This window comes from Canis lupus, chromosome 35 (genome assembly GCF_048164855.1).
Source record: "Canis lupus baileyi chromosome 35, mCanLup2.hap1, whole genome shotgun sequence".
NCBI lineage: Eukaryota > Metazoa > Chordata > Mammalia > Carnivora > Canidae > Canis > Canis lupus.
Genome location: NC_132872.1, coordinates 14,984,942 through 15,054,376, shown reverse-complemented (window position 1 = coordinate 15,054,376; position 69,435 = coordinate 14,984,942). Strand labels below are relative to the sequence as shown.

General features: G+C 43.0%; 1 protein-coding gene and 1 non-coding gene across 2 annotated transcripts; both read left to right on the top strand.

Annotated features, from left to right (window-relative positions):
* The first annotated feature begins 16,222 nt into the window (after positions 1-16,222).
* Positions 16,223-65,405, top strand: PLCXD2 (phosphatidylinositol specific phospholipase C X domain containing 2). The gene is made up of 4 exons (XM_072812489.1): positions 16,223-16,536; positions 45,024-45,484; positions 50,904-51,145; positions 59,264-65,405. Exons 1-4 carry the CDS (start codon positions 16,374-16,376, stop codon positions 59,421-59,423), a joined length of 1,026 nt encoding a protein of 341 aa, XP_072668590.1. The 5' UTR covers positions 16,223-16,373; the 3' UTR covers positions 59,424-65,405.
* LOC140625249 (U4 spliceosomal RNA) lies at positions 50,674-50,808 on the top strand. The gene has a single exon (XR_012024608.1). It is a non-coding gene; the product is annotated as a U4 spliceosomal RNA (small nuclear RNA).
* Positions 65,406-69,435: the final 4,030 nt, after the last annotated feature.

Genomic DNA, 69,435 nt, shown 5'->3' with positions numbered 1-69,435 from the left:
CAGTTCTACAGTATAACAAAAGTCCATATCATTTTTCAGTCTATTCTTTGACAGATGTCACATGGTGTTTTTATATCAGCTTCTCTTTGAATTGACCTGCTTTAGTCTTATTAAAAAGTTCTGTTTATTTGCAAATTCATCTCCAATGTGACTACAGTGAGCAGCAGCTGCTTACCCATGGAGGGATACTCATGCAGTGGTTCAGAGGGAATTTTTCACAAATCTACAAAATAAAGAGACTCTAGATGCTTTTCAGGCAGTGCTGTGATTTTGATCTCTCTCATTTGACTGAAATGACCATTTCTCCTGCACCTGAAAATTGTGTGTAAGTAAGTCCATAGAATCTGTCTCAACCCAGCAACTCCTCTCTCCAGAGGTGGATTTAGTTGTGTCCCATATAAGAAATAGCAACATTAGACCCTAATCCCCAAGGTTTCTGGATGTCTTCATCACCACCTTCATTTTCACTGAGAAGAAGCCAGGCATAAGAATTTTCATCACTTATTTTCAAAGCACAGTGTGTTAGATGACATTATTGTTCAGAAACATCCTCTTCCTTATCTACCTTCACCATAAGCATGCCTTGACTTTGAGCTTGGCCATGTTATTTGTTTTAGAAAGTGGAATATCATGGGTGTGACTAAGCCAAGGCTTGAAAGTTGCTCGTGTGATTGGACTCACTCTCGTTCTGTGCCATTACCATGAGAAGAACACTTTCAGGCTAACCTGCCAGCTTGAAGAAGATGAGACCCATAGAGCAGACCAGAACCACACCAAGCAGAGTCTAGACCAACCAATCTCCAGCCTACCTCAAAGGTGCATAAATTAAATATTGTTGTATGCCGAAATTGTGTAACCATTACACAGCATTGTTCAGTAATAGTTAACCTATGCAGTTAAGTCCAGAGGTAGGCATATTTTGGCTCATATGCAAGTGCCTAGAGTGAGAGAGAAAATGTGCCTTTATCAAAAATAGTAGCTTTTTTTTTTTTTTGATTCAGCGTAAGTTTTAACTGAAGAACATATGGCTGGCTTGACCAAATTAACTTTGCATTATATATCTTTAAATCATAAAACATTTGGCCAGGATGGGCATTAGAAGTCCTATTCCAAAAAAGGAGTTAAGACACTCTGAATTTGATTTGCACATCACATAATTAGAAGTGATAGAGCCAAAATGATGGAAATCCAATCTTTGATTTCCAGTCCACAGAGTGATCAATCTCCATTATATCATAATATTTAATTGCTTTGGTGTCTCCTTCATTATAAATAAGAGGTATTTTCTGTGATTTGAAGTAAACATTGGTTTTTTTTTAATGCCCAAAATTGTCAACAGAAAACAAAGAAAAGTAGAAATAATTGACCCTTCAGGGTAGAGTAGCCAAGAAACTGTGAAAAAAAAAAAAAACTAAAAAACTAGAAAAGAAAAAAGAGTAATCAAGATCAGATGTTTAGAGAATCTAACCAAGGCCAGAGATAATGAAAAGAGCATTGCCTCAGAAGCTCTGAGCAAGTGAAGAGGTTCTTGAAGGCAGGCCTCTTGGCATGCTGAAAGGTTGGCTTTAGCTTGAACTTGAAGATCGAATGTGCAGAAATATAGAAATTCTGTTCTCTGAGGGCTGACATACATAGCCTGAGTTTCTGACAACAGCAACCAAAGATCGAATTTCCAGCAGAGATAGGTGAAATGGTGAGTGAAAATTACCACCATGTGAGAAAAAGACATTCACTGGCAGAAATGGATTGATGTTCCAAGGAGAAACACAAGATGAAAGTGGTGAGCACAGGGCATTTTATTTTGCATCTCCTGCAAAGGGGCTTCTTTCCTGGGTGCTGCAGCCAGGAAGGCATGACCAGAGAGAGTAGGATACTATGACCTTAGGCAAGATCATGGCCAGAGAATACTTGAAATTACTCTTAAACACTGTCCAGTGCTTCTGTGATGGGTCTGAACAAATTAACACAGGAATAAGAACACCACAGAATAGAATACAATTTTTCTCCCCAACCCACATCTCTCTAGTCTTCTAACTTCTGTTACATTCTTTGCCTGGTCTGCTCACTAAGATTCCTCATGTTTGCTCAAAGGCTCTGTAAGATTGTGATTATATGGTGATACACTGAGGAAAATAGAGGAGAAGGGTACCATATGGTACCAGACCCAAGATCACAATATAAAGAAGAGAATGTGGGGGCACCTGGGTGGCTCTGTCAGTTAATCATCTGCTTTCAGCTCAGGTCATAATCCCATGGTCCTGGAATCGAGCCTCAAGGTGGGCTCCCTGCTCAGTGGAGAGTCTGCTTCTCCCTCTCCCTTTGCCCTGTCCCCTCTTGTTCTCTCTCTCAAATAAATAAATAATCTTAAAGAGAGGAAACATGGATGGGGCTACATGCAGCAACCCTTGGTAAATGTCAGGTACATGTGGACATTAGCCCTGAGTTCCGTCAGAAAACTCCCCATTTGCTGTCCAAAGAAGTCCTACCAACAAATAAAACTGATTACAGTAATAATGACATTTAGCTCTCACCAGAAAAATACTCAAAAGTGCTAGGAAGACAGAGCGGAGGGGATGGAAAACAGTGACACAAATTGTGAGGAGAGATTTGGTGGAGATCCTGATAACCTGGGGAACGTACAAGACTTAGCTTCTCTATCCTTCACTTCCTTTCATCAAGGCATAAGTATCTGTTCATGGTGAACAGGAAGAGGAAAAGGATTTGGAGAATTCTGTCTATGGTAGAGCTGCTTTTGCACCACTAGTTTGGAATCAGCATAATCCCATTCTTAGGAATGGAATAGGAACTATAGGTAGTTGGGTTGCATTGGATTTATCTTATACATAAAACTGTTGCACTGATCCAAAGGGACATGCTTTGACGCCTAATAGATCTGAATCTGGCATAATTGTAATAGGAATTGATTTTAATTTCTGTGGCTAGTTAATAGAAAAGTATGACGAGCACTGCTCCTGAGTACCTCTTTTGGATGGCCATTTAGAGTTCATAGTTTCCACACTCAAGAAACTGTAAAAATATCTAAGAGCCACACCCTCCATATCCTTAGTGAGTGTAGAGTTTAATGGGAGAGACAGACATTTAAACAAATAAAAGCATATGAAAAGTTTGTACAAAGAAGAGAAATGAATAAAAAAGAGGGTATCATTTCAGAGAGGGAGTGTAAGAAATATTTTCAAAAAGCTTCAGAGAGGAGGTCGTCAATAGAAACAAAGGCATTGAGACACAGTAACAGGGCTTGAAAACCTTATTAAGGATCATGCAGGGATCCCTGGGTGGCTCAGCGGTTTGGCGCCTGCCTTTGGCCCAGGGCGCGATCCTGGTAGACCCGGGATCGAATCCCACGTCGGGCTCCCGGTGCATGGAGCCTGCTTCTCCCTCTGCCTGTGTGTCTCTGCCTCTCTCTCTCTCTCTCTGACTATCATAAATAAATAAAAATTAAAAAAAAAAGGATCATGCATACCAAGAATGCAAGAAGGGTTCAATAACATAAAATCTCCTAGTATAATTTACCATATAAATAGGGCTTAGGAGAAAAGAGAATGCAATTAATCTTAAAAGATGAAGATGCTGAAAAGGCCTTTGGCAAAATCCAGTGCCCATTCCTAATAAAAACGCTTGAGAAAATGGTATATTTCCTTAACAATATGTATATACGTAATATGTGCATGCATACCTATATTTATATATAACTATATACGTATGTACGTACACTATTGTAGTGTACAGACATTATAAGTTGTTATATGTATACACGTACTATGGTACATATACATATACACATGTGCTATAATATATACTATAGTCATAGTACATCCATACTGTAACCATTACTATAAATGTAACTTTACAAATATATATGTCCAGAGACAATGAAAGCAAAGATGAATACATTTGACAACTTAAAAATAAAGGCAGTTTGCATGACAAAAAAAACAAAGTCAAAGACAAATGATAAACGAGGTAAAAATGTTCACAACATATATTACAGATAAAGGCTGAGAAAGAACTTACAAATATTGAGGATAAATAAACCTTAAAAACCTATGGAAAATGGGCCAAAGACATGAACCAAGATTGACAAAGAAGATGTTAAAATAATTCTTAAATACTTCAAAAAAGTTCAGTCATTGATATTAAAAGAAATGCAAATTAAAACTTCACTAGGACATCATTTCTTCCTCATTCACTTGTGAAGAATTTCAAACCTTTGACAACATGCTCTGTTATCAAGGCTGTGGGGAAACAGGTACCCTCATACGTTGTTGAAAGGAATGCAAGATGGTGAAACCACTATGGAGAGGAATTTGACAATATCTAACAAAACTACATATTACATTATCTTTTGACTTAGGAGTTTCTCTTCAGGAATTTACCCTGAAGCTCTACCTCTAACAATATATGCACAAAGTTATTCTTGGCAGCATTATTTGTAATTGCCAAGGATTGAAAACCATCCAAATGTCCAAACACAGGAGGTTAGTTGAATAAACTATAGTAAATACACAAAATAAAGAATGGTGCAGCTGTCAAAATAGGAAAGAAGAAAATCTCCATTGACTGGTATAAAGTGATTTCCAGGAGATAGTATTAAGAATGATAAGCAAAGTACAAAGACTATATAATATGCTACCTGTCCGTAAGAAAGAAAGAAAAATTATAAACATGTAATTTATATAATTTGATGTCCGATCGTCTCTCATTCATGGCGTTAATTTTAATTGTGTATGTTGTATTGTAAGTATATACATTTACACATGCCTTTCTTTCCCAGATATGTCTTTTGAAAGGACCAAGGAGCAAAGATATTCCAGTAACAGTGAGCACACCTGGCACTCAGATCTTGCTCATTAACATAATTTCTTGCTGAAAGGAATCAGAACTTTTCAAAGAAATCTCTGATTAAAGGCAAAGAAGATATAGTGTGAGATGGAGTATTTTGTTATGTCAGAAAATAAGAACTCATTCCAAAAAAATGCTGGGATATGCCAGAGGATGCAAGAGTCGGCTTGAAGGGACTCCTACTGGCTAACCTTGGGATAATTTGAGCACCAATATAATTAAGCATACTAATGAATTAGAAACCATTGGGGGGGAAAAACCAGGAATTTATGAATCCTTACCAGAAATAGGTGATCAAAATATAGGTAAGGAAAGATGGAGAGAAAGGGGAAAAGGAAAGCAAGAGGAAGGAGAGGTGGGGGAGGAAAGATGGGATCAAGCTAGATTCATCAACAAATGCTAAATCAAGGAAGAAGTTTTTATGACAATTAGCATATTTTCATGGCCTCTGAGGGTCTTCCAGAAGTGTGCCTATTGGTTACAAGGGAGGGAAAAGAAACAGTGATTATGCAGTGGAGAACAGCAACTTGACCAAGTAAGTGATCAAAATTAACATCCCTAGTGAGGAATAGATGAACATTGTGCTCCTCTGGATGTGATACCCTAGGAAGGACACAAATCACTGATGCAGTATTAAGGCAGAGAAAAAATAAACTAAATCCATTCACAAAGTAACACTGAATAAATACAAAATACAGAATCCTTAAAAGATAAAGAAAGGCTCTAAAAATATTCCAGATTAAAGAAAGCTAAAAAGATGTGACAAGTAATTGCAATATCTAACTCCAGACTGGATCCTTGATTGGAGGGGAAGAAAAACTACAAAGAAAATATAGATAGGTGATAGATAGATAGACAGATGATGATGATAGATAGATAGATGAATAGATGATAGAAGATGATAGATAGATGATAGACAGATGATAGATGATAGATAGATATAGATAGATAGATAGATAGATAGATAGATAGATAGATAGATGATAGAGATATCTGACAAGTCAGATCTGACATTTATCAGATCAGCTGACAAAACCAGAATATGGACAGAAGACTAGATAAAAGTATTGATATCTCTGCTGTGGTTCTGTAAAAGAATATTCCTATTCTCAGTAAATACAAGTTGAATATTTAGGGGTAAATGGCCATGATGGATATGTTACTTTCAGATGGTTGTGTGTGCGTGTATATATAATACACACATATACACACATGCACTATTACACACAGAGAGAAGCAATATATGAATCTAGATAAAAGGAATGTGGGGAGTCTGTTTTTATTTTTGCAATCATTTATAATGTTTGAAATTATTTCCAAAGAGAATTCTTTTAAGTGCTTAAGTGAGACCTTAATAATGCTTAATTTGACTCAAAACTCACCTATTTTCTTTTTCAAATGAGCCTATTTTTTTTTTCAAACACTGCAGCCCTTAGAAGATATGACAAATGACAAAGATCTGTTCATTCTAGGGAGTTTTGTTTGACTACTCTCTGGGAGTTATTTAATCTGAAAGTTCAGGAGAAAATAAATGAGGATTCATCATGTAGGTTGGCTGTTTTTGTTTCATTTCTGGGTCTTATTCTGCCTAGGTACTGGCTGGGATCCATCAAAACTTCAATCAATTTTTCTTTCTTAAGGAAATGAATAGAGCCCTTTGATTTTCCCAGAACTCCAGGGCAAGCTTTTCCTCTCACCATTAAACCATTTCATATCAAAGGAGACTAAGTTATGTCACTCCAGATTTCACCCAAGAGAGAGACTACAGTTCTTCCTCAAACCCTGGGGCAGCGGTTTTTGTTGACACCCTCGTAGAAATTATGGAAACCGCTCATGGTTTCCCTCAGGCCCTGTCTCCAGATGTCACACTCAGGGCAGTAGCAGCCTGCAGCGAGCAGGTGCTGGAGGTAGAAGGCTCAACCATCACTAACCCTTCCCCTCCTAGAGTACTGTGTCCATTACCCCAAATTTTCGATAAATGACCCACACGTGTTTGTTCAGTAAATACTTAATTTGAAGATACTCTCTATTTTACACGTGTTTGTTCAGTAAATACTTAATTTGAAGATACTCTCTATTTTACCGAGACCAAACTTTTTAGTGTATTGTCTTTGCTTTAGTGTAATGTTTAATCGAAAACTTGCAGATAAGGGCATGCAGGCCATGAACTCCTCTGTCGGACTTGAATGTCCTCAAGGGTGTCGGATAGCTTTGTACATATCAGCACCCTCCAGAGTGAGGGCTAGACCCTGGATGAGTTAGCAGTCACGTATCATGTGAGTGAATGACAGATGATGGCCAATGAGTGAATAGGAGAAAGAAAAATGTCTTGTGGAACAGAGAATTTAGCTGAGACAGGTGACAGTCTCTCACTCATCACGGTGACCTGAGATTTTTTTTTTTTTTTTTTACTTACTGGGTGTCACAGATTAATACATCCCCTTGACATCTGTGGTCTTCAAAATCTTACCTGGCAGGTCAGTCAAGTGAGGGTCTAGATCTTGGTGGTTTGGCAGGTGCCTTAGCCTGAACTTGCCTCTGCGTCAGTTTCAATATTTTACTCAGATTGGTAGAATCAGGCATGTATCCACAGGTACTGAGAGAAGGCCAGATCCTAGGAATCAGTGAAGACTAAAATAAGTAAACACCACAGAATGGTGAGGGGAAATCGAGAGATGTTGGTCAAAAGGTGCAAATGCCCAGTTGTAAAAGAAATAAGTTCTGGGGACCCAACGAACAGCATGGTGATGGTGACTATAGTTAACAATACTGTGTTGTACACTTATGAGTTGCTGAAAGAATAGATCTTAATTGTTCTCACCACAGCAACCCCAAAAATGTAACTATGTGAGGTGAAGGATGTGTTAACTAACCTTATTGTGGGAAACATTACCCAATACATACATGTTAACAAATCATTACATCATATACCTTAAATTTACACAATGTTATGTGTCCGTTATATCTTAATAAAGCTGGGAAAGCAAAAAAGAACAGCAGTTAGCCAAGTGAGGAGCCATGGTCTGAAACTCTGAGAGCAAGAGCAGATCTCAACGGGTCCAAGAGTAGTCATGGGAATTCTATGCATAAAGTTTTTTCCTGATCAATCAAGAGCAGAGAGTTAAGTCTTGGATAGGAAGTCTTTGGCCCTCTACTCTCTTTAAGGAGATAGTCGTGTCTCTCATGGCAAAAAAAAAAAAAAGTTTGGCCCATGTTCCATGTTCTCAACCCACTGCTGCCCCATGTTGCCTAAGGTTTGGAAAATAGACACTATTTCAAGTTTTGGCCTCAAAATCCACCTGTAGTCTTGTACTCTGCTGATCCAGGTTGGAGATTAAACCTACAGAGCTTTGCTATGTATAATTGGTTTCTTGGTGCATTTCTCTCAGACCTGAGACTTTCATATTATGGGATGAATGCCCGGGGAAATGGATGTATATGCCAAGAAGAACTCAAAGCCATGGGATAAACCTAGGACATCTAGGACATCAACTTTATTCAAGTTATATATGCATATATAACAAAATTTGAGTGGATTTGTAAAAAAACAAAGCATGCCACTTGAAGGAAATGCCATGATCAGTGGTTGCCATATGGGGCTCTGGGCAGTATGCATTTACTCTTCTTCATACTTGGGACATCTCAGGAGGAAAGACTGAAAAGTTCTGCCGTAGGATGGCACACACACCAGTCCTACCACTGTAAAGGTATTAGAAGCACAAAAGGTGACTCTCATCCAAGCCATTCAATGACTCATTCTGAGAACTTCTAGTGTTCTCTGAGGCTCAGTTCCTGAGGTCCGAGCATCTCATCCTGGGTACTGATTTTAAAATATCAGGTCCATATTTATAGAAGACATTCCACTAGACCCAGTTCTGGCAAAAGAAGTCAAAGATTTAAGTAAGAAAAGGTAATAGAGAGGAGAAGAAGGAAAGACCTAACTATGAAAAGGTAAAAATAGTATCTACAGCTGGAAGCAGGGGAGAAAACAGAATATGGCTCGAGAGACCATAAAACTCATCTAGTCTAATCTTCTATCAAACGCTTCAACACCCTCTACCATATTACTATCTTCTTGTTGCCAAACTTGGCTTGGATATTTCCAATTGCAGGGACTCCGATCTTCCCCTATTTCATTCTGTTGCCTAACTCTTGACTCCTAGAACGTTCGCTTTTATACGTGGCTGAAACAAAGATGCATGGCATAAACTTTACTTTCTTTTTTACTTTCACTACTAAAAGGAAGTGGAAGCTGTGGGCACCAATAGATCGTTAAGACAAACTACAACTTCCTCCATGAAACAAGACGTGTGGCTGAGTTGGGCGGTTAGCTGCAGAAACTTCAACAGATCAGAATCCTCTGAAACCAAATCAGCAAACAGCCAAAGAACACACTAAAGGCTTTTGACCATAGCCTACCATTCAGAGAGAGTTGGTAAGGGAAAGACACTAAAGTCTCATTATTCTTTATTTACACTAAAATGTATTACATTGGGGTTTTTTTTAATTGTTGGTTGAAGTCGATTTTTCAAACTTGTAATTTTAGTAATAAAGTTGGTAGAGAATGATAATATCTGCTCTCAGTTACTCTGATTTTTGTTCCATAGGTAACATGTCATCATGCTATTTCCAACTGATGCAACCCCAAGTGCAGTCAGGTCATTGAAAAGAATGCATTCTTTTTTAAGGTCCAATATGCTCAATGAATAGCGAATGTACAGAGGTCATTCTGATTGTGACTGAAGGTCAAGTGTTTCTTCACATACAGTAGTACACACAAGCTCCCCTCAGCTGATGTCATTCTCAAGTGCAGCGACCTTGGGGTGGGGCAAAGAAGGAGAGCAGTTGGTTTTCCTGCCAGTTAACCCCGGATTAAGCATCTTTGCCAAAATATTCTCCTCTAATTGCATAAATCTACACATGACGTGGATAAGAGTCCATTCTTCCTATCCTAACTTTTTTTGAAAGAGAATTGGTTCGACATTTCAAAGTCTTGATATAAATAAAGCATTTGGGACATTAAAATCCCCCTGGGAGCTTTTTTAAAAGGCAGAATAAAAAGGTGTCACCCCCAGGGGATTTAATTCAGTAGGGTTGGAGTGTGACCAAGGAATCCAGCATTCCTAAATAAGCTCCCCAGTGGTCTTACTGGTGCTGGGCGTATGGTTTTCAGGGTAATTGAAACTGAAAGGAAATTTACTGTGTGCGTGAAGTGTGCCTTTAGTACCAGAAGGTGGCTCTATAACATATTAAATCAGGCATTTTTACCACTTGCTAACCAGCTGGGAAATAAAGGCCTCAGAGCCTTTATTTTCTCTGGATCACTTTTCTGGAAGGGAAGGATGGGAGGGGAGGTAAGGGAGGGATGGAAAGGGGAGCAGAAGAGGATGCGGGAATGTGGTGTGATAGAAGGAATAAAGGGATCTTAAACTCCTTTTACAATCATTAGCTGCTATTAGCTCCTCTCGAAGTTATTGTAGTGACGCTGTGTTGTTGGTAAAGGGTATTTCCTTTGACGTATACTAAAAAAAATCCTGGATGTCCAATAAATATAAAAGACACAGAGGCTCTCGGGATCATCCTTGATACCAAGCTTTTAAACCTGAGAGAAACAACCTTCGGCCGGTCATTACTGCCATCCACTTTTGTGTCATCAACAGAAATCCCAGTCGTGGGCCAGAAACACCTGGTGGGCACATACCACCACTTCCTGTTTCAGCTCCTCTCTACCCCAGTTCCTCAAGGACGCTCACCTGGGTGTCAGCAGGGCATGGGCCACAAGGACATGGTGTCTGGCTCCAGCCCTACTCTACAACCTCACTGGCTCCCCAGAGCCTCATCCTGCCCTCGATGTCAGGAAAGTCTGAGCTGTACCAAGTAGTGTTCACAAGGCAATGCGCTCGGTTCCCTCCCTCTCCTTGCAGGCTCCTGAATGGCTCGAGCTGCTATGATGATGTCACTCTTCCTGGAGGTAATTGCTGCTGCTGTCATCATGTCCCCAACACCACCCACGTTGATGATATTTCTCCATCCTACTCTGATCCTTATCGCAGAATTTTTTGGCTTGACTTGGGGAAAGATGGTTGGGAATGGCTAGGGATAAACTCTGCTGATGTGAGACACAAAACAGAGCAGCCTACATCCCAGCTTTCGTGTACCTGGCTCCTCGTGTCAGTCTTTTGCCTCTCCCTCACCCCACACCCTCCAGCCAGGAGAAAAAAAAAAAATGTGCCTGTGGAACTCCAAGCATCCTATCACCTCATTCTCCTCTAGGCAATGTCCCCGGACCAAACAAAGTGCCTGGATTCTGATTCTCATTGAGATCTGTTCCTTTGCCACGTAGGACACATCCTAGGAAGTAAGACAGCACAGAGGCTTGGATCTGGGGACCAGAGACAGCCCGAGCCGCCGTGTCATTAAGTCAATGTTTTTCCTCTGTGCTTCCTAGGGTGTCTTCAATTAAGTAAAATCCAAGCTATCTTGCCCCACCAACCAGACATGTCCAAATGGCAAGCTCTTTGGGGTGCTTGCTGGGACCCTCATTATTCATTTATGACACGATCCCAAAGAACATGAACCATCTCAGACACTTGTGAAATATAATGTAGCTTCCCAAAGATGGCAAAGCCCATAGTCACAGCTTCAGGAATTCAGTGAGGCCCTTGATCAAGTTATTGAGAAAAATTTCCAGAAAAGGAAACTAACTTTGTAGATATGCTCCTGGAAACAGATTTGGTTGTCTATAACAAGAAATGGTTGAACAATTTAATAAGACTTTCAAGTGACCAAAATAATAATAATAATAATAATAATAATAATAATAATAATAATTTCAGAGCTAGTCAGACCATCCACTAGGGCCCTAGAATTCTAGGTCTTGGAGGTGAGAAGTGGGGATGGGGAAGCAAGCAGCATAATTAAGAAAGTCCATGCATTTAGTGTCTGTGTGCCAGGGCTTCAACAAGCTTTCTCACTTTTTTCTTGTTTAAATAACTGATTTCAGTGATTTACTTGGAAGACTGTATTTCTCCAACCATTTTTCATGACATCAGACTTATCTTCCTAAAGACGATGCGAGTCATCTTACTCCTCAAAAACCTGCAATGGCCTGTTTTGTCTACAAGGGAAAAAAAATTTCAAACTTTTTAATCTACTTTGGTCATAAACAACCTTTACCGGGTTACTCAGCGGTAACATATGATGTTACCATTATGATTGTGCCACTGGCCCAATGAGCAACAGGCTTGGAGTCACAGCTCTGCCACTGACTAGCTATGAGATCTTAGAATTGTGTAGTCTCTAAGCTCTAGTGTCCTTTGTCAACGGGGCTGGTGATCGTACCTACATGTCTCCATTATCCTTTCATTCCATGTGACATCACAGCATGTACTTCACATATTTCACTCTCTTTTCTCCTGAATTATACACTATCTGAGGTTCCTAAGATGCCAACTTTCACCTAACTTTTCCTCCATTCCTAGCACCTAGTGGAACGATTTGTACTTGAGAAGCACTCCATTCTGTTGTAATTATCACACTCCTTCTGTTAGTCCTCCAACCCTTCAGCAACGTTCATAGTGAAGCATGTAAGAAAATATTGCTTAGCCAAATCCTAAATATTACTTTTATTTTAAAATTATTCATCCTGGAATACCTGTGGCATAGTATAAAATTCCCACTGATAATTTGGTTTCCATTACATTACATGAGAGAAAAATTAATCTCTTATAGTTACAGATTCTTAGCTGAGATTCTCTCTCTCTCTCTCTCTCTCTCTCTCTTTTTTAAAGATTGTATTTATTTTAGAGAGGGAGAAAGAGAGAGTAAGCACACAGCAGGGGGAGGAGCAGAGGGAGAGGGAGAAGTAGACTCCGGGCTGAGTGCAGAGCCCAACATAGAGCTCTATCCCTGGACTCTTGAGATCAGGACCTGAGCCAAAATCAAGAGCAGGCTGCTTAAATGACTGAGCCACCCAGGGGCCCCTCTTAGCTGAGATTCTTAATATAAGTTTTTAATATAAGTTTTAATATAAGTGAAAATATTATTAAACCTTGGAGAAGAAAGAGAAAAAGCAATACAAGTTCCCACCTATCAAACATGAGTCTATTCTCTAAAACACTACTACCTACAAGTATGGTCTGAACCAGCATAGATGGAAATTTAGGAATATGGAATCTGGGTCCATCTCAGAATAATGTAATCAGACGGTGATGGATTTACACATTACCGTTAGAAAAACACTGCTGTAAGACACTACCTAGAACCCCGCAGAACATGTTTTACCAAGCATCTGTCTCCTTCTAAGAAACATTTATCGAGCACTTGCTATATGCCAAGTACTGTACTACATGTTGTGATTTCATCTCCAAGATTTCTTCCAGGACTGACTCAAGAATATACGAAGAGTGTTGCCTTCTTTTGAACTGTTTTCTTGGCAAAGTCAAGTAGTTGTGATCAAAGAAGTTGCCAGTTTCCTAGAGATACAAAACCTCTCATCTTAAGTGATTCCACTTATTTGTTTTTTTCAGTTCTCACCCAGTGATGTCTCTAAGTCTAAAGTTTAAAGCTTTCTTTAAAAAAAGTTATTTATTGGAGGACAGAGGGGCAGAGGGAGAGAGAGAGTATCTTAAGCAGACTCTGGGCTGAACTTAGAGCACAAGTTGAGGCTCAGTCTCAGGACCTTGAGATCATGACCCCAAGAGTTGGATGCTTAACTGACCGTGCCACCCAGGATCCCTTTAATGCTTTCTTAATATGCTCACTCCTTCCACTAAGAGCTAAAAAAAAATCAAAAGGAAAAACGGCATTGAAATTAGCATTCCACAATAGAGCTTCAAGAACACATTTTGCTTGTCTTAGTCAGCTTCCATAAAGCTTTGTTTGCATTTAGGAATTTTTAAAAAGGGTTTTAAGCTCAAGGAAAGCCCAGAAAGGGAACATTTCCAAAGTAAATGTTGGAATATTCCTTTAGAGTGATTTTTTTCTATGAGGAATAAAAAATTGTGGACTCAACCAGGTGACATTCTCAATATCCTGTGGTGTACTCAAAAAAAAAAAAAAAAAGAGCACTGTATTGGAGTTCCATTTAAACACCGAAGATATATGATAAATAGTGTACATTTTCTTTTTATTAACCAAGGGATACTCCTCTAAAACAAAACAAACAAACAAACTTCCGATAATTCTATGCAGCTCAAAGGGCAATAATTTTTTTTTTCTTTAAGGTGTGCACTTTATTGAACTGGTCTCAAGTCAGTGTACAGGTAAGCCCTGGATGCCTCCATGCCTCAGCCCCACTCCCAGGGAGACCAAAAGCCTTCATAAATCTTTAATTGGGGGGACAAAAACCAAAAGCCTTCATAAATCTTTAATTGGGGGGGACAAAAACAAAAAAAACAAAACAATTTTGATGGCAGACCATTCAAAATAAAACAAACAAACAAAAAAAACAAGTATTAAGGCGAAGATTTAAAAAAATTTGGACTACATAATTTACACAAAAGCAATTCTATTTCCCTCCCCTGTGTGGACTCGGGTGAGGACAGGCCCTTCTCTGCAGGGAGAAACGGGGTGGCTTTTGGTGGCTTTTAAGGAAGGCTTAAATGAATGTTAAGAATAGCCTGGAAATAGAAGGGAAGGGAGAAGAAATGGGTAGGAAATATCAGAAAGGGAGACAGAACATGAAGACTCCTAACTCTGGGAAATGAACTAGGGGTGGTGGAAGGGGAGGAGGGCAGGGGGTGGGGGTGAATGGGTGACGGGCACTGAGGGGGGCACTTGACGGGATGAGCACTGGGTGTTATTCTGCATGTTGGCAAATTGAACGCCAATAAAAATACACTTATTATTTAAAAAAACAGAATAGCCTGGAAAAGGACATTTTAGTAAAGGCAAAAGGGGGCAATATGCAGCAGGAGTTATGTGCACCTAAAGGTGGCTGGGATGCAGGCATTGGGGCTGGAGTCACCTTGGTGTCCAGTGGGGCCTTTCAGTGATTTAATGTCAGTTTTTGCAAAGCCTGCTGCTTGCTTTTCACAGAAGCCCCTCCGGAGTCACCCAGGAGTGGCCAGACCTAAAGCCCTCCAGGGCCCCGGGCTCAGGGCTCAGGGTGCTTTTCTTGTTCTACCTGCCTGCCAAGATGTTTCAGTGATTACTGATGTGCAAGTTCTCCTATCATCAGAGACCCTATTGTAAACCACCATGAAAAAGCACCACTTGAAGGAGTAGGGAATATTGCAGAAAGCAGGGAAACGAGTTTGTGTGCCTGCAAGCCTCTGGGCTTTTTTGTTTGTTTTGTTTAAATGGCCTTTGCAGATAACTGCCAGGACACGAACGGCTCCCTGCGTGCCCCGGGACTTCCATCTCATCTGCCCAAAGGGCATCCTACCTGCAAGCCTCCCTGCTCCTTGGGGGTCCCGTGAAGAGCAAATGGGACAAAGAATTTGGAAGAAGGTTTCAAATACCAGAATAATCACCACCGTAAGTAACCATCATCCCGTCCTCTGGAAAAATGGGGACAAGTGCTGTGCAAAGCAGACCTTCCTAGCGGTCGCAACAAACCATCCTTGAGGGTGACACACTGCCCCTCTCTCGGCTTCTTCACTTCCCGTGTTTTCCGCGGCTGCTGCTGTGGTTTTACTGGACATGCAAGACACGCTCTGCGACTGTCAGCGCGTGTGCGCGGGGAGGAGAAAGGTGCAAGGGGAGAAACGTCTGGGCTCGCGTTCAACCTCGGGGTGCGGGCTGCGCGGGAGGGAGGCGGGAGGTCGGGCGGGCGCGGGGCGCCGGGCACCTCTGCGGGGCGGAGGGGGCCGGGGGCGGGGCCGGGGCGGGGCCGGGGGCGGGGCGCTCGCAAGGCAGCCAATCGGAGCGCGCCCCGCCGGCGGCCAATCACGGGCCGCGCAGCCCGGCAAATCTGCCCGGCAGTGCGGGGCGGGGCGGGGCCGCCGGGGTCCGCGGGCCGCCGGCTGCAGCTCGGGGCGCCGTGGCGGAGCCGCAGGGCAGGGGGAGCGTGAGCCGGGAAGCCGCGGGGGGAGGAGGAGGAGGAGGAGGGGGAGGAGGAGGAGGGGCCGCAGCGTCCGCGCCCGCCGGGGCCGCCCACCCGGGCGCAGGTCTGGCCGCCGAGGTCGCGTCCGGGCGCTCGCGGGGCACCGACCCTCCGGCGCGGCCGTGAGCGCGGGGGCACCTGTCCTGTGAGCGGCTGCGGGCGTGGCTGCCCCGGGCCTACCTGGCCCCGGCTCCTGGGGGCCACGTAAGAAGTTTAACGGAGCCAGCTCTGAGCAGATTAGGGGAGGGGCAGGGCGGCTGGGCCGGCGAGGGCGGGGGCTGCGGGGCTGCGGGGCTGCAGGGCTGCGGGGGGGGGGGGGCGGGGGGCCACCTCTGCGCCCCGCGTCCCGGGCCGGCAGGTCTTTCTGCAAGACTGGCCCGACCCAGGTGGCCCCGACGGGCCACGATGCTCTCCGAGTGAGTGGCACCGAGCTGAGCCTGGGCAGTTTGTTGACTGACAAAGAGGGATGCTAGCAGTTAGGAAGGTAAGGAGGAAACTCAGGATGGGGACCATCTGCTCCCCCAACCCCAGCGGGACAAAGACATCATCGGAGGTCTGCAACGCCGACTGGATGGCCTCGCTGCCCGCTCACCTCCACAACGTCCCCCTTTCCAATCTGGCAATCCCAGGTACTCTTCTTCTCTTCCTACTTGTGCCCACCCCCGTTTGCTTCTGCCATTGTAGTGTCATCGTTACTAAGGGCTTGGGTTGCTTTTCTGTTGTGCTGCGACGACAATTGGCAGGGACCTTAGTAAACCTCTTCAGTAACGGCCCAAAACTTAACACCCAAGAAGCTGCTGTAAACGGATTTAAGCACACCGCATCATTGGCCAAAGGGACCGGGGAGAATGGAAGCACCATTTTTTTGTTTGTTTGTTTGTCTGTCTGTTGGCGTCTTTCTGTTTCTGTTTGTTTTGTTTTTACTTGATAGCCTCATTCTAAGAATGTTGACTTTCTTCCTGGGGGAACCAGGCCACGTGATGGGGGGGCGGAGGGGAGAGGGCATTTACCTGAATCACTGAAGGCAAAAAGGGGAGAGATGGAGAGTGATGAATAAAAAGTCATTTAACAATTTTAGATCTGGATCAAAATTAAAACTGAAAAGTATTTTCTTTCTCATTTATCTGACCTTGCCTGTCGGAAAAAAACAAACAAACAAACAAAGACTAGCATTAGGGAATAGATTGAGAACCAGGACTGAGTGTAAAGACCCATATTTGTGCTGTTGGAAAAGCCAGAAGTAGAGAATACAGATGCTCCGCAGAGGTCACAGGCAGTCATTAGGTGTGATGAGGTGGTGTTTGAAGATTTGTCTATATATACACACAGGTGTCTGCCTGACTGATCCAGAACCGAAGCCTTGAAGAGCACTTCTGCTCCAGCCACTGTTTCTCTCCCAGGGGTTTTAAGCCTTGGTATCTCTCTCGTTAAATTTGTCCTCTTGCTTCCACTCAAAAACGGTGAAGTAATGGTTTCTAGGGAAGGATGTTTGGCCTACAGTGATCTGGGTCTGCTGCTCTGGGCAAAGCCCCAGATGCCTGTACTTGAAAAGCACCCCTAGGAGCAGGGAATGGACTACTGCCAATGTTCTCTCTCACCTGGAGACATAACAATTGACGTTCACCCCTGGACTACCAGACAAACTCCCAAGCATCCTTGGGAGCAGTCTGATTTTTTGCATGACCTCATGCAACCCAGATCTTTGCTTTCTATGCATGAGGAAGAGCAGAGCTGGCTTCGGATGCAGCCTTTTCCTTACTTGCCTCTTCTTTTGGAGGTCTTCCAGGTTCATTGTCCTGATGAGCTCTTGTTGCTTTTGAGCAAGGAGAGGGCTGCTAAATGTCTTTATAGTTATGATCACTGGTGTTTTATCAGCCATTGGCTGTGGCTCCTTGGGAAATGCCTGATGGTCAATTAAACATGGTCAAGAACAGGTCTTTTCCATGTTTAATTGATGCCTGTGGAATCATCACTGAAATGATGCACGGGCTTCTTTTAACATTAGTCATTTGTCTTTAGGCTTTCCAGTGGAATTGTTTGGTCATGTGGTATGGCAGGTAGTGTGTGTTTGCAAACAGCCTGGCATCTTCGGCTGGCCTAAATGGCTCTGTCATTCAGGGCACGTCCGGGTAGGTTGGGGCTTCCTCCTTCCTGTTGGACTTTGGACGGGCAGGTCAAACCACAGCAGCAGCTCCGCCTGTGGCTTGGCTGTGCGCTCTGACACCGTGACTCCAGAAAGGAGCTGGGCATTTGTTCTTGCAATCTATAGGGTACCTCACAGTTACTAGAACTGCCAGGGGAAGGGGGCAAAGAGCCAGAGCCTGCTGCTGTAACTAGAAATGCTATATGATTAGTCACCATGGAGGACATGGGAATTTGTTCACCCTACTTTGTGAAGTCTGGTCCTTCTGTGCAGGAAAATTAAAAAAAGAAAAGAAAAGAAAAAGAAAGGAAAAGAAAAGAAAAAGAAAAAGAAAAAGAAAAAGAAAGAAAGAAAAATAAAAAATGACCTTGACCCCTCAACATGCTAAATTCTCTTCTGTGAATGCCCTCTTCCCAGCAGTGGAAGGGACATGAACGTATGCGTGTATGTGTGCAACACAGGAGAATCACATGTAGTGCTAGCCATTTATGGAACCCCCACACGCAATTCTGCACCCCCCCACACACACCAATTTCCTTTCCCTTCCCTCAAGCTTAATATTCCCTAGCTAATGACTAGCAGTCAAGTTCTGCTAAGCCTTGTGGAGAAATTCTGAAATACAGAAGGCATTCAGGAAGTGGAATCCATCATCTTCCTCCCTCATTTCCCCTCTCCCTCTTCCCCTTCATGATCACCTTCATCATAATAGTTTTTTACTAAGTGCTACCACTGGCAAACATCACCTCAGGTCTCTACACCTCCAAGATAGGTACTGATATCCTCATTTCGGAAATAGAAAAGTGGTGTTGTCCAGAGGCTAAGTAATCTTTTTTAAGATCACACAAATGGCAAATAACAGAACTAACATTTAAGCCCCCATCTCATTGGTTCCAAAAGCCCTGCACTATCCCTGTGCCCCTCAGGGGGCCTGGGGGAGTGCAGAGCAGCTGTGTGTGTTTCCTGGGGGAGGGAGTGGTAGTCTCTTAACTAAAACAGTTTTCACAGACTGTCCTCTGCTGCAAATGAAATAATTTTTAAGACTAGGTGTTCTTTATCTGAGTGGTTATGTATCACTGTGAAGAGATAGAGACAGACATATATGTGTATATATTATATATCTGAGTAATATATGTATTTCCATGTTTACAATTATATATGTTTATATGTGTTATATATACAATATGTGTGTGTGTATGTATGTATATATATATAGCCCTGTTTAGAATTGGAACCCAGGAAGTTTTAAATTTGAGTTTATTGCTTAGGCCTATTTTGTGTGGTGTGCATGCACACATGTGCTCCTGTGTGCTAGCCATCAGGTGTCTGTAAAACTGTGTCAGATCTGTCCAGGATGGGGTGGGGGGGCAGCATTGACCTGGAGAAGTTCAGGGAAAAGGCAAGGGTTCTGGCAACAACAGCAGAACTGAGATGGAGTAAACTACATTAAATTTGAGTGCATCTGCCGCATTTGCCTAAGTCGTGATGGGAGAGAACATGTGTGAATGTGCGCCTCTCAGCAAAGCTTTGATGTATTATTTTACTTACACAACTGTTAAGAGCACCTGTTAATGGCCAGTATCACTCAAATGTATTGAAATATAGTGGAGAAGAAACTCAGAACAAATCTCACTGCCAACTCTTTAGATTGGAGACCCCAAGGGTAAAGGATCTGGAAATTGCAGAAGTCAGATTTTTTAAATTAAAGCTTTTTTTAAAAAAATATTTTATTTATTTATTCATGAGAGACGAGAGAGAGAGAGAGAGAGAGAGGCAGGGACACAGGCAGAGGGAGAAGCAGGCTCCATGCAGGGATCCCGCGTCTCCAGGATCACACCCTGGGCCAAAGGCAGGCGCTAAACTGCTGAGCCACCCAGGCTGCCCTAAAGTAAAGCTTTACAAACATTTTCACTGATGTTAGTGGAAGCATGATATTCTTTATGGGCAAATGGGCTGATAGGAAAAAAATTTGCTATCATGTGTATAGTTTTCAGTGAATTCTTTTTCTATATTTTAGTATATTTCTTTTCTTTTTTAAGCCATGCTTTCCCCTTCTTTTTCTTGAAGGTAAACTGTTTGGTCTATTGAAGAAAGCCTTGTACTTGAGAAATTCGATACTGTTGATTCTGGCTGTGTGATATTGAAGAAGTATCTGAATTTCTTGGGATTTAGTTTCCTCATTTGTAATTAAGATATGAGATTAAATGAAATATAGAGTCTTCTCCAAATTAAAAATTCTTTGATTAGTTGGAGGCTTTTTTTTAAAATACGCGTTCTTTGTCGAAACGTGAAAAGAGATGAGAAGAATGAATCATTTTAGGTCTAAAAGCCAGTTCTTTTATGTCTCTGTAAAACAAGAAATTATTTGTGGCATGTGCAAACAAGTACTCACAACAGCCAGAATGAAGCAGGGTCCTCTCACTTTAGCATCCTAAAAGGAATTGTAGGTTAATTACTCTAAATAAACTGACCCTGAGTACATTTTAAGAAACCTCCATGCTCAGGCCTGGGGGAGACCCAAATCTGAATCAGGCATAAACCCTAGTATGAAGGAGCTTACGATCTAGGGTTTTAAATATATAAATCACTATATATAGTTAAAAATAATTGGGATAAATATTAAAACAGAGATATAAAGAAGGTGTTATAGAAGCACATAGAATGGAAAGATAAATTCCTGTTTAATTCCTACTTCTCAGATTAGGAACTACTTTGCTGAAAAAATATGACATTTGACCCAAGATTTGGAGAATGGTCAAAATATCAAGGCTAGGCAGGCAGTCTGGGTTGGAAGGGGACTTTCCTGATAAAATCAACCAGTTAAGTTAAGGAGTGGGGGTATATGGGAAATGGTTGGAGGGCTTTCTCCCTGCCTCTCTGTAATGCTTTGTTCCTTTATCATAGCACTTCTGAGCACCTTGTGGTTTTTGGCTGTCTTCTACATCATCTGTGAGCAACTTGCACTCAGAGAGTATGACTTCTTTTTCTTTATAATCCTAGGTCCTAGTACGGGGTGGCAGCTTGGTCCTTGGTGACAAGTGGATGATTGAAAGCAAGGAGCCAGAGAGTAAGGATGCTGGAGAGTGGCTTGTTTGCAGCTGCCTTCATGTTCAATTGCAATCAGAGCTAAACTGAATGGATTAGTTAGGTTTACCTGGCGAAAAAGCCATATGAAGACACCTGAACATTTTCCAACCATGTCTTGTTACTTCTGCATAATATTCCCATAGCTCTAGATAAAGGCTCATCACTGAGCCCCATTGGAAATGAAAATTCTGAGGCAGAGCAAAATGGTCAGGAGAATGAGAGGCAGGATTCTGTGTAACCTGTGTCCTAGGAACAGTTCTTTCTCCCGCATCCTTTCTGCCTTCTCCCTTCCCTTGTCACATTTGAGCTTCTCATGTTTCCTGTCTGGCCTCAGCCTCAGCCGGCTCTCATTTCTTGTTCCCCTCTTCACCTTCCTTCCACTGACCTGGCCTCTCCCTTTCCAGTGTCAACCCCTGCTCAGATGCTCCTCATTGCTCTCCAGTTCCCAGACCGTTCTCTCTTCTCATCTTCCTGATGGCCATCCCCTTCTTTTTGACCTTTCTGGAATTCTATCCTTGCCCCATGCAGTTCTGCCTTTGACCACTTCATGAGTTCTGTAGATCTTCTCACTTCCTACACGTGTGACATATGGACAATGAGGTTACTACGGGGGCAGGATGAAGGGATCATGACTCAAATCCTGCTGTTGGAAGTTTTATTAGGTCTGGTGCCTCTAAAAGAGATTTGGAGACCCAAAAGGGCGTAACATACATTGTGGAACAAGAAGTCAAAGGCTCCACTTTGCGGATAGCGTGAGCCATGAATTGGCCCTAGATAGAAACCCATCCTCCTAGAGGATTTGAGGCTGTGGAAAACCAAGGATCAAGCAGAGTCTACCACGGCTGACCCAATCAAGAAAAAACAGTCTTCTGGAACCAAAATAGAATCTTAAGTGGGAGTACATTTTTGGTGTTTTTCATTTTTTCTCTGGGTGGCCATGGTGAGGAATAAAAAGAAGCTATGACTTTGGTGTTCTTATCAGTAGGTCTTTTTTAAGGAGGCTCATCACTTCCTTAGACTTCCCCACTGGTGCCCCCCAATCATGCAAAAGCCACAAGGAATTCAGGGATCCCATGTGTCTGCAGGAAGCAGAACAAACCATGGATCGGTTTAGAGCATTAATGCGAGAGCCACTCTGCCTGGATTTGAACTTCAGCTCTTTGCCTCAGGACTGTGACCTTGGGCAAATTTACTTCTTCTCTGTGTTATAGTCCTTCTCTGTAAAACAGAGATAGTAATGGCACTACACCATTTAGTTAATGTGACAATTAAATAAATTAATTCATATAGCAGGCTTAGAAGAGTTCCTGTCACAAAATAATGTGTCATTTAAATTAATTATGATGGATTTATTAAAAACCTGCACCTGGACTGCACAACCAAAAAGAAGTATAAGATCAATGCATACCCTCAGGTAATTTACAGTCCAGTTAGGGAGATGACCTTCCAGTTAAGCCGTGTGGCTCAGTGTTCTCTGATCAGATCAGGATAACCTGAATGGTCACCCCCTCAAGGGGACTTCCAGTTAAGGGAGGATACATGGCAAGTTGCCCAGGATGTGGGTCCCAAGGGAGGCTTAAGTGCAGCATGAGGGCAGCTGATGATGGGAGCCAGAAAATCCTCTTTAGCTCCTTACTGTGTCCCCCATCCCAAATTCGGCTGTCAAACCCTGTCACCTCCAACCATCCAAAGCCTTTGGGAAAAGTGCAACTCTCTGTGACAGGGGCATACTGTTAACTTTGCTCCTCCTCTGCTCATTTCCCCATTGCTCGCCCTTCTAACCCAGTCTCGTTCCCAGCTCAAGAGTAGGGATGTTCCAAAATACTTTCCTTTGAATAGATCTTTTTTTTTTCCTTTGAATTGATCTTTACACATACCTTATAACTCTTTCCCCAGCCGTTGGAATAGGCTCACAATCCCTGGCAACATACACATGGCCCCCAACACACACACTAACACACACATATTACCCATTGCCCAGAGCACACACACTGAGCTATGACCTCAGGAGAGCCCAGATTCTAATGCCTGTTGCTGTTTTCTCTTGATAAAGATTTTGCAAAACATGCCTAAGGACATCTCAAATCCTAGGAGCCTGCCACCTTCCCCTGCATGCTGCTCTTTCAGATGTGCCTCTGAAGCTGACAGTTGGCTTCTATCACAGATTTGAGCTGACTACCCCCCTCACCCCCACCCCCACCAGGAGACAGGTTGGTTCCAGTCTCCCCCTAGCTCCTGAGAACTAAATCCAGGCAGAAAGAAGTAACTGTTAGTGAAATGCTTTGCCTTTGGGAAAAGCTTGAACCTCTTTACAAATGCTGAGTAACCCTAATTAGAGTTTTCAAACCAGGCCTGCAGAGGAGGGATTATTTATAGACCTTGTAGTAGGTGGGTGTGTTTGTGTGCGTGAAAGGATTTGAACACACGTCAAGAACCATACCGAGGTAGAGGAGAACTGTGACGGTGCTGATTTGAGCAGTTACACGCCTGGCTGAGCGAGGCTCTGCTTCTCACAGCTCTGAGAATTTGGATTATATTGCTGAGCTCCCATAAGAATCAAACAGTACCTGGGAGGATTACATTAGTAGGTCTCTAGTAGCTCCAGGATAACGTGGGTTTGGCCACAGAGGCCAGCACTGCTCTAAGGGGATGTGTAGGTTGTGCTACTTATGAAGTATCAGCGGTCTTGGATTCATAGTCTACTAAGCAGCTAGAATTTTCTAAAAGAATAACAGGTGTTTTTTTCCTTTAATTTCCAATTTTTCCAGAACTGTTGGTTGTAAGGTATTATCTTTTTCCAGAGAACATTTTGTCATTATTTTGTTTCACCGTACAGACCTACAAATATCAAAATAAAAGAAGAAATAGGAAACGTTTGGACCCTGTAATGCTAATGTCTTGGAGTGCACAGCAGTCTGCAGGAATGGTGGAACTGAATGATTCCTAGACTCTGTCAGACTGAGATGAATATTTTATGAACATGTATGATTTGAAGGCTTATGTGCTGAAAGCAATATTCTTATAAAATATAATTGAAACCAGATGAAAAAAAGGTCAAAGAGATGAAGACAGCATCCCTCCTTCCTGAACTTTTGCTTCTTTTGGTTTTCATTACGTATAGCAAAAGGAGTCAACAAGCACCTGTAATTTTTTTCTGCCAAATTGACACACAGTGCTCATATAATGGGTACCTCCTGCCAGGACAATGATCTGAATTCAAAGTTACAAGAGAAGAAAGCTAAAATTCAAACACTATGAAGAAGAATACATAGGGTACTGTAACACTCAGAAAGCCAACTCCCAATTCCATTACTGGGACGAGGCAGGAAGCCTGGTAGATTGGGCTTTCAAGAGGAAATGAGCCTTGGATTGAATCAGAAAGAGCACATAGAAAATAGCCAGGTGTTAACAGGTAGAGGGAAGGTTGTCACAATGCAGAGGTACCAAGGAGCAAGAGATCTGGGTGACCTTGAAGAAACCCAAGTAGTCTGGCGTGGTCAGAACTTAGATTTCATTTAAACAGAGGAACAGAGATGAGGCTGAAAAATTAGGCTAATGAGTCCTCTGTGTCATGCTAAGATTAAACTTTAAACATCATCCCAGGGTAAAAAACGGCCGTTGAAATGACTTGATCAGGAATGAGTGAAAAGCCCCCAGATAACTGCATAAGGGTGCAGAGAAACAAAATGCCATATCAGTTATTAGGAATGCTGAGAGGTGGGTGCCTGGGTGGCTCCATCAGTTAAGCATCTGCCTTCTACTCAGGTCGTGATCCCAGGGTCCTGCCTGCATCAGGCTCCTTGCTCAGTGGAGAGTCTGCTTCTCCCTCTCCCTCTGCCTACCATTCTCTCTCAGGCAAATAAAATATTAAAAAAAAAAAAAAAGGAATGCTGAGGAGAGATATAAGAAACTTACTACTTCTTTCATTTCTATTTAATACATATATATTGATTTCCTCTCATATGCCAGGCCCTCTCCTAGACACTGGTGATTCGGTGATGATCATTACACACAGTTCGCACCTTTAAAGAAGCTTACAATCTAGTTGGAGAAATGGACTTTTTTAAAAAAAGATTTTATTAATTTATTTGACAGAGCACGCAAGTGGGGGAAGGGTCAGAGGGATAAGCAGACTCCCCGCTGAGCAGGAAGCCCAATGTGGGGCTCGATCCCAGGACCTCGAGATCATGACCTGAGCTGAAGATAGACACATAACCGAATGAGCCACCCAGGTGCCCTAGAAAAATGGGCATTTAATCAAGTTATATTGCATGTGATGAGTAACTGTTCTTAAAAAAACAAATCAAGTAGTTATAACACAATATACTGTGTAGGATGATTGGGGAGGTAGAAGTTTCTGCTGGAAGAAGCATATGGCACTGGCATCTTTAACAAGACTTGAGTGTCCAGAGATGCCTTTTAGAGGAAGTGATGAATAAACTGCACTGGGAATGATGAGAGCGTTCTGGGAGAGGAAATAACATGGGTGAAGACCTCGAAGAGAGAATGGCCCACTTAACAAGCCGATATGCTCACAGTAGTTGTACTCTAGGTTGGAGGGAGGAGAGGGGCAAGGAGTGAGTGGCATGACCCAGGGAGGTCTAATAAGCCATGTTAAAGTCATTTAGCTTCACCTCAGCAGTGGTGGGAAGGACGATAAGCAGGTGAATGACGAAGTCAGCGCTATGCTTTGGAAAGACCACTCTGGCTACAGTCCATGAAGTATATTGGAACTGGGAGGTCTATTGCCAGCTGGACTGGTTAGGTTGTTGATGAGGCCATCCACATGGGAGGGGATGCTGGCCCGAGGAGGAGAGTGACAGTGTGGACGAAGGGAGAGAGAAGACCCAGGAAATCGATCGGAGGAAGTATCGTCAGGACTTGGCAATTAATCAGAGAGTGAGAATAGGGATACAGGAGAAGCAGCAGGGTTGGGGTGGTGGAGGGAAGCTGGGGCACCCTGAGTTTGAGGTACCTGTGGGACATCAGAATTGGGAGAAGGGCACAGACAGTGCCTAGTGGAAATTATTTCAGAGCTCAGTCTTTTGACAATTTGCCCAATCCCCTACCCTCACCCACAGCTACTATTTCCAATATATGATGATTTGAGTTTGAAGTTAGTGTCTTTCTTCTTTTCATAGTTTTTTTTCTTTAGATTTCAACTAAAATTTTACTTTGTTCAGGAACTCTATCCAGAATTTCTAGTCCCAGATAAGAGACCCTCAAAAGCTCATCTATTGTTAGCTTGTTCTGCATGAATCCTATCGCGTCTTGTTTAATAATTTCTTCAACCATATTGGCAGCTTGGGGGTGGGAGTTGAGGTTAGCTCTGTGCACTACAGCACAAATCAGCTGTGAAATGGAAACATTTAGTAACTTTACCAGGCAAATACCATTTATTTCACTCACATCTTGGGTTATACCAGAAAGCTTAATAAAAGCAGGAGAATTTTGTTGTAGAATATTTAATTTAATATAGCTTTTTCTTCTACCCTGAATGTTTTCCTCTAAACCTTTGTGTTATTCTCATTTTTGTGTTAGAAACTGAGAAGCTGTTAAAGAAAACATGATTATCTTGGAACTAAGAAGTCTTATCGGGGTGGGGATTGGGGGGATGACCAAGTGCCTTTTGAGAGGTGTTGCTTTACCAGAAATAATGTCATCTGTTCAAGACAAAGGAGAGGGATAATTAGCAAAATAGAGAAAGAATTTCTTATTAATGAATTACCTCTGCAATCTCTTACTTTGGGATGGGGATCAGAGTCTACCGGACATTTGAGGAAGAGAAAGTCTTTCAAAAGAGAATAGATACCCTCCATCTGTAGAGGGCTTTAAAATGCCTCCCATATATGGAATTTAAACCCCTTTGAGTCACATAAATCCTAGGATGTTGGGGCCAATTCGGAGAATATCTAGGGCAGTGGAATTCTCATGGTGCCCCTCAGAGCCTGGATGAGACTTGGTGCCCTTCTCCAGGCAACAGGTGGGGACTGTTGGGGCAGACCTTGAACAAGAGAAGCTCTGCTTGTATTTGGTTTACACATAAATAACTCATTTGACAACATTCCAGGTCTGAGAAGCACCATGGAAAGCTGTGATTTACTCCAGCTGTCTAGCCCATCCAGCCAGGTGGGGGGTAAACCAGATAATAACTCTCTGGATTCCCAGGCTAATGTGGATCCTCAGACAGTGGGATGCCTCTTGACTCACCAGCATCCTCTGCTTTCCAGCGTTGTACCTTACCCAGTGGCTTTGTCACATTGTGAATAATTCCAAATTCAGTAGGCAACTGATTCAAAATTAAAATGGCCACACAGCCCTCTCAGATTTTGTGGGCAGTTTGACAGTTATTATTAATACTCTCCCACATGCCCAATGGAAAATACTCCAGTCAGACAGGTGAAGTTTATCCCTTTGGGCTGACAAGATTTAAAGACGTTACTATTGGGATGCCTGGGTGCCTCAGTTGTTGAGTGTCTGCCTTCATTCAGCTCAGGGCATGACCCCAGGGTCCTGGGATCGAGTCCCACATCACGCTCCCATCATGGAGCCTGCTTCTCCCTCTGCCTGGATCTCTGCCTCTCTCTCTGTCTCTCATGAATAAATAAATAAAATGTTTAAAATAAATAAATACAGACATTACTCTTTGGTTTGGGAATCTGCTAACTGGTCCCCAGATCTCGAGCCCTGGACTCATTGGCTAGATGCTGTACATCCTAAAGGTGCCTCAGCCTTTCTGCATTTGTCAGCACAGAGTCACATTCTCTAACGAATGCTACATTCTTCCCAAGAACCTAATTCAGGTTTGTGAAATGGGAGACCCCAAGGAGATGTTAATTAGAAAATAATTTACACAGGCATGAGTTACAGGAAATCTGCTGTCTGGGACTTTTCCTTTTAAATTGTTCAACGTGATGTTTTAGTGTAGCTGCTTCTTTAGTCATCCTTTCTGGTTTATTTCTGTCCTGTGTGTTTTCTGACATATTCCTCTTTGTTGACCCAAATAACTCAAGCTAGAAGGACAGATGGAGATAAATGGAACTGGGGCTATACAGGTGCTGAGAATGAGGACGTGCAGACGGTGAACTCTGCCTGTTTAAAGAAGGTGCATGGACCAAAGAGAAGTTTGAGAAAGGATCAGAGGACCTAGGTTTACCTGCCCTAGGCAACTCTCAAAACACCTGTTTTTATTCAAGCAATGATGCTTGCATTTATTCTATTTGTACGTATTCAGTGCTTACTATGTGCCAGAAACTCAGGAACTCTAGGGACACGGGTGTGATTAGGCATGTTCCCACCCTCGAAAACTCAGTCAGGTGTCAGTGGCAGATACGGAGATAATTGCCCCAAGGTATCCCACGTTCATCAAGTGTGAATAAGAGGCCGTGGAAGCACAAAGTGAAAAGTAGTTAAATATTGGTGGAGTCAGCTGAGCTCACAGACAGATGATTTGTGACCTGAGTCACCTATAGGTAATCAAAACAAAAAGGCAAATGACAATGCGTCTGTTTTCTATGAGGCTTGAGAGAGTTTTCTGTTCTTTTAAGCAGATCTTTTGCTGCATTCAATAACCAGAAGGCCCGCTTCTTATATGTAACTTTGCAAATGAGTATGTTCTTAGCTCAGGCCACAGACTTAACGTGCAAAATTACAGTCTGTTCATATCCTATTTATTGTAATATTCATAGAGATGAAATACCTGATCCATAACACAAGATGTTTTCTACAAAATCTGCCCTTAACATTTCCATCATTTAAAGACACATGTTCATTTTTTTTACTGTTCTTAATACTTCTGACCTCATCTCTATTTTTAATTTTTACACCTGTGAGAAACAGTATAGAGAAGTAGTTCACAGTGTGGGTTCTGTTTTAGATACCTAGGATCAAATCCTAATTACTAGTTACGTGACCTTGAATAAAGAGTATAACCTCTGTCCCTTCGTTTTCTCATCTGTAAAATGGAGATAATTATAGTAGCATTGTCCCAAGCACAAGGTTAGAGGAAACACAGTCTCTAAATCTGCCCCTACTCTGACACCAATTGCCAGTTTTGGGGTCCTCAAGCTCACCCTTAGTTTTACTAGATAATTTTCTGGAAGGACCGACAGGACTCACTGAAGGCTCTTATACCCACAGTTACTGTTTATCACAGCTAAAGGCTACAGGTTAGGGGCAGCCCAGGTGGCTCAGCGGTTTAGCGCCACCTTCAGCCCAAGGCGTGATCCTGGAGACCCGGGATCGAGTCCCATGTCGGGCTCCCTGCATGGAGCCTGCTTCTCCCTCTGCCTGTGTCTCTGCCTCACTCTCTCTCTGTCTCTCTCTCTGTCTCTCTCTGTGTGTGTGTCTCTCTCTCATGAATAAATAAAATAAAAAAATCTTTAATCAGGCTCCCTGCATGGAGCCTGCCTCTCTCTGCCTCTCTCTCTCTCTCTTTCTCTGTGTGTGTGTGTGTCTCATGAATAAATAAAATAAAATAAAACTTTAAAAGCCACAGGCTAAAATTGGCCAAGTGAAGAGGTATACAAGGCAGAGATCAGGAGAGTTGCAGATGTGAAGCTTCCAGCTGTCTGCCTCGGGGAGCTGTGGACAGTGCTACTGTCCTGGTGTTGATATGCGGCAGTCACTCCACGTGACTGACCTCAGGATCCAGCCCCTCCAGGGGCAAGCATATATCCACATGACTCAAAGCCACCATCATAAATCTCATCCTTAGACTTTCTAATGTGCCCCCAAAGTCCTCAGGTAAACAAAGATACTCTTATCTGGCAAATTATTCCTAAGGTTTCAGAGATGACCGCCAAGGGAAAAGACCAGCTGCGTCCCTGGGCAAGGTCAAATTCTTTACTATACAGCAAAGTTGTTTAAGAATTGAATGAGGATTTACCCCAAAGATTCAGATGCAATGAAACGCCGGGACACCTGCACCCCGATGTTTCTAGCAGCAATGGCCACAATAGCCCAACTGTGGAAGGAGCCTCGGTGTCCATCGAAAGATGATGGATAAAGAAGATGTGGTCTATGTATACAATGGAATATTCCTCAGCCATTAGAAACGACGAATACCCACCATTTGCTTCAACGTGGATGGAACTGGAGGGTATTATGCTGAGTGAAGTAAGTCAATCGGAGAAGGACAAACAGTGTATGTTCTCATTCATTTGGGGAATATAAATAATAGTGAAAGGGAATATAAGGGAAGGGAGAAGAAATGTGTGGGAAATATCAGAAAGGGAGACAGAACATAAAGACTCCTAACTCTGGGAAACGAACTAGGGGTGGTGGAAGGGGAGGAGGGCGGAGGGTGGGGGTGAATGGGTGACGGGCACTGAGGGGGACACTTGACGGGATGAGCACTGGGTGTTATTCTGTATGTTGGTAAATTGAACACCAATAAAAAATAAATTTATTTAAAAAATACAGTATAGTAAAGTATTAATAGTAATAATATTTTTAAATTTAAAATATTATATTTTAAATTTTTATCATTAATATTAATAGTATTACAAATAAAATGTATCACAAAAGAAAAAAAAAGAATTGAATGAGAACACATGCATTGTGCTTCGAATATTGTTTAGCACAAAACAAGCATAAATTTTGGATATAGAGATATTATGATTATTCACAATCCTTTTTGATCACCTGATACATACCAAGCACCATACTAGATACTAAAGGAAATCTTTAAAATTTTAAGGAGATGTTGTTTGTAATCTTTTTTTGTTTAAGATTTTATTTATTTATTCATGAGAGACACACAGAGAGAGGCAGAGACATAGGCAGATGGAGGAGCAGGCTCCCTGCAGGGAGCCCGATGCGAGACTTGATTCCAGGACCCCAGGATCACGACCTGAGCCAAAGGCAGATGCGCCAACCACTGAGCCACCCAGGTGCCCCTAGTTTGTAATCTTGTAGGAGAGATACTAAGGTTCAAATAAAGCAAATCAAAGCAGAAGGCGGTGAATGCCACGGTAAAGAAACAAGGAAACTGCGCTAGGGACCTGGGAAAGGGGGGCAGTTACTTGCAGATGGGGGTGAAAGGACAGCTGTCCTGGGAGGACACCTGGGAGCTGGTGGAGGAGGGGTAGGATTGTGATGTGGGGAGGGGGGCATTCCAGACACAGGGAACCAGATGGATGAAATCCGAGATGGGAGAGCAAGAGCTGGCATGGCTCTCTGTACAAGTGACAGGAAGAAGCAGTGGAAAAGGACTGGGCAGATGGACTTAGGGCAGATTGAGGGAGGTTTTCAATGTGGTGCAGAGCACCTCATGCTTTAGCTCATAGACTGTAGGGAGCCAGTGACAATTTGGAGGCCAAAGAAAACTCTGGAAGAAAATATGTGGTCTCTGACTCTAGTCTTTGCGCATATGTTCTTTCCTCTACCATCAGGACCTCCCTCCCAACAGCCCCCACTTCACTTGGCCCACCCTGCAAGAAACAGCTCAGTACCCCTTCTGTGCACGCCTCCATTAGGGGACATATTATATGCCATGGGGACTGTTTACCTGGCTTTCCACTGCACCCAGCAGTGTTTGGTCACCTCTGTATACTCAGTGTCTGGTTCAGAATAAGGATCTTGTGCAAAAAAGGGAGGGAGCCAAAGAGAGAAACGTGGACTCTTGAAATATCTACAAAGAATTTAAGCATAAAGAGCAGATGTTTCTAGCTAATTTAAGAAGAAAGTAGGACATAGAGAAAGTCACAGTGCCTCGGGTAGGACAAAATCTTACAAGTGCATTGCAAGGTTCTCTTAAGGTGTCCCAAGGCTTTATGAAATAAAAATAAAATAATCAGAATAATAGAAAAAGATTTCTCACATAACACTTACCAAACATTTATGTGGTGGCTGATATTGCTCTACTTGATTTATGTAAACCTGCCTGGTTAAGCTTTACAACCCAGTGATATAAATACGGTGATCTCCGTTTTACAGATGAAGAAACTGAAGTACAGAGAAGTTAAGCAAATTGCAGCATAAGTCCTGATAACAATACTAGGCTGTAAAAACTAGGTCTTGCCAAATTCATGTAGGTGCACCTGAATAAGAGACACCTATAGAGTTGGAGATGGACCAGTGTTGGGCTGTGACTTCAGTTCCTTTCCTTTTGTTGGTTGTAATAGAGAGTACTTTTCTTTTCATCTGAGGCATTTGCTTCCACGCCAGGACTCTAATGCCTGAGCACCCATGAGGATGGTTGTGTTTGAAACATTGCCCAATAACCTGTTCCGGCTGAATAAGTCACTTTTTTTTTTTTTTTCAAGACTAAACATCTAGGAGGCTTTTTATTGACTCAGAACAGAAGCAGCCCAGTGGTTTAAGTGGTCTGTGTAGTAATCGCCCAGCGAGGTTCCAGCAGAGAAAAGATCTTTCTGCCTTGATACCTAAAGATCAGCAGAGGCTTTTAGCTGGTGTGTAAGCTTGTCAGGACACTCATCTTTCAGAGTGGGGTGTGTTTTCATTCACTTTCCCTGCTGTGTGTAATGTCCAAATTCCCTTTAAACCTGTCATTTCGTGCAATTTAGACTGCTACCTGTAGGCTTTTCCCTCCTCCTTTTTCCCTTTCCTCTGTCGGAGTACATGGCTTAGTCCTTCATTTATAGGAAAGAGAGGGAAAAAAAACTGTTGTTCTTGAGGGGACCTAGCCGAGGAGCTTCCCTGGATCTCGACCCTTCTGCAGCTTGTCAAATAAATCTTAAAATAACCCTGACCTGTGAAAAATTTCAACCAAGCAAGGTGACTATAAAGGTGTTTTTTTCAAAGTCCCCATAATAAATTGCATGAAACTGTCCCACAAAGCAATCAGACACCAGCGGGTGGAGTGAAGGGAGCTGTCACATAAATAAATGCTAAACTAGAAGCAAGCTACTGGCTAGTGCGTTCAGTTAACGTGCGGATAATACAGCAAGCTAACCATAAGGTGGCCCTTGAGAAAAAGAGAACCTGAACCTGTGTGAAGGGCAAGAATTTCTCCAGCAGTTTCACGAAATTCTCAGATGAGCCAAAGATAAATAAAAGACCACCCTCGGGCCTAGATGGATTTGCTTTTTGCAAATATGGTGAGTTAAATTTATAAGCACATTTTCTGCTTAAGTATAGTAAGCATGAAAGAAACGGATCTTGTTTCTTTGCAATGACTAATAATCCTTGTTAAAACAGGGTCATAAATCCCTGTTTAATGAACTGTTAGTAAGTTGGAATCATCCAGTTCTTAAGGTAGAAGAGATCCTAAGTGAGAGGCTCGTTTCACGCCCCCCCTTTCCTAAATCTGTAAATGGAGCAACTGACCTCCAGTGTTTTACAATCTAAGTTCACACAAGTAATCAGAGCAGAACCAGCACTGGGATTCAAGGGTCTGAGCTGAGGAACTACGAAGAAAACGTTTCCTCAACTGAGAGGAGGTTAGAGTGCCCTCGTGTGTCCCTATATAGAAATTATTCGTGTCTTTACACAATATAACATTAATCTTTCCATCAATCTCCTGCATTGGGATGAGGGCAGGCATTTAGCTCTAAAAACAAACATGTTTTAGGAAGTAAATACACAATGCATTTGACCTGTTTCATCATTAAGGGTATAGAAGCAACAATATATCCCTAGAGCAGCTTTTTGTGGATTCTGGTCTGACAGGCCGGGATTTTTGTCCCAGGCCACTGGAGATCTATGTAACCCTGAACCACTTGCAAAACCAGTCTGTGCCTCAGTTCCTCATCTGTAAAATGCAGTCAATCGCTGCCCTGCAGGATCATGGCAGAGATCAAATGAGATCATGTAAGCAAGGTGCCCAGCTGAACATTGGGTATGCAATAAACACTGGGTAAATGGAAGCTGCTGTTATTTTCAGATGTGAACCCCCACCAGGGATCCCCAGTGAGTTCATGATGAAGGAATGGAATGCAGTTGCCTGGAAGGTCAACAGAATGTCTTTGGGATGCTTTTAGCTCTTGGATAAAGAGGTTCCCATGAGCTTGGGGGGGTGGGGGGAGCAGAGGGAGAAGAGAGAGAATTTGTAAAGAAGTACGTACTAAATATGTGATTCCTCCAAAATAAATTCTTCCTTCAGACAGGGAAATTTAAATGGAGCTCGGCCAAGTGGCTTTCCCAGAGATGGAATTTCTTTCAGAGCACCCAGGGTCCAGCAATCAAAGAAAACATCTCTGCTATGGAAAAAAAAAAAAATGTTTGAAAACCGGATCCTTATTTATGTCATTGATCCGGTTCTTTTAGAAGTCTTCATTTATTGAGAGGGTAAACATATTAAAATCAATAAGAGCAGAGGTGAAAAACCATAGCTGGATTAATTCATCCTTTGGTTTTAATTTGCCTTGACTCTTTATTTGACGAAACAAGCTATCTCAGCATAAGTGGTGAGCAGAATTGCAGTAAATCAAGCCCTTTTGCCCCAGAGAGCAAAGGTAATTCTCACAGTAATTCTCACAGCCATCCTTCTCATACCCGTGGGAGGGAGATAGCATTATGTACAACACAAGGAACCTTGACCTTTAAATGTTAGTGGAAATGTAGAGTCGGCAGTTCTGTCTGGATCTTCCACTGGCTTATTGGAGAACCAAGGGAGACCGTCCAAGAGTGCGGGAGCCTGGAAGGTGGCGAGGTGAAGGAACACATCACCTGGGCCTCGATCCTTTTGCCCTTACATCACTGGAGAAAAGGAAAAGAAAGATTGGGCTGGATTCTGTTCTCTAAATGCATATTCTAGATACCATTATCACTGGGAAGTTTACATAGATTATCGCGCTGCAAGAACAGATAAAAGGCTGCCCAGAGTTTGCCAGCCTCGCCCCTGGGGTCGCTCATCCTTTCTGGGAAAATGCTGCCTTTAAAATAAGGCAAACGCAGCATATGAAGCCAAGGCATTTATTATTTATGGCAAGTTCATCAAGCTCACCTCTCTGGCTGTGGAGGAGCAGAATGGAAGCCGTGAAGCCCAGGAGCACCTGCTCAGCGGGGAACAGCACGCCCAGCCACACCTGCAGCAGTGATGCATGGGCTGCAGGACACTGCACTCTGCACAATTGCAATGCCGTTCTGGGCAATGTTGAGCTTGAGCTGGACACTCTTTGTGGTCCTAAAATCTTTAGTCAGCTAATGAAATGACATTCCCGGCCTCACACTTGAAAGTCTCCCATTTGTGTGGGTTAACTGAACAATAGGCACCGCAGTAGTGTTTATGTCCTTTTCTATGTTGTGCTTTTCTTTATATGTTGTTTTTCTCCTCAGAGTCACCCTAAAATCTATGCATCTTGCTTATTGATGCTTAATATGCTTGAATTCCAGCATACTAAGAAAAAGATTTTTCAGAAAGGTAAAAAAAGATTTTTCTTTTTTTAATTAATTAACTTATCTTAGAGGGAAAGAGAGAGAGGGAGACAGAGCGAGTATGGGGGAGAGGCAGAGGGCAAGGGAAACAAGCAGACTGCACTCATTGCAGAGCTGGACTCAGGGCTCGATCTCAGGACCCTGAGATCACAACCCGGAGATCACAACCTTAGCCTAAACCAAGAGTCCGGCACTTAACCCACTGCCCCACCCAGTGCCCCCATAAAGGGATCTTTTTGAAGTCCATCTCAATCAGAGAAAAGCCTCTTCTCATACTTTTCCAGCTCCCCCTTCTCATGTGGCACCACCCTGCTCCCCAGCCTGGTGTGCCCCGGCCTGCAGCGTCTGGTGCAGGTGCCCTCTAGATGGGAGGCAAAGAGGGACAGTCCAGCAGGGAAAGCCCTGCTGTGATGGGGCCTGGGAGCAGGCTGGGCCGAGATGCCCTTTGCTTCGGACAGGGTAATACTTTGGCACCCCTACACTGTCACTTGGACCATATTGATTTGTGATTTAGATAGAAATGTAGAAGCAAGACCCACACCCTTAAAAACTCCACATTGGGTTTCTTTGCTCCCCGTGGGTCTCTCCTCAGCTCTGCGGCCCCCGTGATTCCCTCTTTCTTTCCCCTTGTGACTCCCACCCTTCTCTCCCTGTCCTCAGCAGAGCACTCCGGGTGGCTCCAAGCTTCCGACTCCAAGCTTGCACACCCCACCCCCGTTTAATACTGCTTCAAGAGTGTCCAAAGCCATTAGTGCTGAAGATGAATATTTCAGCTGTGCATAGCAAACAAAAGATACCACAGTTACCAGGATTCACTCTGCTTAGAAGAGACTGTGTATTAAAAAGGATTTTTTTTCCTATCACATGTTCATATTCAAGATAAAGAGTTTACTATGTGCACTAAAAAGGCTTTTTTTTTTTTTTTTAACATCTTGCCTATTTTGTAAGAAATCACTGGTGAAAACCTGTATCAACTGGCACCAAATATGCAGTTTATCCAATGTACCTGTGGACTGGTCCCTTTAGCTCCTGCTCTGCTGGTGCACTCCTCCACTCGGCTGTCCCTGGAAGCCCACAGTCCTGGCTGAGCTGCCTGTCATGAGTCAGGAAGAGATCAAGTGGCTTCCATGGAAAGAGCTGAACAATAGGGGATCTAGATGGAGACTAAATGAGACAATGATCTCTGTAGGGTCAGAGGTGTCCCTCTTATTCCTTGTCACCATCTGAGTCTGAGAGTGGATGTGGTGCAAAGGGAGTGAGTAGTTCCTAAATAGCTCTTCTTCCTAAACTTGGCCTTGTTGATAAGTTCCAAATGCATACAAAGGTGTACTTTTAACCATTTCTAAAATTAAGTAGTGGTATCGCCAAACCTTAGAAAAATATCCAGTCTTTTACCAAATGATCTTGAGTGGGAATGCTTTTGAGTACCTTTGAGTTAGTACATTCGAAACTTTTTTTAATTTCTTAGAAATCACAGGTTCACTGAAATGTAAACACTTACAGTAAGATATGTGTTTGAGGGCCTAAACCTCACTTTTAGCTCATTTTCTAAGTAATATTGTTGGAAGTTTATTTTTAAAAGAAATTCTGTGAAGATAGAGCCATCTGGGCTCCAGGTAAATCAAGGCATAAAATCCTCTTCTTTTCTTTTTTTAAAATATTTTTTATTAAGAATTGTATTTTATTTTAAAGACTTTATTTATTTATTCATGAGAGACACAGAGAGAGAGAGGGAGAGAGAGAGAGAGCAGAAGCAGGCTCCAAGCAGGGAGCCCAATGTGGGACTCAAGCCCGGGACTCCAGGATCTCGCCCTGGGCCAAAGGCAGGCTCTAACCCACTGAGCCACCCAGGGATCCCGTAAATCCTCTTATTTTCTCAGAAAAATTCAGCCCTTTAAAATGGCTTAACAAGTCACCAGGCTCTCATCTCCAAAACTCAAAGATGGGCAAACAGTATCAGGAGGAGCTATTGTTCATCTGGGCCTCCTCCCCATTGCTGATCCCAGTTCCATTTCAGATCTGTTCTCTTTTCCTTTCCTCCTTAGGAGATGGGAGAAAATTAGTCTCTTTCTTTGGCTTAAACGCCCAACATCTTTTCTCTTTATAAAGTATGATACTGCTTCTCCTCTGCTATTTGCATGTCTTTGGATCTCGTGGAGCCTATATTCCTGCCCAGAAGCCTTTGGATCATATGAATGACCTAGCTCTATTAAGATGGAGTGGAAGCAAGGTTGTGGTCTTTGTGTTTGAGTACCTTTAATATCCTTTTGTTGATTTTTAGATGGGGAGGAGTCTTCATTGCAACTAAGATCTTCTTAACTTGCCCTGAACATTTTTGTGCTGTCTGTATTTTACATTAATTTGGAAAAATAAACTTGACATTCAATGCCATTTTATGCAGCATCAGCTCCAGTGGGTAACTGGCAGGATGGCTGCAGTCTGTTTTCTTGCAAGCTGCCTGCATTACGCTGGCCTCACATGACAGGGTATAAGCTAATAATCAGGGAAAGAATATGTAAATTATAAATCATGTGACTCAAAATTCAAACTGAGATCAAATAGACAAGCCCTAATTGAACACTCAGACTATTCCTAATAGCCAATGCATACACATTCAGTATGTGTTTTAAGAGCAAGCTTGCAGTGAACCAGACTGTTTTAGGTGTTTGTAGAAATAATATGATCAAGTCCAGATAAAAATCTGGAGTTTACATGGAGTTTAGAGGGCTCCTTAAAAAGTGAGCTCAAGATAATAATAGTCTTTAAAAGAAATTTTGTGATATAATTATTGTATTTATTTGAAGCTCTCTATTGATAATAGTAAACATACTTCTTATCAAATTGTGGGGTTTTTTTTTCAATTCTTTTAAATATACTTTTCCAAGTCAATGAAGCATGGCATTTTTTTTTTCCTCCTGAATAAGAATTTTCTCTGGATTTCATCTCAGATGGGCCAGTTTTAGTGTCAACATATATGCACAAATATACACATAAATGTTTTGATAACTGAGAGAAATTAGTTCCAAAATGCCCCTGTAATAAGTCCACTACGAACGCTCGCTATCTAAACATTTGCTATAACAACTTGTAAATTTGTTTTACCTGAAATTCCCTAGTCAGAAATCTCAGAAATAGTGAATTCAGTCATGTGGCCTAGAAACACCTTTAAGTTTCAGGTATGTCCAGGCGAGAAGATAGAGAATGTGTTCTATCTGTAGCTCAATGGCTCTCCCAGCAGGCCTGAGTTATGTGTTCGTGCTCTCAACTTCCCATGTTAGTGAGTGAGAATGTCTTCTAAAAAAGTGAAAAGCCTGTAAATAAAATAGGTGAACCCAAGAGGCCTGAAAAACGCATACATACGAAGAAAAATAGGAGGTGATAAAGCGTGTTAAGAGAGGCAAACTAACACCAATTTGGTCGTGCCTGTGTCCCTGGGAACTATGCATTGATGGTTTCAAATGTGTGAGAAAATACAGGAAAACTTCTTTAAGTGTTGTTGATTCTAGTATTTGGTGTTTAAAATACTTTATATTATGGAAAGATTCTTTTCTTAGATGGTTATATAGGTGTTTGAGTGTTTTAGTGATATTTGTGAAATGGGTTGGGAAAGGATGGCTGTTTTTTCCATTTCAAATAATGGGCTATATAGGCTTTTGCTCTCCAAAAAAATTGGCTAACATGTTTTAAGAGAAAGGTGGGATATGTTTTTCTATAACTGTTTTTGTATAGAAATCTTTCAAGGGCATGCAATTCTATTAAAAATAGAAAGTTCAAGAATATCCTTGGAACGTTCTCTTGTGTGCTTTTAAATTGGGTAGTCAGTGTATTTATTTATTGAGTTACTGACATAGGAGCAGACTAGAGATAATTTATTATTTTATGTTTATTGTCAGTTTGCACTTAAACTGTAATACTGTGATCTGAACTTCCCCTTTTTGATGTTGGTTCTGGGTGTAACCTAAAATAAACCAGTTGAACTTCTCATTTCATTTTTTCCACTCAACTTCCAAGGCAGATCCCTGAATATATAACTTTATGAGGTTTCACGACATTATTTAAAAACCAGATAATGTCATCCAAATGGAAGATGACACAAATTCCTTAATAGTGAAATAATAATAGTGTTGATATGTTTGAGTTCATTCTGTTGGCCAGGGACTCTTCTAGGTGCTTACCTGAGTTAATCATTTAGCCTTAACCATGAACCATTGATGTTGGTAATGTTATTATCCTCATTTTACAAATGAGGAAACTGAGGCACAGCATTGCAGTCACATGGGTAGTAAACAATAGAGCCAGGACTATGAACTTGGGCAGCCTGGCACCAGAGCCCATCCTCTTACCCACTGTGGGAACTCTCCATTTAACTGACTCAGCACAGTGGTAATTTATTAAGTTAGGTCTCAAGCCTCAGCATTCTCCTTGTTAAATTGACATCTTGTAAGCATCAAGTCTGGTCCTTTGGGGCTGAGAAGGCAGAGAAATGACTTCTTGGAGCTAAGATGCCTAGGGGGAATATTTAAAAGATAACTGGAAAAAAAATAAATAAAAAATAAAAAATAAATTAAAAAAAATAAAAAATAAAAGATAACTGGAAGAAGGGAATTGAGTTGGTTCCCAACTCATTAGTGCTTTGGTAGCAGGGATGAGAACCTTCCAGTACTGGGACAACTTATAGATGGGTGTCCAGTGAGAAGCAGTTGCTGAAGGCATTGAGGAACATGTCAGTCAAGGATAAAAAGATGCTCTCTCCCCACCCACCCCCCACCCACCCCGCTTTTGTTCTCATTCCTGTGCTCTCTCAAATAAGTAAGTAAAATCTTTAAAAAAAAAAAAAAAAGGATAAAAAGAGGTGCAGGCGGGTGGGAGGATGAGGTAAATGGTGATGTGGATTGCGGAGGACACTTGTAATAATGAGCACTGGGCACTATATATAAGTGTTGAATCACTATATTGTACACCTGTAATTAATTTTACACTGCATGTTAACTAACTGGAATCTAAATAAAAACTCGAAACAGGGAAAAAAGAAAAAGAGGTGCAGGGCCAGAGAGCCAGAGGGCCATTTGACACCTGGGAAGTTCAATCTAGAGTGATATTTCTCAGCATTTTGTTTTTTATCACTAAGGAGTCTTTTTAGCCATTTCTACCCTGTTCACCATGTACCCTCCCTCCACACACAATGATATTTTAATACTAGGTTATACTGTATATCCGTTGAAGATAGATAGATAGATAGATAGATAGATAGATAGATAGATAGATAGATTTTATACATAAAAAGAGCAGGGTTTTTTTCATCCCCAAGAACCAATTTCCTTTTTTTCCCCCCAAGAACTAATTTCTGTCCCTGGGGGGAATTGTCACCCCATCGAGAATGCATAGCCTAGAGGCACGGGAAACAGTGAATGGTGTATGAGTGAATATGAGGTGGGGATGTGGGTTTTAGTGAACCAGCTTGGAGGGGGCCAATGAGCTTCAAAGTTAGAAGGTGTCACCAAAGGCAGGGTAGTATCTAAGGAGGGGCTTGGGGAAGAGATTTTCTTAAACACGTGAGATCAGAAGTTCTTTGACATGGGGTCACTATCCCCACTTCCCCAGTGCCCCCCAGAGGTGTGATAAGGAGTTTCTGTTTCTCCTATTACTCAAATCTTGTCTCAGGCTTCCCCCCCGTGGCTGCAAGTGTGTCACCATATAATCTGAAATGCCACTGTGTTTTAATGAAATGTTCATTTCAGGCTGTGTGATTTGAATTTCCTGTTTTATTTAGAGACCAAGTTCCCAAGAAGCTTGCTTTAAATTCTTTTTTAATTAAGTGAGTTCAGGAAAAAAAAAAAGGCTACTCCTCCAAATTGCAAGAAATAGGTAATGAAAATGCTATAGCTAAAAACCGCTGTGTGCTCACTTGAGATCGACTAGTTCCCAAATAACAAACCTCAGAAAGAATCAAGTAGCAGCTGGTATTCGAGATAAAGAGCAAACTGGTTGGCACTGGTCCTCAGAAGGCCAGCTCATTTTCTTGTATACCTGGTCTCTTCCATAATCTTGTCATCTAATGCTATGTAGAAGAAAAAACATTGAACACACATCTTGCTGACCTCTTCCCATTCAAATCTCTTTCCTTGTGATTTTGCTGCCCCAATGACTTTATTCAGAACTCTGTGACCCAGCCCATATCTTGAGGGCCCTTATTAACCTTAAACTAACCTCATTTATTCACTTACTAGAAAGCATGATAAGGAAAGTAAGTTCTCCCAATATTTTTCTTCATCACAAACAAGTAACGGTTATTCAGCTGGTCAAAAGGCAGGAAGCATGAATTCCTGGAATGAAAGGAATGGTGAAGAAACCTTCTGCCAAGATATGGGAAAGGCAGTGACCAGAGTGTAATTTGAAGATTTGAAAATAGCAGAAGACCAACCAGAGAAGGTGATCCCAGAAGTTAGAGACCTTGTTGAGAAAGGATAATCTTCTATTTATGGCAGCAGGTATCAAACCTGAGTGCCCAAGAGGATCACCTGGGAGCTTTTCAAGTTTTCCAGTCTCAACTCCCACCCCAGAGAGATTCTGAGTCTGTGGGTCTGGATGGGGTCTTGGGCACTGATGTTTTTAAAAAGAGAGTATGTAACTCTTCAAAAACACAAAACAACCAATATACAATTGCAAGATAAAACTGCCTCAGATGTACTGTATGAAGAAAGGGGTTTGTAAGCAATCAATTGAAAAATAGTGCATAGCATAAATCTATAGGATTAGGATTTTCTTTTTATAAGTATTATTAGCAGATTGGAAAATTTGTAATTAGTCTATGTGCAGAAGAGGGGAGGCTATTTTTATCCCATGTTTTGAAAAAGAAGTAGTTTAATGCACTCAGGCCTGAATGTTACTTCACTCACTCTGTAGGAGGCAAAAGCATCCCAGAAAAATAAAATAAAATAATAGGGCAGCCTGGGTGGCTCAGCGGTTTAGCGCTGCCTTCAGCTCGGGTCGTGATCCTGGAGTCCTGGATCGAGTCCCGCATTGGGCTTCCTGCATGGAGCCTGCTTCTCCCTCTGCTTCTCCCTCTGCCTGTGTCTCTGCCTCTCTCTCCCTCTCTCTGTCTCTCTCTCTCTGCCTCTCGTGAATAAATAAATAAAATAAAATCTTAAAAAAAAGAAGAATAGAAAAGCAAACATACTGATAGATGGCTGGCTTTGACTGCTCTAGGTAGGCCTGGCTAGGACGGTGCTGCAAAACATTCTGCAAACAATCTGCTCCGTTGCCCTGTCCTTTCCTGTCAAGGGGACGGAAGGGGGTGGCACTGGGCATAGGATGTCAGAAGGAAAGAGAGGAACTAGAATAAGGAACAAAGAGATGAGACTGAGTGTTCCTAGGGAATGTGCACACCCTCCCTCTTCTGGGGTTGGCCTGGGCACCATGTGTGTCCCTGGGGCCTCATCGCTGTCACATTGCTGCACAACCCTCGGGCACCAAGAAGAGCATTGGAGGTTGTTAGCACATCTCCCTCTGGAGATGAGACTGGGCTCAGCACCAACAAGAGAATACCAGAGGGGCTTTGTCTCTTTCCATGCCTGGATAATGGCTATTCCCTGAGACCCAGGGAAGAATGAAGTTCAACATGCACCTCGCACCCTATCACACACTCAATCCTGAACAGCTGGGCTGCTAGTATAATTTAAAAAGAGAGAACTGGCTGTTCACCATCGATGTATAATGTATTCAGAATAAATCTCTCAATGAGGAGGTATAAAGATTTCCTGTTTCTGTACAAGCCAAAGGAAACAGAGCATTAGGCAAGTATCCTGTGAGTCTCATTAACAGAGACAACCAATACGGAAAATCCAGGGAGACTTGCTCCACATTTCTATTAGTAATGGCAATTTTTTTTTACCTGAAATATGCTAGTAATTTTCTCGCTTGCAGAATTGACATTGCCTAAGGATTAATAAATATGCTTTTCCTTAATTACTGAGCATCCTCCATGTTCTAGAGACAAATAAAATATTGCTGGTCGCCTTTTTTTTTTTTTTTTTTTTTTACTTCTTTTGCTTCATTTCCAAGAAGATAAAATGGTAAAGCCATCCCAGATTGAATTATTTTAAAAACAATGGAAATAATAGTTATTTAAAACTTAGCCAAAAGAATAACTGATAACAACCAGCCAGCCAGTGTGAATTAAAAATTTTGATTCTAATATGGGTGGTAGTGATTAAGAACAAAGTTGGTAGGGTCAGAACAAGGGCAGTTGCCTGCCAAGTGCAGCCACCTATGCGGAATCCCCAGTGTCAGCCAGTCACAGAGCTAACTAACCATGGAATAATGGCTGCTGCCAAATAGAAGCCAATGACCAATGAAAGATATTTGTTAAACATCCTTTTGACCTCAAGTTACTCCTGAAATATTTTCTCACCATAGTTAGAACTGTGTCTGTTGTGGTCACTTGGATGTTATAACAATAAGATCATCTCACTGTCTGGGAGGATAACTACCCTCTTTTCTTTCAGGCAGAGGAGAGGGAACACCTTTGACCATTTAATAGCAGAATTGGCTTATTAAGATATATGTCCAAAAAGAAGGCCATATAAGTAAGCTGTGTTGAGCTTAAAATGATTTTAAAATTTTAAAAACAGGGATCCCTGGGTAGCTCAACGGTTTAGCCTTCAGCCCAGGGCGTGATCCTGGGGTCCTGGGATCAAGTCCCACATCAGGCTCCCTGCATGGGACCTTGGGGCCTGCTTCTCCCTCTGCCTGTGTCTCTGCCTCTCTCTCCCTCTCTCTCTCTCTCTCTCTCTCTCTCTCTCTGTGTCTCATGAATAAATAAATAAATCTTAAAAAAAAATCTTAAAAATGATTACCTGATTGTCAAGAAATCATTCCTACTGACTCAGGCTTTCACAATAGTAAAATAGTATGTACAATAGGAGACAAAAAATACTATACATAATAGCAGTTGGGTTTTATAATTTGTTTGTTTAATGCTGCCTTTCCTAGAATGTAAATGCCTGTCCCAGAATTATTGAGTAGGTGCAGGGCTTCCCTTTTTGTTTCACTGACCCCGCGAATAAAGCGAGTATGCGGGCATCACGCAGTCTTCCCTAAGAGATGCTTATGCAACCTCTAGTTTGTCTTGTTATGAAGATTCTTTAGCAAATATCTTTGTTTTCCAGCCATTAATTTATTTCCTCAGAAGAGCTTCCCTGAAATGAAATTCCTAGATCAAGTGGTATGAATATTTTAAAGCTCCTCTTTTGAAACACATTTCTAAGTAGCTCTCCAAAAGGGTATTTATTAATGTACCTTCCACTAGTAATATGTGAGAATTATAGCCGTAGTCCAGGCTTCTGAAGCTGCTAATAAGACCACGTTGCTTTTATTTGTGTTTATGTCTCGTCGGGCAAGCTTGAAAATTTTTGCAAATATTCATTTACATTTTTGTGGGTGCCTTTGCTAGTGGGTGTACTTGCTAATTTTTGTTGCTTCCTCATCAGTCAGCTTCTTTTCCCAGCTCCAGTCTCAGTTGCTTTCCTCCCCCTTTGTTGCCTGGCACAGGCTCCCACGATTCGTTCAGCTACTGGGTAGATGAGAAGTCCCCCGTGGGGCCTGACCAGACCCCAGCCATCAAACGCCTCGCCAGGATCTCCTTGGTGAAGAAGCTAATGAAGAAGTGGTCTGTGACGCAGAACCTGACTTTCCGAGAACAGCTGGAAGCTGGGATCCGCTACTTTGACCTGCGTGTGTCTTCCAAGCCCGGGGATGCCGATCAGGAGATCTACTTCATTCACGGACTTTTTGGCATCAAGGTCTGGGATGGCCTGATGGAGATTGACTCATTTCTCACCCAGCACCCCCAAGAGATTGTCTTTCTGGATTTCAACCACTTCTACGCCATGGATGAGGCCCACCACAAACGCCTGATTCTCCGGATCCAGGAGGCCTTTGGAAACAAGCTGTGCTCAGCCTGCAGCGTGGAGAGCATGACCCTGCAAGCCCTGTGGGAGAAGAAGTGCCAGGTAAGAGGAAACAGACCCGCTTGTCAGGGCAAAAACATAACACTTTCTGCCTCTTCTGTATCACCAGCTGGAAGGCAGCCCACCCCAGGGCTCTTAGGCTAGAAGGCAAAGATTATTTGGAGTATTAAACATATACACACTGGTTCCTGGGCTCTTGGATAGCTTCAAAGACTCTAAGGTATGTACACTAGTTCCTGGGCACTGGTGAAGTGGGATTAACACCTGCCAAATATTTACAATGTGTTGGCAGCCTGTGTGAAGCATCTAAATTGACTTTGAATGGCCTGAGAAGCAGCCCAAGGCAACTTCCTGAAGTTGCACCAATTGGTGATTACCATTTTTTTTTTCCCTCCCATAGAACCTTTTTCTGGTTCCGAGTTCCCCTGGAGATAGGCAGGTCCATCCTGCCTTTAACTCCATGTCAGATAATCCCTGCATTACCTGACAAAGGCACATAAATGATTCAGCTCAGAAGTGTTATATTTTAAAAGACTGTCTTCACAGATTTGGGGTCCTGGTGGGGAGAGAGTGAAGAAAGAGCCCAACAGGTGGAGAGCCTTCCCAGGTCCGATAGTTTAGCAGAGCTCCAAACCTAGGCCTTGAGGGACATACCCAAGAAAAGGAATGTGAGCCTCAGAGAGATGCTGCTCTGATCCCATGGGATGACAGGCTGTGGGACAGGGGAGCTTCAGGAAAAGTCAGCCTCCAGTTTACACTCTCTTTAAAAAAAAAAAAAAAAGCAATTCCCTTTCATTTATAGTTGGTCACTACTCATAGGTACATGAACCAAAGCATCTTAAAGAGGCAGCTATTTTTGAAGTTAGAGAAGAGCTTTTAATTAAAAATCAACTAAAGATTTTTCATTTGCAAATATTCATTGAACAGTGTGTGCCAAGCACCAGTCCAGGCACTTGGGATAAGTTAGTAAATAAAATAAAGATCCTTCCCTTCATAGAGCTTTCATTCAGGTTGTAAGGAAACAGATAATAGATAATTGCCATAATAAATACATTACATAAAATGCTAGAAAGTGATATGAGCAATGAAAAAAGAAAGGCAGGTGTAGTTAGGAGGAACCAGCGTTCTGTGTATTGGAGGGTTGGTCTCAATTTTAAATAAGTTGATCAGGATAGACTTTCGAGGGAGTTAATCATGTGACTGTTGCGGGGGAAGAGCTTTCCCAGCAGAGGAACCAGCCAGTGCCTGACACCTTTGAGGAGAAGCAGAGGCAATGGGCCTGGAGAGCAGAGCAGCGAGAGGAGGTGAGAAATAATGGGTGATGAGGTACGGACTCAGGCTTTCACTCTGAGGGAGGAAGGTTCTGAGAGGGTTCCGAGTACAGGGTGCTGTGTCCTGAATGACATTTTAATGGAATCTCTGTGGCTGCTAGGAAGAAACCAGGGGTAGGAGGGCAGGGAAAGGAGGGAAACCCATGAGGAGAGCACTAGTGGAAAGTGGAAAGTGGTCAGATTTGGAATCTGTCAGAAGGTAGAGCTAATGGGGTTTTCCACTGGATGGGATTTGGGGTGCGAAAGAAACTGGCTTCAAGGATGACTTCCAGGTTTGGCCTGAGTGATTGGAAACACCAGGTGGTTTTGCACACTTACAAAAGGGCTAATGCCTTTCACTCCATAGAGGCTAATGAGTTAACTCTCAGTCTCTGTTAAAATTTATCTAAGCCACTTCTCACTAAAACTTTGTAAATGATATTTTACCAAATATTTATCACACCCTTGCCCCTAAGCCCAGGTTATCTTTTCAGACTCACAGGTCTAATTTGGAGAGTTTTTTTTTTGTCTTAGTGGAGTCTCTCTTACAGTATGAGATAATAGTAATACCAACATCACCTTATCAGCTAACATTTACTGAGCCTTTACGCTGTGTTAGGTACAAGGATTAGCATATTTAGTCCTCTCCACAACACTAGGAGATAGGTGTTCTGTTATTATCCTCATTTTACAGTGAGTAAACTGAGGCACAGAGAAAGTAGCAACTTGCCCGAGAGATCATCGCTAGTGACTGGCCAGAGCCTAGTTTGAGTCATAGGCTGTTTGGCTCCCCTGAGTTCCCACAGCTTCTGATGCTATTCCACGGCTGTCCCCTCATCTTGGGGTTTTCACAACTAAGATCATAGATTACGCTAATAAAACACCTCCTCCTTATTCATGAGCCCCTATTATCAGAGGGTCTCTGAGGGCTCGCTGAATGGAGTAATGGGCTAGAGACCGACCTGTAAGTGGGCTTTTGAATTTGGGATTCAGATAAGATTAGATTTGAGTGCAACTAAGCTTGACAATCAGATATAGCTTTATAATTTTATAAATATAAATTTATAAATATAGCTAATATAATTATAGCTTTATAATTTTGCATGCAGATAGTGTCCTGGGTGGACTGCCATGTTGCCTACAAAATTGTTTGGAAGTCTGCAGGAGTAACAGGTATTTTCAGAGATAATGACGAGGGTGGACAGTGAACTTCCAGCAGCAGAGTGATGAGCTATCCATATTTTTAAGTAGGGGCTAATCTGTGTGTGTCTTCCAACTACAACTACTCCTACTAAATTTATGAAAAGATTGCAATGACCTGTCAGTAAAAGGGTAGGTGTCATTCATTTGAATTCTAGGATTTCCCTGCTCTTCTTGCTTTCCTGGAGTTGTCCCCTCCATGTCTCTCCTTAAAAAGCTAAACAGAGACCTCACAGTCATCAGTGATCTACTCCCTGCTGGGGGCTAAACTTTAAATATTCATTATATAATGAGCTGCTTTGCTTGTAACCCCCTGAGTATTTTATCACTACAGCTTCATATACTACCATTCAGTCAAATTTCATTTACTCAACGTAACAGTTACATCACAGCTCACTGATAGGTGTACATCGTGGCTATGGGTTTTGAGGTACCATGAATTAGAAGACTAAATCTACGGTTTGGCAGTATTTAGGATCTTGATGAGAAGGTAAGAGTACATAACACTCATAAAATACAAAACAACCGATACACAATTGCAAGATAAAACCGCCTCAACTGTACTATATGAAGAAAGGGGTTTGTAAGCAATTGATTGAAAAATAGTGCATTAGTGCAATAGTGCAATAGTGCAATAGTGCTTCGATCACTAGTCGAGGGGCCTCCAGGAAAGGACCCATTAGAATAAGAGGAGGTTAATCAAGGAATAATTTTCAAGAGAAGTTAGATTTCAAATCTGAGTCTCCGGAGAAAAACTGGACATAAATTGCTGAGCTGGAAGGGGAGAGCGTGTCAGAGAAAAATACAGCAGAGCGAGGTAGGGAAGCGCATGCAAAACGCGGGCCCTCGGGCAAGAGTTACTGCCCCTTGAAATCCATAAACAACAAACAATCGGTTTGCTAGACTAACCTCCTCCTGTCAACCGAAATTGTCCCTATAACCCTTAGGATCGGATTGTTCAAGTAAGCTCTTGAGGAAAGGCAGAAAGCTCCTGTTGTGCAATTTGTCATTTTTGTACCTTTTCTAAGGCAGCAAAGGGAACAGCACTGACACTGCTCGGGGGCCAGGCAGCTCTGGAGAGGCCCGGACGGGGGAGGCCCCCGCAGCCTCCCGCCTCTCCCGGTCCCTTGCGCAGGACAGCTTGCCTCCCTCTTGGGTGCGGGAGACCCCAGCTTTCCACCTGGCCGATTACACCGCCAGCAGGAAGTCCTCCCAATCTCCCCGGCAATCTGCTTACTATGAGCCAGCGATTAACCTCATTAACACCCGCGTTTACCACCGGCATCATTAGCAGTCAGTCAGACGGGACTCAACACCCTTAGAAACAGCAACTGTTAGCCTGTTGGGTGCATCCAGCCCGCCGCACCCGGGCACCCGGGCTCTGGGCCCGCAGCAGCAGTTAGGCACCTGGGTCGCGGGCTAGACTCACTGGGAACCAGACGCACATGCCGAGCCCTCCTGCTCGGGTGCCTGGGGATTATGCTCTCGGGCCAGCCCGCTGAGGATTGCAGTCCAGGCCGTGTAAGCATGCTGGACATTCCTCCAGGAAGAGATTACTGGCACTTGGGAGCAGGGCAAACGTATTACTTCTAGAAACCTAAGCAGCAGAGCTCTGAATTGGGACAATCAAAATAGCAACTCCCTGTCCCTCGGCTGCCTCCCAGAAACTAATTAATGCTGTGGATGTGGCTTGCTAATTATTTTCAAAATCACCACCAGCCCAGGGAGGTCCCACTGGAGAGACCCATCACCTCCTGGAAGTCTTCCCTGCCTAGAGTAGTGCCCCCCCCCACATCCTCCTGGGAAGGGTTATTTCATTCAGTCGGCTGGCTGGCGTGATTGAAACTCAGGGCACTTCATGATGAGTCCATTGAGTGGGTCTCAACCCCCCAGGAGCGTCAATTGCAGGAGCATAGGAGTCATAACTGGTAGACAGCACTACCGAGCCAGAGCACTCTCCATGGGGGGGTGGGGGGCAGGTGATGTGGGGGTTCAGAGCCCCAAGGGGAGGGGCATGGGTAGGATTTAAGTAGTCTGTGGATTTGGATGGGAAAAATCTACATATTGATCCCTTCCCACTTTTACTGAAAATTAATATACCCATTGGCTATGAGTGAAGACCCTCAGCCACAGCAGTATCGGCTCTACCTGTGGCTGTCCCCATAGCAATCACAGATATTTCCATATCTCGTTTCAGGCATTTGAAATATCATTTATATTCATCATTAACTCAAAATGATGGAACTTATTAGACTTACAACAAAATATTTTTATTTAATGTATTTATTATGAAGCACATACACCAATTTATTACAAGTTTAATAATATTTTGATAGCTATATTTCGGTCTCATCGATTTCCTTTATAATCCTGTCTCTTCTATTTGTTTTTTTTTTTAATTATTTATTTATTTATTCATGAGAGACAAGCAGAGAGAGAGGCAGAGACACAGGCAGAGGGAGAAACAGGCTCCATGCAGGGAGCCTGATGCGGGACTTGATCCCGGGACTCCAGGATCATGTCCTGAGCCGAAGGCAGATGCTCAACCGCTGAGCCAGCCAGGCGTCCCCTGTCTTTTCTATTTGATACATTCATCTAAAACAGTCTGAGAAGGGGTTTGGGATTTTACCATACTTCCAGAAGTGTTCATGACAAAAATAAAGAATCTTCAAGTTCAGACATACACAAGTGCTTAAATCTTTGCTTATTGATTAATATATAAGCTTTGAGCAGTGGCAGTATCATAGCCAATGAGGTTTATCCGAGGCACGATTATTGCTAATTAATATATATATTAATATATATATAATGTGTGTGTGTATACACACATAAAATTCGTGAATTTCTACATGCGTACATTTGTTTGCCTTTCATGTCAGCAATTGGGACAAAGCCATGGAATTAACATTCAGCTTATTTATGAATTGTTCTTTTTGTTTTGAATGTTTCAGGTTCTTATTTTCTATCATTGTCCCTTCTACAAGCAATACCCCTTCCTGTGGTCCGGAAAGAAAATCCCAGCACCCTGGGCCAACACTACAAGCGTGCGCAAACTAATCCTCTTCTTGGAGACCACTCTGAGTGAGCGGGCCCCACGAGGCTCCTTCCACGTCTCTCAAGCCATTCTCACCCCCAGAGTGAAGACCATTGCCCGAGGCCTGGTTGGTGGCCTCAAGAACACTCTGGTTCATAGGTAAGAATTTGCTTCTACCCCACAAGTAAGGTTTGTGGGTTTTTTTTAAGTTTTGAAGAAACTTGTCTTGATTCTTTTATGAATAGACAGCAGTAAAAATCATATAGTTTGAAAATTTTAGGTTGACAGCAAAACAAAAAACCAAAAACTTTGTATTTGAAAAAGCTGTGTATTTGAGGTGGTTTGCTTTAAACGTGGCCAAAGGGCCTCTAAATATTTTGTTAAAATAGATGGTATACTGTAAATACTCTAAACTTTGATGCTAAGGCAAAGCACTGTAAGCCAACAGCAGTATGTTCGCTTCTAGCATGTGACCACATCATGTACTTGCCCCACCTTTACAGTTGGCCCAAATACTCATTTAAAAACCATTAAATGGGGGTGCCCGATGCTACTCCAAGAGCTCAGCCTGTTAAGCAACTGCCTTTGGCTTGGGTCTTGGTCCTGGGTCCTGGGATTGAGCCCTACATCCAGCTCCCTGTTCAGGAGAAAGCCTGCTTCTCCCTCACCCTCTGCTACTCCCCCTTCTTGTTCTCTCTCTCTCTGTCAAATAAATAAAAAATCTTAAAAAAAAAAAAAAAAAAAAAAAAAAACATTAAATGAGACAGCTGTGGTAGGTACTAGGGATTCAGAGGTGCCCTATGAAGGTTTGTCCCTTCCATAGTGACAGTGAGTCCTGAGAAGCAGCTTAGGATGCTACCTAGAGTGCCACAGCTTCAGATACTTCCTCAGAGCAGAACTGATTCTGACTGTACAATTAGGCAAGAGAAGCTCCAGATACTTCGTATTAGATGATGTTCTTTATCCTGGATACCATAAATGATAGGTGTCATCAAGAAAAAGTATGGTGTGAATATCCGTCCATGTATGTGTGTGTGCCTATGGATATGGATAAAGGGAATGTCATACATACATTTGGATAATAGGGCATCCTTCCAGGCCGAGCTGAGGAAGTGAAAATGTTTGGGTAACGAGAGGTATTTACAGGACTCACTTCAGTTCCTGAGTTCCAGGTGGTAAGCACCAGTGTTTAGATCGTGAAAGATTCTTCCAAAAATGCATCCCTATTTGCTTCTGAGTTTGGATAGCATCACTCCAGAACAGAAGTTCATCTGGCAAGAGTTCAGGCAGCTAGAAGCACCTCAACTTTTGTTTGCTGGAGAAAACGCCTGCTTACATTGGCTGTGAGCAAAACAAGAAACCCTTACTGAAAGGCTCTACTAAGTTTTGACTGAATTACTTGTGCTGAACTTGGAAAAGAGAATGTCATAAACCAATGCCATATCTCTGAAAGATCCAGAACGACAAACGTTTTATATGTTCATGTATCTATACCATTTTCCTCATGCATTTGCTAAATTGGTAGATTAATATCATTCATTCATTCATTCATTCATTCAACAAAGATTGAGTACTTAGGAGGAACTAGGTCTAAAGATACAAGGTAGGGATCCCTGGGTGGCGCAGCGGTTTGGCGCCTGCCTTTGGCCCAGGGCACGATCCTGGAGACCCGGGATCGAATCCCACGTCGGGCTTCCGGTGCATGGAGCCTGCTTCTCCCTCTGCCTGTGTCTCTGCCTCTCTCTCTCTCTCTGTGTGACTATCATAGATTAAAATAAAATAAAATAAAATAAAATATTTAAAAAATAAATAAATATAGAAGGTAAATGATATAGTATCTATAGTGTCTGTCCTCAAGGAACTTAAGTCAATCAGGGAAAATAAACATGTAGGGGTTTTTTTCCAATATTTTATTTATTTATTTGACAGAGAGCATGAGCTGGGAGGAGGAGCAGAGGGAGAGGGAGAAACAGGCTCCTCACTGACCAGGAGCCCAACTTGGAACTTGATCCCAGGACCCTGGGGTATCATGACCCGAGTCAAAGGTAGACGTTTAACCAACTGAGCCACTTAGGCATCCCCATGTTCTCTTTTCTTAAATATGTAAATTTCTACAAAGCGCTGTGAAAATAACAGTATAAAGTCTGTGCAGAGTTGTACTAATAACAGAGAGAAGGTATTTAAAAATCAGGTTAAGTTTTATCTGCATACTGTATTTAGAATATAAATTGCCCTCTAGCAGATGATTTCATTTGATTCTTACATTAAGCCAGCCTCCGGGGCTAGAGCACATTATTTCCCCATTTCAGATGGGACTTGGTAAGGTTAGTGCCCCAGGTCCACAGAGCGGGTCAGAGGCAATAACGTGCCGTGACTCCGGCCTTCTGCCTGTTGGGCTGCTGCCCTTCCCACATTCACCACGGACTTGAATATAGCATATTTCATCGCTCTGCTCCTTTCTGCTCCACGGGCCTGTACGTGAATCTGGTCAGATCTTCCTGGTTGGAGCTGTGAGCCCACAAAATCACAATGCTGCTCACACCTGTAAATTCCTAGAACTTTCTCTGGCTGCCGATGAAGCACAAAGCTCTTCCAGTTAGTGATATGATGGTGGCATGTGCCCAAAGCGAAGGGATCCTAGCATGCCAGAGTGGTTGCCCGCTGGTGGCAAGCGGATGTCCCAAGACTGGAAAGACACCTGGGGCTACTAGTCTCCAGAATATTCCAGGGAGGCAGCACGCATTCCTAGGCCCCCTCATCCACTGAAGGGAGAAACTGAGTCAAGAGCTTGTACGCAAAAACCAGCACGACAATGTGCGGCCACCGTTGCCTCCGGGCAGTTGCACAAGCATCGGAGATCAGCACTTCTAAGTCCAAGAGGTCTGTCCTAACGAGGGCACTGGGGGCTGTGAGGCTGGTTCCTGAGCACTGGTTATCAGCTTAACCAAGAGGACAAAGATCAGGTATTTTCCCACAAATGTAGAGGTGATTCTTTTTTTTTTTTTTTTTCCAGTAGGAAGTTAACCTAACTCTTAGGTGAAACTTTGGACCTGAGATCTGGTTAGCTTTGGTTTATCACCCTAAAAGGAAGCCATGAAAAATCGAGCCGTCAGTCTGAATTTCTAGGATCGATTCCCCTAGATTCTTAGAAACCTTGCCCTCCTGCTGAAATTAAATGAGGGCAAGATTTGCCTAAGCTCAAGGACAGAGCAGCCATGGAGCCATAGAAGGGGACAAAGACTGACATCAAGCCTGAGACTACAGCCTGACCTGGTGCCTGTTATGGGCTGAATTCAGTTCCCTGAAAATGTGTATGTAGAAGCCCCAGGCCCCCATATCAGAATGTGACCATAGTTGGAGACAGGGTCTTCAAAGAGGTGATTAAGTAAAAATGAGGCCACTAGGGTGGGCCCTAATCCAGTCTGACAGGTGTCCTCATAAGAGGAGGACATTTGGACATACAAAGAGCCTCCAGGGATGTGTGTGCTCAGAGATAAGATGATGTGAGGACACAGCAGGAAGGCGGCCTCCTGCAAGCCAAGGAGAGAAACGTCAGAAGAACCCAGACCTGCCAACCTCTTGATCTCGGACTCCCTGCCTCAGAACTGTGAGAAAATACATTTTTGTTGAAGCCGTTCAGTCTGGCATTTTTCTGTGGCAGCCTTAGCACACTAGCGTAGTCTCTTAACCACAGGGTGGCCTTGGACGAATTTCCTGAGGTCTCTGAGCTCTCTTTATCGCCACTCAAAGGGTTAATAATATGAACAAAACTATAGCGTCTTAGTATGACCACACCTACCACAGTGACTGGCACTAAAGAGGCAGGCCATCTCTCTGGAAAACCCAGAAACACAGAGGTCAGCCTTCTTCTCTCAATGGGCTTCAAAGGCAAGGCAGGTTTCGAATCCATGGCTCTGCTCATGGGACCTGGTGCTTCACGGGCCTGTCGGCAGTACCTGGCTCAGCTCTCTGCCCCCATCTCTCCTTGGTAAAGGCCAAGAGTTAAGAAAATAAAGCGGCTTCTCCTCACAGTTCTACATTTTCCTGTCTTTGTACATAATCCGGGTTATTTGATCCCTGCCTTGAGGAAGGTTGATACATGCAACCCGAAGCTGACAGAGCTCTTTGTCACCGGAGACCCGCAGGTGGATGCCTTTCCCACATTTCTCCTCTCAGGCTCCAGGGATCCCCTGTGGTTTGGCTTTGGCTGGAGTCACCTGGAGTCGCCACCAGCCTTGAATTCTCATTTCCCCATGATGACCAGAAGATGGCGCCGGCATTTCATACCTAAACACTAAGCAGTGGATTTGTTGTTGGTTTTTTGGTTTTTTAAGTAAGCTCTACACCCAATGTGGGGCTTGAACTTGCCACCCTGAGATCAAGAGTCGCATGCTCTACTGACGGAGCCAGCCAGGCACCCCTGACGAGTGGATTGTAAAAAGAAGTCATGGGACACCTACGTGGCAAAGGCAGTTGAGCATCTGACTCTTGGTTTCACCACTCAGGGTGATCGCAGGGTCTTGGGATGGAGCCTAAGTTGGGTTCTCTGCTCAGCTCAGAGTCAGCTTGGGATTCTCTCTGCCCCTCAGCCTCTGTCTCTGTGTGTGTGTTGTGTGTATCTCTCTCTCTAAAATAAATAAATGAATCTTGAAAAAATAAAAAATAAAAAGAAGTCCTGAATGGATCAGGTTCAGGACTACAGTGGCCTTCCTGTGGGCCACTGTGTATTCCAGGTCTCTTTCGCCAAGGGAAGACGCTATTTGTGGTGTTCCGTTGCTAGCCTTCAGATTATCTCTAGCCTACACTCTACCATGTGTGATTCCTGCTCTGGTGCCAAACACTCATAGTGCTTACTATGTCCCAGGAAAAATTCTTCTTTTTTTTTTTTTTTTTTTTTTGTTTTAAGATTTTATTTATTTACTTGAGAGAGGGAGCATAAAAGTGAGAGAGAGAGCATGCATGAGGTGGGGAATGGGGCAGAGGGAGAACGAGAAGCAGACTCCCCACTGAACAGGAGCCGGATGCGGGGCTTGATCTCAGGACCCTGAGATCATAACCTGAGGGAAGGCAGACGCTTAACCCGCTGAGCCCCCCAGGTGCCCCCCAGGCAAAGTTTTAAGCACCTTTCATGTATTACCTTATTTAATTCCCCCCCAAATCCATACAAGATAAGTAATAGTAGTATCCCCATTTTACAGGGGGAGAGACTGAGTAATGAAGAAACTGGATAAGGTCAAATTAAGGTTATTAAGTCTTCAGGAGACCCAGTTAAAAATAGACTTACTCCTGTGATGGTGGTTTTTTATTTTATTTTTTTAAAAGATTATTTATTTATTTATTCATGAGAGACAGAGAGAGAGGCAGAGACACAGGCAGAGGGAGAAGCAGGCTCCATGCAGGGAGCCCGACGTGGGACTCGATCCCGCGTCTCCACGGTCAGGCCCTGGGCTGAAGGCAGCACTAAACCGCTGAGCTACCTGGGCTGCCCGGTGGTGGTTTTTTAAATCCTACTTAGCTTACTAACATAAAAATGCAAATTGAGGAGCACCTGGGTGGCTCAGTGGTTGAGCATCTGCCTTTGGCTCAGGCCATGATCCTGGGGTCCTGGGATTGAGTCCTGCATGGGGCTCCCCACGGGGATCCTGATTCTCCTCTGCCTGTGTCTCTGCCTTTCTCTCTGTGTCTCTCATGAATAAATAAATAAAATATTTTTAAAATGCAAATTGATTTATGAGATATGTTTTAGCCCATGGTCAGTGGGTCCACTGAGTGAGGGAAGCGACCTGGGACTGATCATCATTGTCATGGAAGAGGAAAAGAGAGAGGAAGGCGAAATGCTAGCAAGGCCCAGACAGTGTCATCTAGGAGGAGACTGAGGGGTCAGGATGTATGCTCAAGGGAGGGCAGCTTGGAAGGAGAAGATGACAGTCAAGGAGGGCAGCCCAGGTGGCTCAGCGGTTTAGCACCGCCTTCAGCCCAGGGCCTAATCCTGGAGACCCAAGATCTAGTCCCACGTTGGGCTCCCAGCATGGAGCCTGCTTCTCCCTCTGCCTGTGTCTCTGCCTCTCTCTCTCTCTCTCTCTCTCTCTGTGTCTCTCGTGAATAAATAAATAAAATCTTAAAAGAAAGAAAGAAGATCAAGGAGAACGTCACCAGAGGAAGAGAAGGGGGCCCGTTAAGGTAAAAGTATTTTTAATTTTGGCCTAGAGCAAATCCTTCCTAAAAATTCTCCTATCCATTAACTAAAACGTAAGCCATGGGTTGTATCTTCCTTAAAGTCTCCTCAGCTTATCAAGTATGTAGTGAGCTGTTTTTACCACGATGCCAAACTATGCAGGATACTTCACTATGCCTTCCTCTCTACCCTCCATGGTATTTACATTTCCTGCTAATACAGAAGGCATCACATTAAATTGTCATTTGTTAACATCACCAAATTGTGAGCTGCCTCGGGCAAAACATTCTGGCTATCAAATAGAAAATTCTCGAATTATAAGATGTGACCAACAGACTGTTTGTGAGGCCACTGAGTAAGTATTAAGAAGCCACATATACTTCTGGAATAACTGGGTATCCCTATGGGAGAAGTGAACCCTGACCCCTACTTCATACCATATATAAAAATTAGCTTGAGATGAATCTTGGGCCTAACAGGAAAGCTAAAGCTTATAGAAGAAAACAGGAAAATATTTTTGTGACCTGGGACCAAACAGGGTTTCCTAGATAGGTGACAGAAATTATAAAAGAAAAAAATTGGTAAGTTAGACTCCATCAACATTAAGGAATTGAGCTCTCCAAAATTATGCCTTTAAGAAAATGAGTAGACAAGTTGTAGGCAAGGATAAAACATCAAAAAGCACATCTGAGAAAAGACTAGTATCTAGAATATATAAATAACTTCTACAACTCAACAATTAAAAAGAAAAAAAAAAGAATGAGTAAAATAATTGAGCAGGTACTTTCCAAAGGGGACGACAAATGGTCAATAGTCATATTTTTGCATACCTGCTGGAATGGCTAAAAATAAAATGGTGAGTTGTGCCAAATTTTGGGAAGGCTCTTAAGTAACCAGGACTCTCGTACTTTGTTGGGAATATATAATGGAACAAGCCCTTTGGGAAAAGATCTGGAAGTTTCTTATAAAACTAAATGTAAATCTATGGTATAATAAAGCAATTTTAGTCCTCGGTATTTTTCCAAAAGGAATGAAAATAAATCTCCACAAAAAGACTTTGGTAAGAATGCCCATAACAGTTTTATCCATAATATCCAAAACTTAGTAACATCTCATTTATTCCTGAGTAAGAGAAGTGGATAAACAAACTGCAGCATATTCACGCGGTGGACTAGTGCAGAGATTAAAATGAAGAACACGCTACTGATGGATGCAACGACATGGGTGGATTCCGAAACCGTATTGCTGAGTGAAAGAAACTCACACAAAGGAATACATATTGCCTGAATTTACATGAAGTTCTAGAACAGGCAAATTTTATCAATGGTAGAAAAAAAAATTAGGATAATTGTTGCCCCTGGGGGGATGCGGGCAGGGATTGATGAGGAAGGTGCACGCAGGAACCTTCTGGGGTGCTGGTAACGTTCTGTACCTTGACATGGGTTTGCATCACATGTATACACTTGTCACAAGTCAACTAGAAACACTTAAGATTTCCCCATTTTACCGGATGCAAGTTTATGTCAAAAGAAAGATTTAAACAGTATTGAGTCTCTGTTAATGATATACGTACTGAGGTATTTGGGGCATGTGTAAGGTGCCCAAATACCAGGTGTTTGCAGTTGAAATTTGTCAAAAATATAAGATGTTTTGATGGAAGGATAGAGTGATGGGTTGATGGGCAGATATGTGGCAAGCAAGTACTGTAAAATATTCGCGGTAGAAGAGAGGTGGTGGATGCACTTACTGTAAATTTCTTTCAGGGTTACAGTGTGTTTGAAAATGTTTATGATTTAAAAAATAAATTAAAGAACCTACCAATAATTAGGCTCTTGACCTTAGTCTTTCAAGGTCCTACCGACATGGTTATCTCTTTGGTGCTTGAGACAAATCATCTCTTCCAGCGCAGACACCCTGGGAGTACAGTTCTCTAGTGGAGGAGACATCACTTCATCCCTGAAAGAGACACATCGCTTAAACAGATGAACCACTGGGGGCTTGTGCTTTCATTGACATACTTTTGTCACATTAATGGAAATGTCTTTCTTCCATTTCTGGAAGAGTTCTTTTAAACTCTGCTCTCTGTTCTCCCTTCTGTGTAGGAATCTTCCTGCCATCCTGGACTGGGTGAAAACTCAGAAGCCCGGAGCCATGGGAGTCAACATCATCACTTCTGACTTTGTGGACCTGGTGGACTTTGCCACGACTGTCATTGAATTGAATGACCTCCTACAGGAGGATAGAGCTTTGGCTAAATGCTGATTTGATTTTTGATTTAATGTTGACTTTGTTGATCTCGGCCAGAGTTCTGAAGGGTTTCCTATTAGGATGGCCCTGGGCAGTGATGGGAAAGTAGGAGGAGGAGGGCATTTTACCCTCTTCATAGGGCTATTTGGATAACATACAGAGCTTTTAATTGCATTTTTCCCAAAGGAGACTTTTAAAAAACTTTTAAGTCCAAGGGAAGAAGCATGTTTCATGTGATCAAAGTCAGGGTCTTCCCAGTGGCTCATGATATTGAATGTAATAGGGAATTGGGGTCTCCAGGTTCCATTGAGTGTCTCCTACTTGGCCCAGTTTCCTGCTGTCTTCCAGGACAAATGTTGTGTTTGAGCCAGGGAGAAGACTGAACCCAAAAAGGCATTTTAGTCAAAAGAATGGCTCATTGCAGGTGTGGAAGGCCCTGTGGGGTGGCTCTAACATCAGCCTAGGGCTTTGAGGGAGAAAAGGGCCAAGCACCGGTTCTCTCTGGCATGTTGAATGTCACCACTTCTTCCCTTAGAGAGTAAGACTTCTTTATCACCAGGCTATTCCAGCCGCAAGCTGTTCTCGCATAGCTTGTGCTTGGGAACTGGTCACCTTCATTCTTTAGATAAACAGTGCATATCGCCTTTGGTATCAGAAATGTGTGTCCCAGTCTTAAAACACTGATTCCTTTCTATTTCTATTGGCCCCTTCTGAAAAGTGAAAGGAGCAGTGGTGGGAGATCCTTTCAGTGTGGGGCCCAGCAGGAGATAGACACGCATGTTTGTTGCATGCCACGTTTCTTTGGTTTAATCCTATAACTTTTCCCAAAATGGCTGCCAGGTAAACTCCTGCCTCATTCTGGCAAAGTCTTTTTTGGAATGGGATCTTCAAGCCAGGTCTTGGAATGGCATTTCGTTGCTATCTGCCTAGGACTCTGGTCCGTGCTGTGACACGTAACGCCGACGGAAGGCATCTGGTTTATGGCACCGGGGAGGCAGACTCAGTATGTGTGGGGAAGTGCAATGGATTTAAGGAGGAAGCCCCAAGTGAGTTTGGAGCTGTTCTGTAACTCCTTGAAAACAAGACTACCTCGGGACATTCAGGATGACTCGTGTGTCATCAAGGGAGAGATACCCAGTGTTGGAACATTTCCAGCTTGTGTCTTGATTGTTCTACTTTCTGCAGGTTGTTTTGAGCCTGCTAATCACCACTGCAGGAGGGCTCTGAAACTCAAGAGGGGATTCTTCTTTTTTTAATTGATAGGAGGTACTTATCTACAAAGAGCCCTCTTGTGTTTTTATTTATTTATTTATTTATTTATTACTCTATTTATGCATTTATTTACTTATAGATTAAGTATCTTCAGTGCTTCTTACCTCGAGAGCACTCACAAAGGAGCTTCCTGAACTTTGTTCACCTAGGCCTGATGCTGCCCATGCCTTTCAGGACTGTGAGTGACCTCTGACACACTCTGACCCGGCCGCAGTTGTTCCCAGCTCCCCAGTCGTGGTGGGACAGGGAGCCCGTGTGGGTGTGGTCCAGACCTGAGCACCCCCTACCCGGCCATGCACCACAGCAGAGGATGCTACGGGTCATGAAGAACTCTTGAGGAAGACTCCAGCAGGAGGTCACAAAGGAGGGAGCCAGAAAGAAAACTGGGCATGGGAGTGTATATGCAGGGGTGCTCCTCAGAACTTTCCGAGGATCTCTAAGGAGATGTCCCTGTCTGGATTCTTCAGGAAGAAAGATAACCATGGAATCCTTGATGGATGTGTGTGTGCACGAGGATCGTTGGGCCAGCCCCCTGCGGCTTGCCATTTCTACTCCGCCATTCTCATGGCTGGGTCTTCCAAGTCGCCTGCAGAGGGGGGCACCCGGGGTGAGCTCCAGGCGCATGCCCCAGCCTTGGTCTTCCAGACTCCACTGGAGGTCAAGTCAGTTCAGCCCTGACCTGTAGCATCCGCAGCTGAGGGGGAAGACACAACGCAAATGCCTCTGGGAAAATCTGGTTTCACGTTTCCTGCTCCTGCATTTGAACCCCTTCTCCCAAAGGTTTCTGGGATTGTCTTGTCAATTTCTGAGGGCCTTCTCTGGGAAGGAGTAAGAACGGAAATGCCCTCCCTTTCTCAATTGTTCTTCAATTCTGCTATTAAACCCCAGTGGCAAGCTCTGAAATCCCTGGCCTACCCTCAGGGATTTCTTTGTGTCCTTACTGTTTCATTTGGTTTTATTTTTAACTCTCTTGGTCAATTGCTAGGGACTAGATCCTTGCCCCTTTTAACCCTTTGTTACTTGGCAAAGAGATCAGGAGGCAAGAGGAGAATTACTCTGCTCTGTTTTATTTGAGCCTCAGCTTTGCCCAGGTGCTTGGTGCTATGAGGCCAGGTGTGTCGGCAGGTATCTCCACAGGATGCCAGTGACACCCAAGGGCTGCTGACTGTTCAGTGAAATGTTTACTTGATTTTTTTTCCTTTAGTTTTAAAAGATATAATTGCACTTCTCTTGGGTTGTAACATGTAAGTGCACCTCAGTGTTTGCCTGGTAAGACGAAGTCATCGAGCGTGACACAGAAGCACAGAAAATGATCCCAAGGTCATGTGTGTGGAGTCCTGCTGCATGTGGCAAGTGCAGGTGCTCACTCCCTCATAGTGCTCTGAGTTGTCATAGTGCTCTGGTTGCATTCTGAAATTCTGCACAGGATTTCTGGGAGACCGGAGGAGAAGCATTTGCAGTTCACTCTCGATAAACACCCTTGAATTGGCAGATTCTCTGCTCCAAGGAACAGTTGTTTGACATATCACAAAGGATTTGTGCATTCTGCTCTTGGACCTAAGGCCAAGCAGGCGACTCCGTGATAGGACAGAGGGAGTAGGTCTGTGACTCATTCTGCAACCGCCAACAATAATAATGGTTGACCCAACCACATCATTTATTCTCGTAAGATCCAACAAGGTTATCGTGCTTCCTCAGAATTCACTTCAAGATCAACTAAAAAGCTACTTGACTGAGCCAAAGAAGGCTTTAGTTTCGGAGGATTTGGGGCCACAGTTATTCTGAAATGTAAGCTGAGTTTTTCATGAACTCTCTGGACCATTTGCCACATTTCCATGGCTTTGTGGCAGAGAGGACAATCACAGGCTTCAGTTAGATTAGAGCAGTGTTTAAAAGGCTTGGACTTGGAGCCTATTAGAGGTACCACTGTGGTTTCACGGGCACAGAAGAGAGTCTTAGGGTTGGGGAGAAAAGTCAAGATAGAATTGATGGAAGGGAATGATAAGTTATTGAGGATTTAATTTTAAGTGAATGGCAGACCTAAGAGGGTCATGCCAAAAAAACACATGTATGCTGTAGGAGATTCTCCAATAATTAACTTATTTTTCCTTAGCACCGAGTCCACAACCCCTGAATTCTTGGGAATAGTTAAGCCACAGTACAAACCCAGGATTTTTATATAAACTCAAAGAAAAGCACAAGATCTGAGCCCAGGTCATGCTCAATCTTAAGAATCCTAGTTCTTCTTTCATGACCTCACATTCACATCACAAAGTTTGATCCTGTTCAAGAAGACAACGTGGTGGAGCATTCTGGAATAAAATGCAGTTTTGTGGTGGGTCAGGATTTCATTTCTTTTTTTTTTTAAATCCTGCCATACGAAAGGGCTCCCCAACGAGACATTATTACAGCCTGGCAAGAAAGCGTAGTGCTTTCTAAAGGTAGAGAAACAGAAGTTACAACTGAAATGAAATGGTTTCTGTTCATGGAAGACCTAGGACTACTACACAAGTTCAGGCCATCTTACTGAATGAGTCCGTGCCCCAGTTGAAGTTTCTGTGATGTTCTTTATTGGCTGACTGCAATTTTTTACTCTAAGTCCTGGGAAATGGAACAGGCTAACAAGTGGGGCACTGCCATGAGAGTTCTCCCGGCTGAGCAACCAAGTAACCCTAGGCTAAGTCTGCCTTGGTTCCTTAATCTGGAATAAAGATGCCGTCTGCCACTTTAGTGCTGTTCTGCAAACCTTGGTTGACTAGATCCCCAAAATTTCAGGCCCCTTATGATTAAATTAAATGCCTTATACTCAGGGAGGTGCCCGGTTGTGGTAATTCCTCCTTGTGTGGCATGGGAAAAGAAATGCTATTTGGGTTCATTTCTCAAAAGTGTGGTGTAGGATCACAGAACTAGTGCAACGCCGGCACCTTTAGTAATCCATATAATGAGATGAGTGGAGCTGCATGAAATCTGCTGCTGCACACTTGAGCTCCTGAGAGGTGGGCTTTCCCAAGTGCATGCGAGGTCTTATTATGCCAAAAGGCAATGAACAGAAATTGGTAACATCAGATGTCCATACTGACAGGAAGTTTTTTTTGTATGGCAAAGAACATGGTTGTCCCTCTAAACTCTACCAACTTTTCAGTACTCCTTGGCCCTCTGCCTCAGACTGCTTCCTAGTATTTGCCATCATAACTTTGTCACTCGCAGATATTACCTAGGGATACACAGCAGTGAATTGATTAGGTGGTAAGTGATTTAGCTGGAAATTAATTCCAAATGAAAACAAACAGCTCTTTCTTACCCCAGGAGATGTACTATCTCCTTACCTTCTGGCTTCCTCAGCTTCCTACTAGACATGGTGACACTAAAGCTACTATCTCACTGTGTTGGCCCTTAACCTAGAAGAATATGGTACAAAATACTATTGATGTTGTTGAAATAGCACAGTCTTAAACACTATAAAAAGATTCTAAGATAACCCTTTTGATCCTGCAGTGGATATAGCATCGTAGTCTTTCCTCCAAAAAAAACCAAAAAACACCTTACTCTTAGGAGTTTTCAGCCTCCTTTCTAAACCACATAGTTTGGATAGTTTTTTTTTTCTCTTCCCGGGGAACTCAATCCCACAGTCTATTGAGAAAACCTCATCAATAGTCTAGGGGCATTTCCATCTCATTCCTTCTGACCTCCGCAGAAGACCACTTCCTCCTCTCATCTCCTGTCTGTCCTTTATCATCTGCCAATCACTATTCATAAGAATTGGCAAAACTTACACAGAAAGGCACACACTCAATGATGCCCAAATGCACTCTTATCACAGGTGATTGCTCCTCGTTCCCCAGTGTATAATTCTGACCCCCCCACCCCCAACACACACACACAGAATCTGATTGGAACCCAGAACCTGAGGCCAGCACTTCATTCAAAATGGCAAGAGCTTGCTCACCAGCTTGGAGCCCAACAAGAAGCACAGCACTTTGAAGTCAAACAGGCCTTCGGTCGCTTTGTATATTTGCAGTTTTACCTTTGTTATTAGTCTGTAGCACTAATAACACTTGAGTCATGAATCTGTAGTATCAATATGATAAATCTTAGGACATATTCTAGACGCAGTGGTACCTTGCTGCTGTTATACTTACTAATTTATACCCCCAAATTAAGTATCACATGCAGATTGTGTATGCATTGTTTGTACTGTATATATGCCAACTGTAATACTTAACCTCGCTGAAAAGCACTTAGAAAATACAGAGATTGTTATAGTCAGAATATATCTTGGTCAATTCAGATGATAGGTGAATCTGATAAATAGGCTCTTAGATACTACGTTTGTCCTCTATGCTTGTTTTATACTACAGTGCATGCTGTTTGCTAAGTGAAGTAAAAATAACAATAAATTGTACCAATTTTAAGGTTAGAGTTAAAATTTTACATACATGCTGCTTGGTACTCTGAAATGTATTTTGTGGCTTAATTATCTTATTCACACACATTTCACTTGGCTTTTTCCCTCCTAGGAAATAATTGTTCAAAAATATTTCTCCTTGTAAACTGGATCAAACTGCTTAATTCAACTGAAACATTGTAAAGCCAGATTACCTCATTTTAACTGTGAAAAAAAAACCTAATAGATATGATGACAGTATGTCTTTTCTTGTATTTTAGTTGAACTACCTAAATAGGCTTAACCCTAATAATAAATATAAAATGTCAGTGGGCACTTTTCCTTGTTTCTATAAGCGTTTTATTCTTGGCCCACTTCTAATATTGTTTCAAGGCTATAGACCCAGCATCAATAAGGTATCTTATCATATGATGTGGATGAAGGCATATCGGAATTGGCTGCACATGCCCGTGGTCCCCAGGATGAGCAGGAAATGTGTGCACAGCCTCGTCACCTTTGCTTTTCCAAGCTTTACCCCCGGCACTTCAGCTGTTTGTTGTAGGCTTGGGCCAGGTCCTGGGGGCCCCAATACTCACCCGACCACCGTCTCCAGCCCGTGTTACTCTGAGTGACTACCACATGCCCGGAGATAGAACAATGCAGAGATTATATGTTTGTGCACACACAGAGTAAATAAGAGTGGGCATCCAGGCTCTGTTGGCAACGAAGATTCCGCTCTTTCCCTTGTTCTTTCCTAATTCTTTTTGGTAGGATACCTGAGCCTACTTAATTTTAGTGAATTTCGCTTTTTGCCCTATGCCTTGCAAAAAGAATGGGTTGAGGTGAGAGTCCTGTGTATGAATTTAGCAGAGATGAAATTAATTCCGTTAATTCCATTCATTTCATATAGTTGAATGTTACCACAGCTAATTAGGGATAATCACATTCTGTTCAAGTTAAGTAGCAATTGAAGAACAAGGTCATAGATTTTTCACCTGTATTTTTAGTTAGTCTTTAGTAAATCTACCATCCTGTCTTCTGGTTGGCTTTCATAAACACCACATTCAGTCATTCCCATTTTTTTTTAAAGATTTTATTTATTTATTCATGAGAGAGAGAGAGAGAGAGAGGCAGAGACATAGACAGAGAAACAGGCCCCCCTTGCAGGGAGCCCGATGTGGGACTCAATCCCGGGGCCCCAGGATCATGCCCTGAACTGAAGGCAGACGCTCAACCACTGAGCCACCCAGGCATCCCCACATTGGGTTTTCATAAAAAAAAAAAAAAATTACACAATGAAGATAAGGCTGGGTTTAAACGTAGGCAAAGTGGGTAAAACCTGCATGGTGTAGTTGCAGACTGTACCGGCCGGCCTCAATTTCTGAACATACACTTGGGTTGAAACATTGCTCTGTGAGAATGGAGCCGGTACATTATGTACAAATTAATATTTCATATTATAACTGGGTTATGAACATTCTACTGAGCACAGAAGCTATGGCAACAGGCATTTCAGAGATGCACAGCCCTGTGTTTCTATTCCCACTCTAGCACGTCCTGGCTGTGTGACTTTAGGCAAACTAACATCTCTAAATATACAGGACATAGGACTAAATACCTCCTCTAATAAGTTATTGAGGAGTTCACATAGGAAACTATACAGAAAGCATTTTAGCACAGAGCCTGGCACTCAGTACCTTCCCAAGAGTAGTTCCTAGTCCTGAGGATGGAGACTTTGCACCCACCTCCTCCGAGGACCCAGCAGCACAAACCCTTCGACATGGCTAACTGCTACCTCTTGAGTTTACTGGTAAATGAGTTAGCAGAAACAAATTCATAAGAAGGGAAGCAGTTACATTCAGATAGTGAAAGGGAACGTACTAGATCACTGCACCAGCTACGCATTGATCACCATGGGGTTCATGCCACTGGTGCATGCTGGATGGTGTGACGTGGAAGGTGGTCACGTCCTTGAATAGTGTTCATGTCATTAGCCACTTAATCATTCTGATTAGTAGAGAGGAAATCTCAGCTTAGTGATGAAACCCCTGTAACCCTTATGTACCTAGCAAAAAATTTCAAAAAGGCAACATCTAACGTCATCTAATGTCATTTTGCTTGGTTGTATGTATTCTCTGGGTACCGTCCCTTTATGGCAAATGATAATGGGTTTTCAACTGTGATATAAAATTTCCTTTCAGGGGCACCTGGGTGGCTCAGTCGGTTAAGTGCCTTTGGCTCAGGGTCCTGGGCCCCCTGCTCGGCAGGGAGTCTTCTTCTCCCTCTCCCTCTGCCCCTCCTCCCTGTTTGTGCTCTCTGTCTCTCTCTCTCTCTCTCTCTCTGTCTCTCTCTCTTTCAAATAAAAATCTTTTAAAAAAAAAAAACTATTTCAAAATAATTTTTTAAACTGAAGTTATAGGAATGACCTTTGCTCATGATCCTTTCCGGGCTGAAGAAATCTGCAGTTGACCGTACCCCACACTTTTGTCAGGAATTGGGTTTGGCTCTGCTCTTTTCGAACATTCTTAACTAAATAAATACGTACATAAACAAACTGCTTTTTGAGATGGACAATCCCCTCTTTTGTCACAAGGAGACTGTCCATGTCCCCTGCAGAAGTCCCTGCCCAGACCAGCCTCTGCATGCGGTCCTGGGGGGGAGGAGGCCCGGGCCCCTGGGTCCCACTGTGGCCACACCGGGTTCCAGGGAATACTGGGAACAAACCTGGCTGCTTTGCATCCCTGAGGTTAGGATGCCTGGATGCCTCGGATTTTTGCTGTGTTTTTTTTCTTCCCCCAGATCAAGAATTCTTCGTGATCAGCAGTATGTTGCTTTGTTTATCCCTCTGTAGCTCTGCTCACTGCAGCTGAAGGAGTGTTATTATTGTTAAGACTTGAAACCTTTCATTCTCAGAGAGGGTGGAAAGGTGCAAGGGAGGGACAGTGGCCGAAGCCCATGTGCCTCAGACCTCACCCAGGATGGCCTGGGCAAGTGCCAGTTAAACAAAAGTGCTAGTCAGACCGGCTGTTTGCACAGCTGGGCAGTGTTTTAGGAAAGCACTGGAAGGGGGACACAGAAGTGTCAGCCTCCGTCCAGTAGCATCCTGCAACTGAGAAAAGCCTTGGGCAAGCAGATGGCTTTAATCTAAGGGGCCTTGGTGTCTAAAGATTGGGATTTATCCTGTGGAGAAAGGCCCGCAGAAGCAGAGCTCTCATTGCAAAAGGGGGCCACTGAAAGCTAGTCTTTGTTTAACCTGAGAACATCTCTGCTTTGTGGCCTGGAGACTTTCCTATCTTGATCCTTAATGGGTGTCTGCTCAGTCGAGGCCTGAGTCTGGTTTCTAGGCCTCCATGAAGTCTGCGTGGACCTGGAAGAAGGCATTAGATTGCCTTTTGCAAAAGCTGCCTCCCAACAACCTTGCAGGTTTAGGACTAACTGCCACACGTCAGAGGGGTTAGCGGACTACTTCAGCGAGACCAAAATGCCCTGACATCACACACAAAATTTTGGAAGTATGTGCACTTCCTGCTGGTAGAGGATCCGTAGCTCTCCTCAGATTCTCAAAGGAATCTATGATTCTAAGAAATTTACACACCACTGTCTGTCAAGTACCTGTGAGAATGGACTATCATTGAGAGGTTGTTGAGCAAGCGAAGATGGCTGACAGGCTCGTACCAGAAAGCCTGGGTCTTTCCTATTTAAAAAAAATGAACTAAACTAAGACTCATATGAATTTGTTGATTATGGATGCTCTCTTTCAAAAAATAAAGTTGGATAAAGGAAGATAAAAAGGAACGGACTAAGCAAGTCCAAGGGACCCTGAGGGAGAGTCAGATGGGCTCCAGCATGAGAGGGCGGTAGGAGATGGGAGAAACCAGGCACACTGGCAGACACGGACAGTGACTGGGTGCCCTGCACAGGTCTGAACGTCACATTTCGAGGGATGTGGACAGGTTGGAGCCTTTCCAGAGAAAGACAGCTAGGAGGGAGAAGGGTCTGGAAGTCGTGTCACATGAGAAACTAGAGATGCTGAGTTTAAAAAGGACTGAGAAAAAGGTGATGGGGATATCTTCAAATATTTTCAGATTGTTACATGACTGAGGTATTAGAATCTTACGCATTTAGAGGTGAGAGGACCAGAGAGCATTTGTCCAGGTGCTAATGGCACAGGAGAGAAAACGGAAAACCAGACAGAAAACACTGGCCTAACGCAGAGCTGGGACAGGAACCTGGTCTCTGAGTCTCCTCCCAGTGTCCTACCCCAACATCTGCAACTGCCTCCCTGAGTGCCTGATATGCAGGGAAGAACCAGGACCCATGAGTTGGCATCGCAAGAAGGTAGAGTTTGGCCCAATAAAAAGCACTCCTATC

Bases quoted from the DNA above. Each gene is read 5' to 3' on its own strand.
- PLCXD2 (XM_072812489.1), top strand. From the start codon at position 16,374: ATGCTAGCAGTTAGGAAGGTAAGGAGGAAACTCAGGATGGGGACCATC. The intron at 45,485-50,903 runs GTAAGAGGAAAC...TGAATGTTTCAG, and splicing joins TGTGGGAGAAGAAGTGCCAG to GTTCTTATTTTCTATCATTG. The intron at 51,146-59,263 runs GTAAGAATTTGC...CCTTCTGTGTAG, and splicing joins AAGAACACTCTGGTTCATAG to GAATCTTCCTGCCATCCTGG.